The 70,258-nt window shown below is 42.2% G+C and overlaps 1 protein-coding gene and 2 long non-coding RNA genes across 3 annotated transcripts; 1 reads left to right on the top strand and 2 right to left on the bottom strand.

The window, feature by feature from the left end:
- Positions 1 to 5,990: 5,990 nt before the first annotated feature.
- Positions 5,991 to 49,328, bottom strand: LOC137637292 (uncharacterized). Its single transcript, XR_011043531.1, has 5 exons — positions 49,267 to 49,328; positions 28,910 to 29,007; positions 18,135 to 18,243; positions 8,818 to 8,948; positions 5,991 to 6,577 (listed from the first exon to the last, which is right to left on the bottom strand). It is a non-coding gene; the product is annotated as an uncharacterized lncRNA (long non-coding RNA).
- A 2-nt stretch (positions 49,329 to 49,330) lies between these two features.
- On the top strand, positions 49,331 to 60,537 carry LOC137637291 (uncharacterized). The gene is made up of 3 exons (XR_011043530.1): positions 49,331 to 49,485; positions 59,244 to 59,371; positions 59,518 to 60,537. It is a non-coding gene; the product is annotated as an uncharacterized lncRNA (long non-coding RNA).
- Positions 60,538 to 62,363: 1,826 nt separating this feature from the next.
- On the bottom strand, positions 62,364 to 70,225 carry LOC137637290 (uncharacterized). Its single transcript, XM_068369539.1, has 4 exons — positions 70,091 to 70,225; positions 64,252 to 64,664; positions 63,647 to 63,848; positions 62,364 to 63,230 (listed from the first exon to the last, which is right to left on the bottom strand). The coding sequence occupies exons 2-4, from the start codon at positions 64,252 to 64,254 to the stop codon at positions 63,082 to 63,084; spliced, it is 354 nt and encodes a 117-aa protein (XP_068225640.1). The 5' UTR covers positions 64,255 to 64,664; positions 70,091 to 70,225; the 3' UTR covers positions 62,364 to 63,081.
- Between the last annotated feature and the right edge of the window lie 33 nt (positions 70,226 to 70,258).

Here is a 70,258-nt window from a genome sequence, read left to right on the forward strand (position 1 = left end):
ACATGATTGACTTATTTCAAAATATTTTAGTATAATTGTTTAATCAAACACACAAACACATATATGTATATACATAAGTTATGTATCGTACATCGTACTAGACCTAAAATAATCGTACATGTATGATAATTATCGTACGAATGGCACCCCTGCGCGGCGCCGCAAAATTAGTTTGCGGCCACTCTATCCCTTTATAGATAGGTGCAAAGCTTCTTTAAGCTTATATTTATTATTATTATTGTTTATATTACCTGTGCCTCAAATAAATTAATATCGTAATGAGATTCTCAATCTTTACTTTTATTCCCTTCTACCTTAAAATTAGATAGGATAACACCTTGCTATCATCAGTTTTGGCAACCTATTGTGGTCAGTTTGGATTTCTTAAATTCTTCTTCTATATGCATTGCCCTATCTATAAATGCAGCTAGACCCCTGTTAGGATTTTTCAGCGTACTTAATCTTATGTCTACATTCATTAGCTGTCCTAATTTTGGGCATAAAAATAAATGTTCATTAGTATCTTCTTCATCTTTGCACAAGTCACACAAATTATCTTCATCCATTATAGAGTACACTACAATTTTTCATTTATGGCTGGCATTATTTTATAGCGAAGCTTATTGTTCAATCTACGTACACATGGAAGAACAATATCAAAATCAACCAATTTTGATTAAATGTGCATTTTATTATGAATAAATGACCAATAGAACATCAAAATATGATTTATTCACATGTAAGAGATTAGTAATTCCAGTGCAACAGGAAACAATTATGTTGAAACGTGTATGCATAATTATATAAAAACACATTCATAGTACAGTATACATTAATGTATTTGCTTTTCTTCATACGTTATTATATGTCTGAGATATTTAAAATAGGTTCCATAAGTCAGCATAGCATTTCAAAAGCCCCAATGTTAAGCTCGTCTAGTGGGAAGGTTGTGCCCTGTGATTGGTTGCTTTGATAATGACGTCATTAACTATCGAGCTCATAATTGGTTCTTGACTCATGACGTCATTATTCATAGCTATTATTGATTTTTGATTGATGACGTCATTATCCATAACTCGTTGTATTTACTTAAATACAGAAAGGAGAAGGGTGTATGCATTATAAATGTAAGAATACTTTAATTAAATATCTTTTGATTAACCAAAAATAGTTTAATAATTGTTGTTTTCTGCGTATATGGTATTACAAAATATTCTCGCCTTATGCATTTATACCGGGAAATATCTGTTGTCTCATTGGCTGGTTGTATGTGACGTCAGACACTGGTATTCATGAATGAAAAAACCCATACGTATTTAAGATTAATTAGAGCTTAAAAAATACAATTCACAGGAAATAATCTTAGCAATATTATTAATTTTAAAAAAAAATAAATAAAAATCTTATTAAAGGCTGTAAGTTAGATAAATAAGTCATATTTGAAGGAATAATTGACTAACTTTTTGGCTACGATGTTCTATGCATGTGTTCGTTTGTGCGTGAAACAAAGGCAATAACCAATCACAGCTGAGGAAGATATAGCCAATCAGAGGTCTCAAAAGTACCACCCAGAGTAACGGGAGCTTATGAGTTGCTGTTGGAGAAACCTGCTCAATTACCCGTAAATTGACATTAAAACGCTTATGAAAACAAAATAGGATGAAAAAAACGTCATTAACTAGAGCGTTTGACCGAAATGGATCCCGTGAAGCCGATTTTTTCGTCAACAGCAGCTCATAAGTCGGAGGAACCCTCTCGTCTTATGCATTTTTAGCGGGAAAATATATGTCGTCTCATTGGCTGATACGTCCTCTGCTGTGATTGGTGGTTGTATGTGACGTCAGGTAATAGTATTTTATGAATGAATTAGATTCGGTAGGAGTGAAATATCTATACGTATTGAAGATAAATTAGGTCTTATAAATTATATTTTTTCATAAAACCAAACGTATGATAGAACTAATTTACTATCAAAATAGATAATGAATCTTGTTCAATTGCTTAAACTGAATAGATAAGTATTTTTGAAGGAATAATTTATCTACGATTTGGCTACGATGTTACCTAGGGGTAAAAAAAATCTATACGTATTTTAGATTAACTAGAGCTTCAAAAATTAAATTTCACTAAATATAATCTTAATCATATTATTAATTTTAAAATAAAATAAATAAAGAATCTTATTAAAGGTCGTAAGTTAGATAAACAAGTCTTATTTGAAGGAATAATCGACTGACTTTCTGGCTACGATGTTCTATGCATGTGTTCGTTTGTGCGTGAAACGAAGGCAATAACCAATCACAACTGAGGAAGATGTAGCCAATCAGAGGACTGGAATGTACCACCAAGAGTAACGGGGACTTATGAGTTGCTGTTGGAGAATCCTGCCCAATTACCCGTAAATTTACATTAAAACGCTTATGAAAACAAAATAGCATGAAAAAAAACGTCATTAACTAGAGCGTTTGCGCGAAATGGATCCAGTGAAACCGATTTTTTCGTCAACAGCAGCCCATAAGTCGGAGGAACCCTCTCGTCTTATGCATTTTTAGCGGGAAATATCTGTCGTCTCATTGGCTGAAACGTTCTCTGTTGTGATTGGTTGTAGTATGTGACGTCAGGCAATAGTATTTTATGAATGGGTTCGTCTCGGTAGGAGTGAAGTATCTATACGTATTGTAGATAAATTAGGACTGATAAATTATAGTTTATAGTAAAAATGAACTTTTAATATAATTTATTTACTAATATAATAGATGAAAAATCTTGTTCGAATGCTTAAGCTGAATAAATAAGTCTTTTAAGAAGAAATTGTTAACTAGGTTTTGGCTACGATGTTTAACTTGTATGTGAGAATTTGTAAACAAATGTTACAGCCAATGACAGCTGAGAAGATACAGCCAATCAGAGGGCTGGAATATCCCGCCAAGAGGGAGTTACAGCAATTTATGAGCTGTTGTTCGAGAAACCAGTTACTTATTACATAAAAAAGCTCAAAAGCTTTACCACTATTTATTTGTTCGCCAAAAACAGCCCATAAACCAGAGGAACCATCTCACCTTATGTGTATAATTAGTGGGAAATATCTGTCTCATTAGCTGATTCGTCCTCTGTTGTGACTGGAAGTTGTAGGTGACGTCACTAATGTTTTTATGAATGAAATTACGTGTCAGACCTAGGGGGGAGGAAATATATATACGTATAGCAGATGAATTGGGACTCAGATAATTAGATTTTACAAAAATAACCTTATAAAAGTTAGTACTTCTTTAACTAAACAAACAGAGGCCCTTATTAAAGCCGTAAATTAAATAAATACGTCAAATTCGAAAGAATAATAGACTGTGTCTGGTTACGAAGTCTAGCTATGGAAGGCAGAGTTGAAATGTTTTATTTAATAGAAAATTAGAGATATATTTCAATAAGATATATAGAGATAGTCCTTATAAGATGTTTATATAACATAATCTATCAAAAGGATACATTTTAATTACTAAATCTGCGTTTTTATTAAGAAAGTACGTTTTAGTGACGTCATCAATAGTAGGATGCATTTTAACATTGGTTGAATGACGATGCATTTGTTAGCTGAGGTGTTGAAAAACGCTAATATTGAATATTCAATAGATGATATTATTAAAATGAGCCTAGATGGTGAAGGAACTACATAAATTTAATTAGTATTTTGTAGAATTTCAAGTATAATGTAATTACTTAAAGGAATAAATGACTGTTTTGATTACGATGTTTGTGTGTGTGAAGCTGTAGCATATAATTTAAGCAAACATTAAACAGATGATGAAACACTTGAATTAACTTATGATCTGAAAATTACTCCAGCTGGTGTAGATACGTATCTCATAATTGAATAAACTATATAGTTAAACTAGTGTGAATTAATATGGATAGTATTTTCTAATAAGTACCAGGAACGCTAATATTTAGGAGTGAAAAGTAGCTAGATTTCTTTATCAGGAACTCTAAAACTTGTAGATATTAATGTCTCTCTTATATATACTAAAAACCATCTTGCTCAACGAGCTGTTTAAGTGTAGTATGGCTTATTATCTGTATGAGCTATGGATGGGGTACTTTGGGGCAATCTATGTGTCTACCTGCCGAGTCATTAGCAACCATTGTCTGGCCCTCTCTGGTCCTAGCATGGGTCCTCCACCCCTGCTAGAGTGTAGATCAAGTATATATGGTCAGTCTCTAGGGTATTGCCCTGCTGTAGTATTAGTATTGTATAATAATACAATGTAGCCTACCTTGGTTTTCCACTATCTTGGGTTAGAGTTCTCTTGCTTGAAGGTATATTTGAACACCATATTTCACCTTTTGGGTAGTTTGTAGCGCTACGGCCAAGCGTCCTAATTTGCTTATTATCGCTCCGACTGTTATCTTGTATAGAATAAAAACGTTTGGAAATGGTCTACGGATCTTAAATATGTTGTGTAAGGGGGGGGGGGATCCGGGGGGGCGCAGGCCCCCTGGGTAAGGACACGGCTTTTAGCATAGGTTAGGTGGGTTTTTTATGTTAGCTTTTCCCGTAGTACTCGTAGGTAAGGAAACTGTTGTGTAAAGGCGGGGGGAGGGGTCCGGGGGGGGGGGGGGCGAAGCCCCCTGGCTAAGGATATGGCTTTTAGCATAGGTTAGGTGGGTTTTTTAAGTTAGCTTCTCCCGCCAAAATCGTTTTTAGAACGACGACCACAGATCAGAATATTCCCGTTTTCTACGGGATCTGGCCGTCACCCTACAAACGCTCCCACCTTTTTACTTACGAAGTAAAAATGTTGGACAACAAAAAGGAAGAAAAGAAACATTAAAGTCATGCATACAGTACACAACGTTTAGTGTACTCACCTCCATGCTAGCAAAGGTTGACCTTCTAGTAATAATTTGTATCAACATTAAAATAGGTCTTCAACGCTGTGATTAGCAGCAAAAGTAGTGATGGCATTTATATTGTAGATTAAAGCCGTTGAGATACTACTGCTAAAGAGTTAGGGGGTCCTTTGACTGGCCAGTGTGTTACATTGGCTCCTTCTCACTCGTTACGATTCATTTTCCCTTTTCCTACACACACACCAACTAGTCTGGCCTATTCTTTACATATTCTTCTTTGTCCTCATACACCTGATAACACTGAGATTACCAAACAATTCTTCTTCACTCAAGGCGATTAACTATCGCATTGTAATTGTTCAGTGGCCACTTTCTTTTTGGTACGAGTAGAAGAGACTCTTTAGATGATAAGCAGCTCTTCTAGGAGGACACTCCAAAATCAAACCATTGTTCTCTAGTCTTGGGTAGTGCCATAGCCTGTGTACCATAGTCTTACACTGTCTTGGGTTAGAGTTCTCTTGCTTGAGGGTACACTCGAGCACACTATTTTACCTTATCTCTTGTTTTGTTAGAGTTTTTATAGTATATATAGGAGATATCTATCTCTTAAAATATTTAATTTTCCTTTCCTCACTGGGCTATTTTCCCTGTTGGAGCCCCTGGGCTCATAGCATCCTGCTTTTCCAACTAGGGTTGTAGCTTAGCAAGTAATAATAATAATTACTACTTTCTATCAATATTGAAACCATTATAACTTTGGTAACAAAAGTAACATCGGCCTTTTTTTGGTTTGTAATGGTACTGTACTAGTCTAGAGTATCCAAGCCTTAGCTCTTAACCATGAAATACAATGTACGATACAGATACCTTGATCAGTCCAGAGTACTTGTGCTCTGCAGATAGGGATTGTCCCTTTAATCATTTAGAATTCATTGAAATCCCAACAGTCAGACCTTCTCCATCATGTCTCAATACTACACAGTAGTCTAGAGGTTTTCATTCCAGTTGTGGAATGATCTCCCTAACCAGGTGCTTAAATCAGTTTAACTTCAAAGTTTCAAATTTGCAGCAAATGTTTTATGTAGAACAGGCTGACACAGGTGTCTTTTCATAGTTTATTTATGAAATTTATTTTAATGTTATCGTTCTTAAATTGGTATTTTAATTGTTCCGTACTTCTCTTGTAGTTTATTTCATTTCCTCACTGGGCTATTTTTTGCTGTTGGAGCCCTTGGGCTTAAAGCATCCTGCTTTTCCAACTAGGGTTATAGCTTAGCTAGTAAAGATACTAATACAGTACTGATAATAAAACTTGAGATTTGAACAACAGAAGGAATAAGGTGCAAAAAAAGGTATAACAGAAGACTAAAATTGTTGATGCTAAAGATGGATTCAAGAAAGGGCTAAACAGGTTATTTATTACAACATTTCATATCTGAGATTTAAGATTTGATTTCGAAGACCAACAACAGACCAGCTATTTACAATTAGACAAATTACTGAAAATTTTTTGGGAATTTAATAAATACTGTACACCTCTTCTTTCATTACAAACAGACATACGTAGGCCATTAATGTGGAACATCCTGAAAGAAATGGACATCCCGAGAAACCTGATACGTGTATCGAAAGCCTGCTACACAAACACCAAATGTTTAGAAAACACTTCTTGCTGAAGTAGTGCTATCAACCATACGGCCTCGTCACATTCTTCTATTGATGTCAGCAGCACCTGAAAAAAAATTTAGAGCACTTATAATTCGTCAAGACAAACATTTCAAAAACTATTGAACAGGTCCTAATAACACAAAGAATATATTGGATGACCATAATAGAAGATTGTTTAGCAGCTGCAAGGCTGGCCGGAGAAACAAGGATGTTTATGAAATGTAAGAACAGGTCGTTTTAAATTCACTTGTACAATACGAGAAATTCAGCCACTGTACAGTAGTTTTAATAAGTGAGGAGACTTAAGATGTGCATTCAAGACAAATTAAACATGAGTTGGTTTCATCAATTAGAAGACATGATTGACTGAAATCTATTGTAAAACAAAATGAAAAAATAAACCTGATTGAGGAATGATCTTCCTTAAGAAACAGACCAATTCATTCTTACATCTACAACATATTACTACACAGTAAGTTTTAAGAGAGGTTTCTACATCATATTTCAGAGGACTTGTTTCCCCTCTGCTGTTCGTATGTGCATTTCATTTTTATCATACAGTATTTTACCACCTCCCACGATTCAGTGTGATCAATGCCCTCGATTATTCAGGGCACAAATTGGTCATTATAAGGCTCACCACCCAAACAATAATTAACCTACTATGACCTTCTCCTCTATTCAACCTTCTATTGGGACTGAAAACTATATTTGGATATGAATACATGTCGACGACTTTACCCATTTCTTTTTTCTTGAACCACCCTTTTCAAATATAAGTACTTTATTCTACAAAGACGGGCTTTACAATGTGGTGGTCATATTTGTTTGGTCCAAAATAATATTACTATCATCATAACAATACATAAACCATATGTATTTTACAACTGTTATCTTGTATTTATCAATCTCTCATACAGCACCAACAGCACACGAAACTCTACGGAAAATACGTGACTTTGGCTTCAAATTGGTCGACCATCCACCTTACTCCCCAAACCTGATCCCCTCCGACTATCACCTCTTTCCACAACTGAAGAAACGTCTTAAGTGAACGAAATTTCACGAGTTTTCATAAACCAGTCAAAAAAGAATTATGAGGATCTCAGTGTGAAGCTGGGCTCTTAGGTGAGGATTCTATAGTGGCATAGCTATATCTTGCACCCCCCTGATTGCTATTTTAGTCTCAGAGGTTTGAATCTACAAAAATTATCTTTATTTTCTAATTACTTTTTCATAAATATGCAACTTCCAGTGCACGCTTGTCTTCTCTTATTATTATTATTATTATTATTATTATTATTATTATTATTATTATTATCATTATTATTATTATTATTATTACTAAATGCTAAGCTACAATCCTAATTGGAAAAGCAGGATGCTATAAGCCCAGGGGCCCCAACAGGGAAAATAGCCTAGTGAGGAAAGGAAACAAGGAAAAATAAAATATTTTAAGAATAATAAAATTAAAATAAATATTTCCTATATAAACAATAAAAACCTCAACAAAACAAGAGGAAGAGAAACTAGATAGAACAGTGTGCCCGAGTGTACCCTCAAGCAAGAGAACTCTAACCCAAGACAGTGGAAGACCATGGTATAGAGGCTTTAGCACTACCCAAATTCTGGCCACAGCTTCATCATAGTTTGCAGAATCAGCTAGTCAGTTTGAAAGCTCCATTCCTGAACGAAGTAGCAAGTAGTACTGTGAAGGGAAGAAACGAACACTGCAAAAAGTTTTTTGTAAAGATTACGGTGTGCCAGGCACGGCATATGTGCAATACCCCTTTCAGATCTGTTCCGTAGTCATGAACAAACAGTGAGAAATCAAAATTGTTCTCCAGTCTCAGGTAGTGCCATAGCTTTTCACTGCCTTGGGGTAGAGTTCTCTACTTGAAGGTACACTAGGACACACTATTCTATCTTATAACTCTTCCTCTTTTGTATGTTTTTTTTTTAAGTTTTTATATTTTTAATATGAAAGATTTATATCAATGTTGTAGCAATTCTTAAAATATTTCATAATTGCTCATTACTTCTCTTGTATTTTATTTATTTCCTTTCCTCAGTGGGCTATTATTCCCTGTTGGAACCCTTGGGCTTATAGCATCCTCCTTTTCTAACTGGGATTGTAGCTCACCTTTTCATAAATATTATGTGAAAGAGACAAATGTATCCAGTGTAAGCAAGAAAAAATTTAACAATCTATAAAACAGACATTAAATGTTAGAAATAAATACTTCATAATGATTAGAGTCAAGCCAATAGATCACTTCCCTAGGTCATTTCCATTTTACCTACCAGCTATCAAAGAAATGACAGCATCTTTCTCTGGTGACAAGGGGGCCAAGATGAGGCCCTAGGCCCAGATCAGACTGGAAACTGCTGGACACACGTCTGGGGTGCCGTGAGAAGCCCATCTTCCACCAGATCTGCAAAACGAAGAAATAAACAGTATAGAAGGTCCTTAAACTTACAAAGTTAATAGGTTACATAAAGCTGTTTGTAAGTGAAATGTTAAATTTTGACCTAGGGTAAGCCTAACCTGAGACCCATGACTATGATTTCAAGGTAGAAGAGTCAACAAATAGTCAGGTTTCATATGAAATAGATATCAGGTTATTAAAATTGTTGTTATATTACAGTATTTATTATTATTATCATTATTATTACTTACTAAGCTACAACCCTAGTTAAAAAAGCAGGATGCTATAAGCCCAGGGGCTCCAACAGGTAAAACAGCCCAGCAAGGAAAGAAAACATGGAAAAATAAAATATTTTGAGAACTGTAACATTAAAATAAATACATAATGATCATAATCACGCTCCTTTTTATGTGAGTGATTGTGACGCAGTTCGGGTACACTACCAGTCATGCCTTCTCAATCACAAGACTCGACACTACACAATATTCTGTAAGTTTTATTCCAGCCGTGGCCAGATTGTGGAATAACCTTCCTAATCAGGCAGTTGAATCGGTGGAACTTGAAAAGTTCAAACATGCAGCGAATGTTTTTATGTTGAACAGGCTGACAGAAGTCTTTCCTCATTGTTTATATATGACAGAACTAATTTAATATTGTTACTGGTCTCAAAATATCTTATTTCAATTGTTCATTACTTCTCGTATAGTTTATTTATTTCCTTTACTTTCTTTTTAAACTGGAATATTTACCCAGTTGGATCCCTTGGGCCTATGGCATCCTGCTTTTCCAACAACAGTTGTCGCTTAGTAAAACTGAGCTCCTGTAAATAAGGCAACAGTTCCTCATACCTGGGACTTGTCTGAGAATATCACAGCATTTATCAATAGTATTCAAAATATTTATCATTTTACATACAGCCATGACCCGCTTTTCACGAGTGTTACGTTCCAATGCCCCTCGCAAAATGCAAATCCTCGATAAGCGGGGGATGACTGTATACATTAAACAATTCTTCTTCCCCCAAAGGAGTTAACTACTGCATTGTAATTGTTCAGTGGCTACTTTCCTCTTGGTAAGGGTAGAAGAGTAAGCAGCTCTTCTAGGAGAAGATCACTCCAAAATCAAACCATTGTTCTCTATTCTCAAGTAGTGCCATAGCCTCTGTACCATGGTCTTACACTACCTTGGGTTAGAGTTCTCTTGCTTGAGGGTACACTCAGGCACACTTTTCTATCTAGTTTCTCTTCTCCTTGTTTTGTTAAAGTTTTTATAGTTTAAATAGGAAATATTTATTTTAATATTATTATTCTTAAAATGTTATTTTCATTAGTAAAATAAATTTTTGAATATACTTACCCGATAATCATGTAGCTGTCGACTCTGTTGCCGACAGAAATCTACGGTCGGGATACGCCAGCGATCGCTATACAGGTGGGGGTGAACACCACAGCGCCATCTGTGGTCAGGTACTCCAGTACTTCTTGTCAACACCACCTCAATTTTTTCCTCGGTCCACTGGTTCTCTATGGGGAGGAAGGGTGGGTCAATTAAATCATGATTATCGGGTAAGTATATTCAAAAATTTATTTTACTAATGAAAATAACATTTTTCAATATTAATCTTACCCGATAATCATGTAGCTGATTCACACCCAGGGTGGTGGGTGGAGACCAGCATACATGTTAACAAAGAAGCTAAGTATCCCGTATTTTATTTTATTAGTTATTCAAAAATAAAATAAAATAAATAAGTACCTGGTAAGGAAGACGACTTGAACCATTACTCTGCCTTTATTAAGTACGTCTTTCTTACTGAGCGTAGCGGTCCTCTTAGGATGCTGAACAACTCTTAGGTGCTGAAGTATAAAGGGCTGCAACCCATACTAAAGGACCTCATCACAACCTTTAACCTCGGCGCTTCTCAAGAAAGAATTGACCACCCGCCAAATCAACAAGGATGTGGAAGGCTTCTTAGCCGACCGTACAACCCATAAAAAGTATTCAAGAGAAAGGTTAAAAAGGTTATGGGATTATGGGAATGTAGTGGCTGAGCCCCCGCCTACTACTGCATTCGTTGCTACGAATGGTCCCAGGGTGTAGCAGTTCTCGTAAAGAGACTGGACATCTTTGAGATAGAATGATGCGAACACTGACTTGCTTCTCCAATAGGTTGCATCCATAACACTCTGCAGAGAACGGTTCTGTTTGAGGGCCACTGAAGTAGCCACAGCTCTCACTTCATGTGTCCTTACCTTCAGCAAAGCAAGGTCTTCTTCCTTCAGATGAGAATGTGCTTCCCTAATCAGGAGCCTGAATAGGTAAGAAACTGAGTTCTTAGACCTTGGAAGAGAAGGCTTCTTGATAGCACACCATAAGGCTTCTGATTGTCCTCGTAAAGGTTATGACCTTTTTAGATAGTACCTAAGAGCTCTAACTGGGCAAAGTACTCTCTCCAGTTCGTCCCCCACCAAGTTGGACAGGCTTGGGATCTCGAACGACTTAGGCCAGGGACGTGAAGGAAGCTCGTTTTAGCAAAAAACCGAGCTGCAAGGAACATGTAGCCGTTTCAGATGTGAAAAACTATGTTCCTGCTGAAGGCGTGGATCTCACTTACTCTTTTAGCTGTTGTCAAGCACACGAGGAAAAGAGTTTTTAATGTGAGGTCCTTAAAAGAGGCTGATTGGAGAGGTTCAAATCTTGATGACATAAGGAACCTTAGGACCACGTCTAGATTCCAGCCTGGAGTGGACAACCGACGTTCCTTTGAGGTCTTAAAAGACCTAAGGAGGTCCTGTAGATCTTTGTTGGTGGAAAGATCCAAGCCTCTGTGGCGGAAAACCGCTGCCAACATACTTCTGTAACCCTTAAACGTAGGAGCTGAAAGGGATCTTACGTTCCTTAGATGTAACAGGAAGTCAGCAATCTGGGTTACAGTGGTACTGGATGAGGAAACTGCATTGGCCTTGTACCAGCTTCGGAAGACTTCCCCTTTAGACTGATAGACTCTGAGAGTGGATGTCCTCCTTGCTCTGGCAATCGCTCTGGCTGCCTCCTTCGAAAAGCCCCTAGCTCTTGAGAGTCTTTCGAAAGTCTGAAGGCAGTCAGACGAAGAGCGTGGAGGTTTGGATGTACCTTCTTTACGTGAGGTAGACGTAGAAGGTCCACTCCTAGAGGAAGAGTCCTGGGAATGTCGACCAGCCATTGCAGTACCTCTATGAACCATTCTCTCGCGGGCCAGAGCGGAGCCAACCAACGTCAGCCGTGTCCCTTTGCGAGAGGCGAACTTCTGAAGTACCCTGTTGACAATCTTGAACGGCGGGAATGCATACAGGTCGAGATGGGACCAATCCAGCAGAAAAGCATCCACGTGAACTGCTGCTGGGTCTGGAATCGGAGAACAATACAACGGGAGCCTCTAGGTTATCGAGGTAGCGAACAGATCTATGGTTGGCTGACCCCACAGGGCCCAAAGTCTGCTGCAAACATTCTTGTGAAGGGTCCACTCTGTGGGGATGACCTGACCCTTCCGGCTAAGGCGATCTGCCATGACATTCATATCGCCCTGAATGAACCTCGTTACCAGCGTGAGCTTTCGATCTTTTAACCAGATGAGGAGGTCCCTTGCGATCTAGAACAACTTCCACGAATGAGTTCCTCCCTGCTTGGAGATGTAAGCCAAGGCTGTGGTGTTGTCAGAGTCCACCTCCACCACCTTGTTAAGCTGGAGGGACTTGAAGTTTATCAAGGCCAGATGAACCGCTAACAGCTCCTTGCAATAGATGTGAAGTGTCCTTAGCTCCTGATTCCATGTTCCCGAGCATTCCTGTCCGTCCAAAGTCGCACCCCAGCCCGTGTCTGATGCGTCAGAGAAGAGACGGCAGTCGGGTTTCTGAACAGCCAAAGGTAGACTTCCTTGAGAAGAAAGCTGTTCTTTCACCACGTGAGAGTAGACCTCCTCTCTTCGGAAACAGGAACTGAGATCGTCTCTAGCGTCATGTCCTTTATCCAGTGAGCCGCTAGATGATACTGAAGGGGGGGAGGTGGGGTCTCCCTAACTCGATGAACAGGGCAGCGATGAAAGTGTCCCTGTTAGACTCATCCACTACCTGACTGAGCATCGGTTCCTTCTCAGCATGCTCTGGATGCAATCTAGGGCTTAGTATATCTTTGGGGCCGACGGAAAAGCCCGAAAAGCTCGACTCTGAAGATCCATACCCAGGTAGACAATGGTCTGGGATGGGACGAGCTGGGACTCCTCAAAATTGACCAGGAGGCCCAGTTCCTTGGTCAGATCCATAGTCCATCTGAGAATCTCCAGACAGCGACGACTTGTGGGAGCTCTTAAAAGCTAGTCGTCTGACGGAGCCGAACACAAGATCATGGTACTGCTGCACAGTCTGTGAACTGTCAACCATGGGGAAGCGAGGAAGTACAGTGACAACCCGAAGCTGTCTAGACTGTCTGGGTCGTACAGACAACTCCTTATCGGGTTGCTGAGGTTGCCGCACTGCGTCACAACAAGTCACTTCTGCTGGTTGTTGAACGTCTTCCCAGTGACACACTGACTCCGTAAACAAAAAATCCTCTAACAAGGACTAAGCTTGGACTGCATGTCTTGCAACACAGCTCAAGGTCTATGGGAGCAGGTGTGGTAACAGACGGGGTTAGCGACTGAAGTGGAACCATTACCCTCCCTGGAAGCATGCTATGCTTAAATAAAAGTCCATAGGAGGCTAAGCAGCTAAAGGCTCCTCTCCAAATGACAGAGTCCTCAAGGGAAAATCAGAAGGAGGGAGAATAGCACTTTCTCATCTACAGGAACCATATCCGAGAAAAGCTAAGTTCTCTCAGTGAGGGTTTCACTGGTGCAAAAGCAGCAGACTAGAAGGCAACGTTATGAAACTGCTTGACAGTCTAGTGAGTTGGCAACAACCAAAGATGTGTGACTGAGAAGCATGCGGTAAGGTATGCAGAGCATGCTGTATGCAGAGCATGCTGTATGTAGAGCATGCTGTAAGGTAAGCAGAGCATGTTGCATGGCGTGCGGCTTATGCTGCATGGGATGAGGCTCATGCTGCATGGGATGAGGCTCATGCTGCATGGTATGAGACTCATGCTGCATGGGATGAGGCTCAAGCTGCAAGGGATGAGGCTTATGCCGCATGCGTTGAGGAGGATGCCGCATAGTATGAGGCTCCTGCCTCATGGGTTGAGGCGGTTATTTATTCTTAAAAGGAAATCTGAACCTGACCCTAATCTAGCTGTCCGAGGATTTACCTGGTGAGACATCAGTCTCTTTACCAGCGAGTTTTACCAGATTTCCCCGGGCCACCACGTGACACAATTGGTAGTAATTCATTCAAATTACCCCTAATGAGTCAATATGGATAAATATCAACACAACATCGTGTTCAAATAGAAATAAATTTCTACCTCATACTTGGGATCGAACGCTAGCCCCTTCTAATGAAAGGCCAGGTCGAAACCAACCATGCCACGAGAGCCCATTGCCGCATAGCATGAGGCTCCTGCCTCATGGTTTGAGGAGGACGCTGCGCAGAGAGAGGCTCATGCTGTGAAGAATGCGGTTGCTGCATGCGTTGAGGCGGCTGCCTCATAGCATGAGGTTCCTCAAGAGTTGAGGCTCTTGCCTCAAGAGTTGAGGTTGCCTCAAGAGTGGAGGTGGCTGCCGCAAGAGTTGAGGTTGCTGCCTCAAGGATGGTGGAGGTTGCCGCAACGCAAGAGGTTGCTGCATAGCGCTGGTATCTGGCAACTCCCAATGCGGCAGCTCACGCGTGGAGGTAGGTTGAGGAACCTCAACATCATACGTCTGGCAGGGTGGACTGCGCCGAGGTGGAGTTGAGGTTGCTGCCTTGAGGATGGTGGAGGTTGTCGCACCGCAAGAGGTTGCTGCCTCGAGGATGGAGGAGGTAGTCGCAACGCATGAGGCTCCTACCTCAAGGGTAGAGGAGGTTGCTGCAAAGCATAAGGCTCCTGCCTCAAGTGTTGAGGAGGTTGCCGCGTGGCAAGAGGCTCCTGCCTCAAGGAAAGTGGAGGTTGCTGCACAGAGCTGGTATCTGGCAACTCCCAATGCGGCAGCTCACGCATGGAGGTAGCTTGAGGAACCTCAACATCATACGTCTGGCAGGCTGGACTGCGTAGAGGTGGAGGAGCGCTCGCAGGAGGAGGTGTGTTAACCTTCTCTGCCTGAAACTCCTGCATCAACACCGCAAGCTGAGACTGCATTGTCAGCAGCATAGACCACTAGAGTTTAAGAAAGACAACAACAAACGGAGCTACTGTCCGTTGAAACTGAGGGTCTAAAACAGCTGGTGCGGCAACAGACGGAGTTACTGTCTGTTGCGATACCACCTTGCCTCTCTGGGAGGTGTGCAGTTGTCGTACTGCAGCAAGTCCGAACTGACCCAGTGCTAATGGCACCACCTAGGAGTTGGACTTGCGCGGAAGGGACCGACTTGCACTTAAAAGCTGCAAGATTTGGTCCATGGTTTCTGCGAGAAACCTCTTCCGCAGACGAGGAATAAATGGGCTCTCTCGTCTTTGTGTGGGTGGGGTGATCACGTCGGCTACGTGAGTTGGTTACACCCGAAACCACGGAGGGAAACGTCTGTTCGTCGATCAAGGCCTGCTGAACCCATGAGTCCTTCGACATTACTTCTCCCCTGGGCTTGGGAGCTTGTAAGAGGTCCCAGACTAGGCGAACAACTGGCACGAACAGACGAACCCTCGAACGCAACACTGTAACACTTTGCGCTTATCACTTTTGATTTTCTGTTTGCACTTATTTCACTGAACTCGAAACTTTAAGTGGTTTGTACCTGAAACACGCAATTCTATCCTTCATTAAAAGTTAGTAATTGCGAAAACAGTATTACAATGTAACAGAAAAACATAATGAAAGATAAATAATTCAGTGGCTGGAAAAGAGACTAAACACTAGATCAAATAAACTACGTTTAAAATCTCTCACCGCATAAAGCCTGAGAACAAGAATAAAACTCTAGAAACGTTTACCTTCTTCCCCTAAAGAGACTAGGGAGAAGAGCAAAAACGATAACAACGTTACCCGCTTGAACGAAACGTTTATCCTCCTCTCTCTCCCTCCGTCTCTATCTCTCTCTCTCTCTCTCTACTTAGCACCTGAGAGAAGAGCCCAATTATATATATCGTTAAAACATATTATTGTTAAAGGAAAAAAACTGAAAGGTTTCCCAAATAAAAAGTTCCTTTATTAGAATTAAAACCATTTAAGCTAAGAAAGAATGAACAAAACGCTAGAATCGGTTTACTCTTACTGCAACGTGACACCGTGATAGACTCTCTCTCTATCGTAACGATAGAGCGCAAGTTGAACGTTCTGAACGTCAACAACTGCAGAGACAAAACAAAACGTTAGTTCAACTTTGAAAACAGTACAAGACTATCAAAGAAATTCTTTCAAAAACATTAAAATAGCATAATATGTTAACAGGTAAAAACGAAATGACGGGCTCAATGTTAATTAACTTCGGTTCAAGAAAAGACCGCCTACTATTAGGAAAGGTCGAATATAAACAAATATAAAAATTAATTTTAATAAGTTTATAAAAGGAAGTTAATCAAAGAGGCCTATAAAAGGCGGAGAGATAAAAAATAAATCTATAACTTTGTTAAGCAAAATTAAGAGAGTCTATACTCTCTTCGACACCAACACTTCCGTCTAAGGGAAGGGTCGGCCATTTAAAAGTGAGAGTTCATACTCTCTTCGTACCAAAATTAAATAAAAAATTAAATCAAATTAATTCCAAAAACTTGCTAAGCTAATGATATAGCTTCCTGAATAGCGAAGGCTAAACTCTAGAGCAAATACATCACCAAATCGTGAGCAATAACTCCAGAATCAACAGCGTATCCATGTAGGTCTAGCCGGAGGCACGACAGAGGAAAAAATTGAGGTGGTGTTGACAAGAAGTACTGAAGTACCTGACCACAGATGGCGCTGTGGTGTTCACCCCCACCTGTATAGCGATCGCTGGCGTATCCCGACCGTAGATTTCTGTCGGCAACAGAGTTGACAGCTACATGATTATCGGGTAAGATTAATATTGAAAAATATTTTATTTTTCCTTATTTCCTTTCCTCAATGGGCTATCTCCCCTGTTAGGGCCCCTGGGCTTATAGCATCCTGCTTTTCCAACTAGGGTTGTAGCTTAGCAAGTAATAATAATAATAATAATAATCCCTCTTGGCATGTCAGTTCCGACTTCAGGTCACTCTACAAAAAGAAATCTTAGTTAACTAGTTTTATAAGTGTACTTTACAGTACTGTACTTCACAGAGAAGCCTAATACTGTATACGGTTTATATAAAATGATTGCAGATAAGTAATGAAAGTTCTCAACTTAAAACTTAATAGGTTCCAAGAAGTCCTTTGTAAGTCGAATTTTGCTATATTTTGACCTAACCTAACTCACACGCCTATGGTTTTCAGCTGCAAAAGTCAACAAACAGTTCAACTTCATATTGTAAATGTTGTCTTGCTTACTGCATTAACCCTTTTACCCCAAGAGGGCGTACTGGTACGTTTCACAAAATTCATCCCTTTACCCCCATGGACGTACCGGTATGTCCTTGCAAAAAACTGCTATTTACATTTTTTTTTGCATATTTTTGATAATTTTTTGAGAAACTTCAGGCATTTTCCAAAAGAATGAGACCAACCTGACCCCTCTATGACGAAAATTAAGGCTGTTAGAGCAATTTCATAAAAATACACTGCAAAATGTGCTTGAAAAAAATTAACCCCTGGGGGTTAAGGGTTGAAAAGTTCTAATTAGCCTGGGGGTAGAAGGGTTAAAAACTTTATAGGGTCCAAGAAGCTGTTTGGTCAGATTTTGCCAAATTTTGACCTAGGGTAGGCCTAACCTAACTCACAGGCCTACGAATAGTCCAATTTCATATTGTAAATGTTGTCTTGCTTACTACATTAAAATTAAATGAAATAATTTTGTCCAATTACAGTATTTCATCTTGAACATCTGATACAACATCTGACATTTAGAATTTCATTTGGAAATGTGTTTGTAGATCTGGATGTTTGTAAGTTCAGAGCTTCCCTTTATAGAGTGAAAATCAACTTACATCTGGTCTCTTGGAAACCAATTAACTACATGGAACAGTATATTACCATACCTGGAAAAGCTCTGTGTTTGAAAAGTGTCCGAGCAACAGGATTAACGAGCAGACCGTGCAAGACGGCATCTAATCCACCTCAGTCGAGCCACTTAGTTTCTCGGGCATCCTGAAAGAAGATGGATCATTCAGATTTACCAAGATTGATTGAAAATTGTTATCAAGTGTAAACAAGTACAAAAGAAAAGACTTGTCACTAATAAAATTACTAACAAAATAACAGAGGCACAAGAATAAAATCTCAACATCATTTTAGGATTATGAAAATGTCCATACCTGTTAAAATTACATATAAATATTATTATTATTATTATTACTAGCTAAGCTACAACCCTCAATGAAAATGCAGGATACTATAAGCCCAAAGGGCTCCAAAAGGGAAAATAGTCTAGTAAGCTAAGAAAATAAGGAAACTGAAGTGTGACTGAGTGTACCTTCAGGCAAGAGAACTCTAACCCAAGACAGTGGTACAGATGTTATGGCACTACCAATGACTAGAGAACAATGGTTTGATTTTGGAGTAGCCTTCTCCTAAAATAGGTGCTTACCATAGCTAAAGAATCTCTTCTACCCTTACCATGTAGAAAGTAGATACAGAACAAATACAGTGCAATAGTTAACCCCATGAGCAAAAAAGGATTGTTTGGTGATCTCAGTGTTGTCAGGTGTGTGAAGACAGAGGAGAATGGGGAAAGAATAGGCCAGACTATTTGGTGTATGTGGTGGCAAAGGAAAAATGAGCCGTAACCAGCGAGGGATCTAGCATAATACTATCTTGCCAGTGAAAGGACCCAATAACTCTAGCGGTAGTATCTCAACAGAGAGTGTCCGGAGAGAGCGAATATAAACTTCCTGTGAGACAACTTATGAAGAACATTTTTATTAAAAAGGAAAAACCTAAGCAACTGTTCTATGATGGCCCAAACGAATTTGTTAGCTTTATTATTATTATTATTATTATTATTATTATTATTATTGATAGAATATGGATAGAATAAGCAGCATGAAGAGGAAATGGGAGTAGAATTGATATACGTAGATGGAAATAAAAAAAAATAAAAGAATATAATTTAGTAATGAAGTTTCTCTTGTTTTAAGAACAAGAGATTTGTTTTCATGTCAGAACATATACGATTAAAAGCCCAGATTATTTACGACCAAAATACTACATATCTCAAAAATATGTTGTGTTTTTCCTAGCTATACAAACTTGAGTTCTTCATATGGGTTACCTCTGTTACAACAAAATAGATGAAATATCGTGGGGCTGGCAACATTGTACGGTTGCAGATTATTCCCACCTGGCTCAGGGTGTCGGAGCTAGCTCCTTCGTTATCACTCTGTTCTTGGTCATGACTTGTCGCATGAATGTGGTGGGAAATATAAAGAAACTAGAGGGGCACTCAGTAGAGCGCATTCCTCACCGCTGAAGCTTATTTCTCGACTATTTGCTTACCCTTAAACGTTGACGTGTATTAATTGGCGTTGATTTTCATACACTCAAATATAAATCGTGTTTGAAGTCTCTGTGACAATGATGTACAAAATTGTGGCTGATTACATGAATTGGACATTTTGCTTGATCGTGACCTTCCAAAATTCAATCATTTCCAGCTTTTTACATAACAGTTAATCCCTGCAAGTTTCATTACTCTACGATTAAAAATATGGCCAGGAAGCTGTTCACAAACAAACACACACACAAACAGGAGGTAAAACATAACCTCCTTCCAACTTCATTGGCAGAGGTAATGATTTAGGTTTGTATAGCTACGCAAATTACTAATTACTTTTTAAATTAGTACAGTGGTTTGTTCCCACGCAAATACAAAAGCTTGTCACTTATAAAGGAATCTTCCTTAGAAAGTCCTCAGCTATAAAATTTAGGGTGTCTGTCTGACCGTTAACCCAAAAGGCTCTTAGGAGACCCGAAGAGCAGGACACATGGCCTTATTTGAAATAAAGGTAAGGGACGGAGTCACAATCCAACAAGTTTGGCCTTTTGTAAGAAAATCTTCAAAATTATTGGTCAAGACAAACTATCTGCCCACATGGGAGTGCTTACCTGCATACGTAGTCATCAATGTAGGTACTCTCAAGAGAATAAAGAGGAAACCATTCATTCTACTCTCATACCAAAATTACCACGAAGTAACTGATGATGCAACAAAATGCTAGCTGTCCTGCAGGGGCACAGGTCTTTATATAATCTGTTGGGCAGCTACCACAGGACCTAAGGAGAAAGTGTCAGGAGACCTGAACGAGCAATCCTTTAAATGATACGCACTGAAGTTGGTCTACCTTTTCCATACACATGAGCTGAGTCCCTGTGTTTCCAAGTGGTTCTTGCAGAATGCCAAGGTTGCAGCAATACCACGGATATCATTATTGTTTCTCAGAGCAAGAATAAGATAGTATTCTTAGTTATTCCCTTCTTGTTGTGACCTGTGCATAAAAACAAGTTAAGGATGCCTGGACAAAAGACAGACTGCCGTTACACGACATAATAACAAACTATCAGAATCATCAGTTACTTCCTTAATTGATGAAATAGAAAAGCAATTAAATTAGTTGTCATTAATCAATGGATTTTGAGTCCTAACTACAAATGCAGTTACAAATGAGAATGGCACATCTTTCCATCCCCTGGGGTTCGACAGAAAGACAAGCTATGAACCTCACCCTCATGTTTTAAGGAAGCCAGACAAGTAGGAAAACCATCTTTAAGGTTAGGCCTCTATCTGTTGCTTTACAAAAATGTTCAGAGGGTGCCATTTTTAAGGACCTCGGAACCTTTATCACACTCCAAGATGAGGGTTTGATTTCCCAAGGTGGGCAAGACTGCTCGAAACTTCTAATCAAAGCCGAGAGCTCCCATGAGGAGGAGAGGTGGATTCCTTCCAGTCGAAAGATTTGGCTCAAGGCGGAGCGATATCCTTTCGCTGCCGTGACTGAGAGAAGTTTCTCCTGCTGTAGGAAGATTAAAATGTCCGCAAATAGGGGAATAGTGGCCTGAGTGGAGAAATAATCCTTCCAATACACCAATCAAGGGTCACTTTGGCTGGTAGACTGCAGCGGATAACTTGCAGAGATAACCTGAAAGCTGCTTCGCAGTCACTCTCGAAAAGCCTCTCATGTGGAGGAGCTGCTGGATAACTTCAACCCGTGAAGATGTAGGCACTGAACTGCCTCATGAAACTTCACTTGAGGTTGTCGAAGAGGATCTGGTTGCTTTGGAAGTTCTCCTGGGACTTCTACAAGAAAAATTAGAAGTTCCAGGTACCACTCCACCTGTGTCCACTTTGGCGCACCAAGCATTACTCTTAGCTTTCAAGACATTCATATCTTGTTCAATATCTGACGAATCAAGCAGAACGGAGGAAAGGCATAAACGTCCATTCCATCGCCAGGGTGTCGAAATTTGAAAAGTATCTTCCAGTACTGCAGCTTGGTCTGGGACTGGAAGACAATACACTGTAAGGGGCTAGGATGTGCTCCTGTATGCACAGAGAACTTTCTCTGACAAGAGAGAGATGGAGGAAGTAATCTGGGTGACCTACTTTATCTCAGCAAATTTTCTGCATCTGAAATTTGTTTATCAACAATAAGGCGATCAGATAACGGCAAAATACAGACAATTTATTCAACTTTCGAATACAGTCTTTGGGGTGTTTCTATATTTGTTATTTTGTTAGTGGCACTACATTGACACATAACGTCATTACTCACACAAAAAAAATTCTTTGCAAATCATAAGCCTGATAGAAATTTTGTCACAACCAGAATCACCTTAGGGCCAAGTAATCCCATGGGATGTCTAGCTTGATTCGATAGGGGTACATCAAACTTCTGAAAATAAATCATCAATTACGTTGCGTCTAACTATTATCTGCATACACGGAGATTCTCAAAGATCGTCAATACGTTTAACACGGGTCACCAGTTGTGGGGGGCGAATGAGAGATCATAGCCGACTGATGCTTTACTCTCAGAACAGGTGATTTGACAAAGAAGTCTGCGGACGGATAAGTAGCAAGGCCCCCTGGGGCAGGTGACTGACTGGCACAGACAGGTAAAATATGCTGGGCATTTGTGTTTCTTTAAGATAACATATTTACAAGTGGCAAGACCCAGCATTAACCCTTTTACCCCCAAAAGGACTTACTGGTACGTTTTACAAAACTCATCCCTTTACCCCCATGGACGTAACGGCACGTCCTTGCAAAAAAATGCTATAAAAATTATTTTTTTCATATTTTTGATAAATTTTTGAAAAAATTCAGGCATTTTCTAAGAGAATGAGACGAACCTGACCTCTCTATGACAAAAATTAAGGCTGTTAGAGCAATTTAAAAAAAATATACTGCAAAATGTGCTGGGGAAAAAATAACCCCTTGGGGGTTAAGGGTTGGAAATTTCCAAAGAGCCTGGAGGTAAAAGGGTTAACATACAATGATGAATGATACATGAATAAAACAAAAGAAAAAAAAAAAAAAAGAGATGATTCTGCACACGATGATATAAATAACATTTAAAGTGAAATAACAGGAAAATATGTATAGGTAAAAAAAGGGAACTCGTAAAGTAAAAATGCTGTAGGACATTGCCCTTACAAATACTCCCTCTCAAGACAATTATTAAAAGACCTTTTAATGATTGTATGACAAGAGAGAACAGGCAAAAAAAAAATCAAACACTAAATATCAGTCTCTGTAACGTGCTGGTGGTTTCAGACGGCCTCTTCTACGGAATACCAGCGTCAGTGGACTATTGTCAGCGATCCCTGTGCTTATGTCTTGTGGCGTCCGGGAGTTTGACTGTTGTTTGCGGTCTTCCTGGACCGCGTTTAGTGTCTTGCCCTGGCTTCCTCTGATTTGTTTTGGGGAGGTATGCAAGGTCGTCGCCCTTGTTGCACTTAAAGGTCGTCGTCTTCGGTGTGCGCCAGTTTTAACCTCTCCACTGTTATCCAATCTTTCATCCCGTGCACCATGATTTTGAAGGCATTTTCCGTCCTCTCTAGGATGTGGTACGGCCCCTTGTATGGCCAAGTCAGTGGAGGGTGGTGGGCGTCCTGCCTTATGAAGACGTATAGGCAGGTGTTCAGGGCGGTTGGCTGGTAGTGCTTGGTTCTGTCCCTGTACAGTATGTCTTGCAGCAGGGCATGAATTTCCCCACTTTTTAACGTAGACAGGCGATGCTGATGTCGTAGCCCGGCTCGGCGGGGAAGAATTCACCCGGAATGATGAGTGTTTCGCCGAACACCTTCCCGGTCGGGGAGGCGCCACCGTTGGACCTTGGGGCTGTGCGGAGGCCGAGGAGGACCCATGGTAGTTGATGGAACCAGTGTTCGTCTGTAGACCTGGTCATTAATGCCGCCTTCAGGGAACGATGGCTTCTTTTGACCATGCCGTTTGATGCCGGGTTGTAGGCGGTCGTGCTGTATAGATTGGTTACCATTAGTCGGGCGAGGGACGCCCATAGGTCCGAGATGAAGGCGGGTCCCCTGTCGGTCGTCACGTCGTCGGGCACCCCAAAACAACTGACCCAGCTGGAGAGGAGAGCTTTGGCGCACGCGTCCGTAGAAGGCTTGGCTATAGGTGTCGCCTCCAACCATCTCGTTGAGCGATCGATGACGGTCAGTAAGTATCAGGTGCCTCCTGAAGGCAGTAAGGGGCCTACCACGTCTACGTGGATATGGCCGAATCGTCGTCTGGGTTGCGGGAAGGTGCCGACTCTCGACTCGGTGTGTCGGCTGACTTTACTGGTTTGGCATGCCGTGCACGTCCGTGCCCATTCGCGTGCGTCTTTCCTAATGCTTGGCCATATGAATTTTTCCGTCATCAGCTTGATGGTCGTTCTCGTTGATGGGTGGGAGAGGCCATGGACGACGTTGAATATTGCCCGTTGCCTCAATGGTGGTATAAAAGGTCGGGGATGACCAGTGCTTGTGTCACACAGTAGTTTAGGGATGTTAGGGATTATTTCGACGTCTCCCCACTGCAAGGACGTTGGAAAGGCTCTTGCGTCTGCCATTGCGGGTTCTTGTTCCCTGGCATGTAGGTGATGGGGCAGCCAAATTCAGATATGGCTGCCAGGTGATATTGCTGATGGGCTGACCAAGGGTCCCCGGGCTTGGTAAAGGCGTGGATCAGTGGTTGGTGGATGGTGAACAAAGTCCCCTCTGGCAGATACAGTACTTGAAATGCCTGACGGCGAGATATACCGCCAAGAGTTCGCGGTCAAACGTGCTGTACCGTGTCTTGGGTGTCTTCAATTTCTTGCTGAAGAAGGCTAGAGGTTGTGGTTTGTTGTTCACCATCTGCTACGGGAAGGCACCACAGGCTGTGTTGCTGGCGTCCGTGGTCAACTGGGGAGGGCCCTTGGGGTCCTGGTAGGACAAAGTCGTGGCCTCGCAGAGGGCGACCTTTGTTTGCTCGAAAGCCTCTTGTTGAGGACCCCATTGGAGTTTCTTTGGCCTCCCCTTCGGGACGCCGAGCAGGGGACTCATGATGCCAGCGATGTTGGGGAGGAATCTCCTATAATGATTTGCCATGCCAATGAACTCCTATAGACCTCTTACGGTGGTTGGTGTCAGGAACTTTCTGACCGGGTCGACCTTCGATGTCAAAGGGCGCACCCACTCCTTTGACAATTCATGTCTCAGGAATTCTACCTTCTCAGCCCTGAAAGTGCATTTGTCAAAACGCTCTATGAGGCCGTTTTCTTGTGGTAATTTCAACACTGTTCTTACGTGCTGGAAATGTTCATCCTGGGACTTGGGAAACACCATGATGACGTTGACGTATACAGCGCAGAAAGGTAGGTACCCCAGGATGTTGTCCATTAGGCGCTAGAAGGTTGCCCAGCGTTTCTGAGACCGAATGTTGAGTATGCGAAAACGTACAATCCGAACGGGGTTATTATGGCTTCTTGGGAACGTCGTCGGGATGTACCAGGACCTGGAAGTATGATTTCAGGAGGTCATTTGGGTAAAAATTGTGGCCCCGTAGAGGGTCTCGGTGAGATCTTGGATGCTGGTCAGGGGGTAGTGGTCAGGTGTTGAAACCAGATTCAGACATCTGTAATCATCACAAGGTCTCCAGCTGCCGTCAGGTTTCTTGACCATTTGTAACGGTGAGGCCAAGTGGCTGGATACCTTTTTACACACTCCCATTCGCTGCATCTTGAGGAAAGCACGCTTAGCATCCTGTAGTTTTGGTGGTGGCAGACGTCTGAATTTGGAGTGAGTTGGTGGGCCTGTTGTAGTTATGTGGCGATATATCCCGTGTTTGGCGGGAATTCCCTCCAATTGTCGCAGTTCAGACTTGAAGAGTTCGGAAATCTCCTGCAGGAAGCGGTTGTACTTGCTATGTGTGACGGAGCATACGCGGGGAATACTGGGCCCGTACGAGGGTCGGTGGGACTGGTAGGTCTCTTGGTCAATAAGTCGTTTGCGAAGCACGTCTACTAGCAGACGGTGGTGGGTGAAAAAATCAGTGCCCAGGAGTGGTGTCTTGATGTTGGCAATCAGGAAGGGCTAGCTGAACTCTTGGCCCCTGAATGATAACTCAAGCGTTCTCGTCCCGTAACAGGATGGGGCTGCCGCCAGTGCGGTTTCCTTGTCTGACGTGCGGCTGTTGTCGTGCTTCGTATGCGGGACCGTAGAGATTGAAGCGCCAGTATCCACAAGGGACCTTCTCCACGAGTTTGCGTTGTGGATGTAGAAACCCACGGGGTTGGAGTTCAAAGGTTCCGTGCATCCGGGAGGGATGCAGGACTCCAACCATGACGGAGGCAGGCTCTTCTCTACCCTTATTCGAGAAGATTTTACCACGTGAGATGGGGTTTCCTTCAATGGTGTGATTGGGGAACGTCTCACCTCCCGTGACTCTCCTGAGGGCGGGAAAACTTCGTCCGAAGATGAGGGAGAAAAGACTGAGGGGGGAGAGTGCCTGCCTCGAAGACTTACGAGGAGACAGCTACGTCCTCGGAGAAGTTACCTCATCCGAAACTCCTCTTTTCCTCTTCGGGGGAGTAGCTGCAGCCAAGGATTTGTGGCTCAACTCAGAGAGAACAGCTTGAAAGCCTGTGCTATCGCTCTGATTAGAGTCCCAAACCAGGCTGCCAGCTGACGGCTGCACCGTCAGACACTCCCTCTGGAGGGGAGGTCGCCTGTAACAAGATAAGGATGGCATGTCCCTGGGCCTTTCTGGAACCTTCCCCCCTACCGGCAAGCACGCTGTTCTGTGCTGAGGGGGAGGGGGGGGGGGAATGTGGCGATGGCGCCCTTTCCGCGTGTTGTCCGGCAGCCTCGCGCGGGGAGGGTATTGGCGATTGCGCTAGGGAGCGCGCTTGGGAATACCCGGGGGTCGCGCGCGAGAGACTGTCGAAGCGTTGATGCGCGCGCGGGGGACTGTTGAAACGCTCGCGCACGGGCGAGACTTCATAGAGTGCGCAGGAATAAGATTGACGTGCAGGATCAGAATGAATAGCCTGTGCGGACCAGAATGTTGGCACGCGTGCGCACGGCTATCGGCGTGCTCGCGTACGAGTTTGTTGGCGAGCACGCGGAAGACCAAGGCTATCAGTGCACACGAGTGCGCAAGACTATTGGCGCACGCGCGGGAGACCATCGGTACCCGCGCACGGAAAAGATCGTCGGCGCTTGAGGGAGCAAGAAGATCGTCGGCGCTTGCGCGCATAAGAAGATCGTCGGCGCTTCCGCGCATAAGAAGATCGTCGGCGCTTCCGCGTGTTAGAAAATAAAAGGGCGGGCATCCCCCGATGAAGACCGTAGGCAGGTCTGCTTTAGAGTCCAGAGCCGAAGTCCTTCGTTGCAGTGCAAGGTTGAGCTGGTAGATCGGTAGGTTAGCTGGCAGGACAATCAACACTGGAAGTTCTGCTTGATCCTCCGAGGCGGGGTCTCTATGAGAGACCTCTCCCACGAACGGGAGAGGTGCCCTTCGTAGAAAAGACTTGGAGACACCCGCAGGCTGGAGCACTGGTGAGCGCCTGTGCGCTATCTTAGGAAACCCCAACGATGTGCGCAGGGGAAACCTGGCGCTTAAGGGAAGTATGTGCAGTATTTGCCCATACGTGCTTTATTCCCCGAAGGGATCGATGCCTGTTAACAACAGGATGCGTTGGTGCCCACAGCGCGTCAGCAGTCAAGAACGGAGACGGCAGGTCTAGGAGATGGCGAACAATTCTGCGGAGAGGTCCGGATCAGCAAGCTGATCTAAACAGGAACAATCCTCCAAAGAGGAGTCTCTATGAGTGGCCTCTCTCGCCAACGAGAGAGGTGAACACTTCGTAGAAGAGATTTGCCAAGACTGTGCTCCACCCCTGAAGGAAAAGAAACTCAGCAAGGGGGGAGAAAGTCTGGTCGAAGAGCAGCACAGTAGACGACGGCGATGAATTATTAAGGTATGAGAAGTTCTCCCTCTGCAGGGAGAAGATCTCACACCTGGGGAGGGAACCTCCCTCGGAAGGGAAGTTACCCAACCCCTGGAGGCGAACCTCTTTTAGCGTTCTAAGATGATCTGAAGTGCTGACATGTTGTCATGGGAGAACTTCTAAGAGAAGAGATAATGCCCATGACGACGTCCTTTGAGGGACGGCAGTGACAGCAGACTCCCCAGGCACAAATAGGACAGCTCTGCTTTGTTGGCACTCTTTAATCAAACGAAGAAAAACTGCATAGTTAACTGGGAAAATAAAATAAAAAATGATTTTAACAGAAATTCCCCAGGGAGGAACTCCGAAGAGTAACCCCGAGGAAATAGCAAAAAATAAGAATTAAGAATTAAGTATGCGCCCTCCTCCCCCACTGAAATTCACGGGAGAAGGGGGAGGGCAGAGAACTGTAATAAAAACAGAATTATAACAGAATTATAATTATCTAAATCATCTAAGAATGTTCACTAATAATGAGAACCGCTGACCCCCCGAAGGGAACTGTTCCCCATGGAGAAAGCTGAAAAGTTAAATATACAATTAGATTTCATTAAAAATAATTGAGACAAATAAACGGAATAGCAACCCAACCCGCAACGGGAAAGGAGCTTCCGTAATAGTACATAATAGTAGTAAGGGGTGAACAACCTCGAATAGAGAGAGAGACCGTAGTCAAATTAAACTCCCACATTCCCTTCGCTGAGAATCCAAGTTTCCCATAGGAAAGGAGGAACAGCGAAGATAAAGATGAATGAAGAAAGTCCAGCGCTGACGATTCCCCACGGCGGTGGAGTTAACGGAAAAGCCGAAGGAAAAACCGATGGACCAAGAGGGAGAGGCACCCCATGACGTGGAACCGTGGTGGCCTTGCACCACGCAGGTGTTGTTGTCGTACATTACACACACAGCACAAACACTGAAAAGAAAACTTACAACATTTCTATACACAAATATATACATAAACATAAAGAATGTTTATATATATATATATTACAAGTATAAGAGAAAGTAAATAAAAAGACAAAAAGCATTAATGGCTGTCAAAGAGGGCGAGGGTGACAGCGGACACGTCCAACTACTACCCGAGCCGAGAGCAAAGTGAGCTCAGCACAGGTGTGTGTGTGTGGGGGGGGGGGGTTAGCAACCTACCCTCCTTACCCCCCGCTAACTAGCGGTGGGGTAGTAAACCCTCGTTAAAATTCTAATGGCTCATCATTTCAGCTACGACGAAAGTAATTACCCATATTAAATAGCGTGGTTTGTATTTCAGTTACGGAATAAAATAATAATAATAACAATAATAATAATAATATACTTACCTAATGAGCAATGAAAAGAAATGCAATACTGCAAGGCGGCCACCAGTGCCCCTGTTACTTTCTGGGTAATCATCTTTTTGGTGCGTTGCTTTACTGACCTACAAAGAAAAATAAGGTTTAACATGTGTTATAAGAATGTTGCCACAGAAGTTAACAGACACATACAGTTCAAGAAATCATGTTCCTGTCAATAATGATTAAATGTTGACGATAGTTTGTAAATATGTTAGAATGAAAAAAATCTAATTCTATAAACTTTGCTCTAGTCCACGCATACAAATACTTATTACCAAGAGGAAAACAAATGTCATGATAATGGCATACGATACACAACGTTTAGGCCTAATTGCTTTTGACATCCGGCTCCTGGAATGACTTGAGAAGCAAAGTATCCTCTCATGAAGAAAAGTCTAACGACTACAAGTTGAACATTAACTTGACTATGTAATGCCAAAAGGGGACTTTGAGAAACAGCGACAATGGAAATATTACTAAAACAGTAATGTCCTAATTATACATATACTGCACTCTTGATCACTGACCACGACACTTCTCCACCCATGCTAAGACTAGGGTAGACAAGGCAATGGGTTCTGAGGATCTTAACCCTTTTACCCCCAAAGGACGTACTGGTACGTTTCACAAAACACATCCCTTTACCCCCGTGTACGTACCGGTACGTCCCTGCAAAAAATGCTATCTACCATTTTTTTTTGAAAATTTTTTGAGAAAATTCAGGCATTTTTCAAGAGAATGACACCAACTTGACCTCTCTATGACAAAAATTAAGGCTGTTATAGCAATTTGAAAAATATATACTGCAAAATGTGCTTGAATAAAAAATAACCCTTGGGGGTTAAGGGTTGGAAATTTCCAAATAGCCTGGGGGTAAAAGAGTTAACTCTCCCCAAGAAAACTTTCCTCAGCTCAGAAGGAAAGTAAAGCTGTGATCACTACTCGGAACTATCGAGACGCGAGCTTGCTGCAAACTCGGACTGTTCACCAGGCAGACAACACCCGGTGAAAGCTTTGTTTACGTAAAGAGGAATGAATCGGGAAGGAAAATTCTATTTAGATGGCAAACTGATCTTTTATGTTCCCTGTTATTTTGGTTCTTTCCTTTATCCATTGTCTGAAAGAAGAACCTTCCATCCATATTGAACATATTGCTGAAGCAACAGCAATTTCAGACTCCTCGTTGATGACTTTGGGTTCAAAACAGAATACAGCAATGCCTCACAACACAAAATTAATTGGTTCCGTAATGGCTTTCGTAAAGTTATTTTTTTGTGTTGCGAGTCGCCTTTTACATGTAAGTAGTCTAATTCGTTCAGACCCTACAAAAATCACCGCATTATATGACTATAAAAAGGATATGCACCGCTCAACATTACTAAATGTATGAAAAGTACTGTATTTTGATAATTTAATAACAAATTAACCAATGATAATCTGTAAAAGAAGATTTTAATTAGAGCAAACAGTAAAAATACAGTAATAAAAATGTGGAACCTTACCTTTGGAGTGAGGCAATATCTGAGAGAGAAGTGCGGGGTAGTAGAGGAGGATGAAAATGGTGGAAAACTTTTACAAGCGGCAGAAAATGTAGACACTTAACTTTACAAAACAGATGTATGAATCACAGAAAACATTAACACTTAATTTTAGGATACATTTAAAAATGGTAGGAAATATCAACACAACTTTACGATAAACTTAAAAATTTCTTTTTTTTTCTTTTTCTATTTTTTTCTTTTACTTTATATTTTGCATTTTCTAAATTCAATTACGCTATGTATTTCCTTCATCACTGCCACTTTTCTTTCCTTTCTTAGATGGTGCTTGGTCTGTTTCTACCGAAGGCCTCTTTCTAAAATAATCGTCCAAAGAAGCTTGTTTCTGCTTGCTTCTTAAAATTTCCCTGAAATGACTTAGGCGAACTTCATTACAAAACTCAAGCGCATGACCTGTGAGAATTTTTTCTGGGTCTCTCTTTTCTACGAGAGCCATCATTTTAAAGTAGCCATCTAGACTCTCCTTAATTTCTGCCATTGTCAGTGGGTCATCCTCCTACTGTACTCTTCCTGAACGGCGTTCACTCGCATGGCCTCAAAGTCCTTTAGGTCATCCGCCGTAAGTTCCTCTTGGTGCTCCTCGATTAGCTCATCAATGTCGGCCTCATCAACTTCCAGACCCATGGACTTCCCGAGCCTCAGGTTCAGGATCGTCAACATTTTCAGAATCGGCTTCAGATTGGTTTGTGTGGGAGCCCTCAAAATCTTGTACGGAGACGGCATCAGGCCACAGCTTCTTCCAAGCAGAGTTCAAGGTGCGCCTTGAAACCTCCTGCCAAGCTTGATCGATGATTTTAAGGCATACAGTATGACAATATCAAAATGCTCTTTCCAAAATTGACGAAGGGTGAGGTTTGTGCTCTCAATGATTTTGAAACATTTCTTGAAGAGACATTTTGTATAAAGCTTCTTAAAGTTTGAAATCACTTGCTGGTCCATGGGCTGGAGGAGAGGGGTGGTGCTCGGTGGAAGATAGAAAACCTTGATGAAGGAATATTCTGCTACAACATCTTCATCGAGGGAAGGAGGGTGAACAGAGGCATTGTCCAGCACCAGAAAACATTTCATAGGGAGGCGCTTCTCTTCCAAATACTTTTTCACAGTTGGGCAAAAATGTTATTTTTATTAATAAAATAAATTTTTGAATATACTTACCCGATAATCATGTAGCTGTCAACTCCGTTGCCCGACAGAATTCTATGGAGGGATACGCCAGCTATCACAATACTAGAAGGGGGTGTACTTACCAGCGCCACCTGTGGCCAGGTACTCAATCATTTGTTGTTGACACCTCCTCAATTATTCCTCGGTCCACTGGTTCTCTCTGGGGAGGAAAGGGAGGGTCGATTAAATCATGATTATCGGGTAAGTATATTCAAAAATTTATTTTATTAATAAAAATAACATTTTTCAATATTAAACTTACCCGATAATCATGTAGCTGATTCACACCCAGGGAGGTGGGTGAAAACCAGTGTACAAGATTAAAGGATAGCTAAGTATCCCATATTTCATATAACAGTTATCTCAAATAACAATGAAATAATAAGTACCTGGTAAGGAAGTCGAATAGAACCGTTACTCTGCCTCTTTATTTAAAGTTCGTCTTCCTTACTGAGCGCAGCGTTCCTCTTGGAGGCTGAATCAACCCAAAGGTGCCAAAGTACACGGGGTTGCAACCCCTACTAAAGGACCTCTACCAAACCTTTAACCCAGGCGCTTCTCAAGAATGAATAGACCACCCGCCAAATCCAAGGATGCGGAAGGCTTCTTAGCCTACCGTAACAACCATAAAAAACAACAATAAAAGTATTCAAGAGAAAGGTTAAAAAAGGTTATGGGATTAAGGGAATGTAGTGGTTGAGCCCTCACCTACTACTGCACTCGCTGCTACGAATGGTCCCAGGGTGTAGCAGTTCTCGTAAAGAGACTGGACATCTTTCAGATAAAATGATGCAAACACTGACTTGCTCCTCCAATAGGTTGCATCCATAATGCTCTGCAGAGAACGGTTTTTATTAAAGGCCAACGAAGTAGCTACAGCTCTTACTTCGTGGGTCCTTACCTTCAGCAATGCAAGGTCTTCCTCCTTTAAGTGAGAATGTGCTTCTCTGATCAGAAGCCTTATATAGTACGAAAGCCCATTCTTGGACATGGGTCTCGAGGGTTTCTTGATGGCACACCATAAGGCTTCTGACTGTCCTCGAATAGGTTTAGACCTCTTCAGATAATATTTGAGAGCTCTGACAGGGCAAAGAACTCTCTCTAGTTCGTTACCTACCATGTTGGAGAGGCTAGGTATTTCGAACGATCTAGGCCAAGGACGTGAAGGAAGCTCGTTCTTTGCTAGGAATCCAAGCTGAAAAGAACATGTTGCAGATTCGGTTGTGAAACCAATGTTCTTGCTGAAGGCATGAACCTCACTGACTCTCTTAGCTGTTGCAAGGCAAACGAGAAAAGCCGTCTTGAGGGTAAGATCCTTGAAGGAAGCTGACTGGAGAGGTTCGAACCTAGATGTCATAAGGAACCTTAAGACTACGTCTAGATTCCAGCCTGGAGTGGAAAGACGACGTTCTTTAGACGTCTCAAAAGACTTGAGAATATCTTGAAGGTCCTTGTTGGAAGACAGGTCCAAACCTCTGTGGCGGAGAACTGAGGCCAACATGCTCCTATATCCTTTAATCGTAGGTGTTGAAAGGGATCTCTCATTCCTAAGATGTAGAAGGAAGTCAGCTATTTGGATCACAGAGGTATTGGTAGAGGATATTGAATTGGCTCTACACCAGCTTCGGAAGACCTCCCACTTAGACTGGTAGACTCTACGAGTGGAAACTCTTCTAGCTCTGGCAATCGCACTGGCTGCCTCCTTCGTAAAGCCTCTAGCTCTAGCGAATCTTTCGACAGTCTGAAGGCAGTCAGCCGAAGAGCGTGGAGGTTTGGGTGCAACCTGTCTACGTGAGGTTGACGTAGAAGGTCCACTCTTAGAGGTAGAGTCCTGGGGAAGTCGACTAGCCATTGAAGTACCTCTGTGTACCATTCTCTTGCAGGCCAAAGGGGAGCAACCAGCGTCAGCCGTGTCCCTTCGTGCGAGACGAATTTCTGCAGAACTTTGTTTATTATCTTGAACGGAGGGAATGCGTACAGGTCGAGATGGGACCAGTTCAGAAGAAAAGCATCCACATGAACCGCTGCAGGGTCTGGAACAGGGGAACAATAAAGCGGAAGTCTCTTGGTTATGGAGGTGGCAAACAGATCTATGGTAGGTTGACCCCACAAGGTCCAAAGTCTGTTGCACACACTCTTGTGGAGGGTCCATTCCGTGGGAATGACCTGATTCCTTCTGCTGAGGCGATCTGCTGAAACATTCATATCGCCCTGGATGAACCTCGTGACCAGAGTGAGGTTTAGACCTCTTGACCAAATGAGGAGGTCCCTTGCGATCTCGTAAAGGTTCCTCGAATGGGTCCCTCCTTGCTTGGAGATGTAAGCCAAGGCTGTGGTGTTGTCTGAATTCACCTCCACCACTTTGCCTAGCAGGAGGGACTTGAAGTTCAGCAGGGCTAGATGAACTGCTAACATTTCCTTGCAGTTGATGTGGAGTAATCCTTGTTCCTTGTTCCATACTCCTGAGCATTCCCGTCCGTCCAAGGTCGCACCCCAGCCCGAGTCCGATGCATCTGAGAAGAGATGAAGATTGGGGGTCTGGATGGCCAGTGATAGACCCTCCTTGAGAAGGAGATTGTGCTTCCACCACAGGAGAGTGGTCTTCATCTCTTGGTTGATAGGGATAGAGACTGCTTCTAGAGTCGAGCCCTTGTCCCAATGAGCAGCAAGATGGAATTGAAGAGGGCGGAGGTGGAGTCTTCCTAGCTCGACAAACAGGGCCAGTGATGAGAGGGTCCCTGTGAGACTCATCCACTGTCTCACTGAGCAATTGCTCCTCTTCAGCATGCTCATGATGCACTCTAGGGCTTGGTTTATCCTGGGGGCCGATGGAAAAGCCCGAAAATCCTGACTCTGAATCTCCATTCCCAGGTACACAATGGATTGGGAGGGAATGAGTTGAGATTTCTCTATATTGACTAATAGACCTAGGTCTCTGATTAAGTCTAAAGTCCAATTGAGGTTCTCCAGACAACGACGACTCGTGGAGGCTCTCAACAGCCAGTCGTCTAGGTAGAGGGAGGCTCTGATGTTCGATAAGTGTAGGAATTTCGCTACATTCCTCATCAGATGAGTAAAGACCATAGGAGCTGTGCTTAGGCCAAAACACAGGGCTTGGAACTGATAGACAACCTTTCCGAAAACGAATCTCAGGAAAGGTTGGGAGTCTGGATGAATGGGAACGTGAAAGTATGCATCTTTCAAGTCCAACGAGACCATCCAGTCCTCCTGTCTGACCGCTGCTAAGACCGACTTGGTCGTCTCCATCGTGAACGTCTGCTTGGTGACATACTCGTTGAGAGAGCTGACGTCCAGCACTGGTCTCCAACCTCCTGTCTTCTTGGCCACAAGAAAGAGACGGTTGTAGAAGCCCGGGGATTGATGGTCCCGGACTATAACCACTGCCTTCTTCTGCACAAGTAGCGACACCTCCTGTTGCAATGCTAGCCTCTTGTCCTCTTCTTTGTAGTTGGGAGAGAGGTTGATGGGCGATGTGGTCAGAGGTGGTTTGAGGCAGAATGGAATCCTGTAACCGTACCTCAGCCAACTGACAGACTGTGCGTCTGCACCTCTCTTCTCCCAGGCTCGCCAGAAGATCTTGAGTCTGGCTCCTACTGTTGTCTGGAGAAACTGAGAGTCAGTTCTTTCCCTTAGATGTCCTGGATCCTTTCCGAGACTTGCTCCTGTGAGAGTCTGGACGGGAGCTTCCTCGGCTGGGGGCTCTACCACGAAAGGGCGGTATGAACCTCGTAGCCGGGGTATCAGCCACTGGGGAGCGATAAGTCTTGGGGACTGAGGTGGCAACCTTAGACTTACGAGCCGATGAGGCTACAAGATCGTGCGTGTCCTTTTGTATCAGGGCAGCAGACAAGTCCTTAACTAGCTCCTCGGGAAAGAGGAACTTTGAGAGTGGAGCAAAAAGGAGTTGTGACCGTTGGCAAGGTGTAATGCTGGCGGAAAGGAAGGTACACAGTTGTTCCCTTTTCTTCAACACCCCTGATACAAATAACGACGCTAGCTCGCCCGATCCATCTCTGATGGCCTTATCCATGCAGGACATTAATAGCATGGCAGAATCTTTGTCCGCAGGAGAGGTTTTCTTGCTGAGGGCCCCCAGGCACCAGTCGAGAAAGTTGAACATTTCAAATGCTCTGAACAACCCTTTCAGTAAATGATCCAGGTCTGAGAAGGTCCAACAAACCTTCGAGCGTCTCATAGCAGTTCTCCGAGGCGAGTCCACCAGACTTGAGAAGTCAGCCTGGGCAGAGGCAGGTACTCCTAAGCCTGGTGCTTCCCCTGTGGCATACCAAACGCTAGCTTTCGAAGCGAGCTTCGTTGGAGGGAACATGAAGGAAGTCTTGCCAAGATGTTGTTTAGACTGCAGCCACTCCCCTAAGATCCTTAAAGCCCTCTTGGAGGATCTAGCTAGGACAAGCTTAGTATAGTTGGACTTAGCTTGTTGTACGCCCAGCGAAAACTCAGATGGTGGAGAGCGGGGAATAGCAGAGACAAAGTGGTCTGGGTAAATCTCCCTGAGTAGAGCCAAGACCTTACGAAAATCAATCGACGGTGGAGAAAGCTTAGATTCGTCCACGTCTGATGAGGGATCAAGGTGTGCCTCCTCATCATCCGACACCTCATCAGCAGAGTGTAGCGAAGCGATCGGACAAGAATGCTGAACCGCAGAGTCAGAACGGGAAGGAACAATAACAGTGGTTTCCTCTTCCAGTAACTGTTGAGGGAAAACCTGAGGCTCAGACTGCAAAGGCTGAACAACAGACGAAGCAGAAGGCAGGCGCATGGGTGAAGGAGGTTGACTCCTAGCAAGAGAGGTTGAACCCAAGGATTGCACTAGCTGAGCGGAGGACGGAGGCGGAGTAGTCCGTTCCTGTTCCTGTGAGATGAGCGGAGCATGATGAGGTTGAGGCTGCGCAGAACAAGGTAAAGTTCTCGCAAGCTGAGGCTCCTGAGGCGCAAGTCCAGGGTGTAGAGGAGCTTGCCTTGAGGAGGGTTGAGCTCGCTGCAGCGATGGCTGAGCAGACTGACTCACGGAGGGGAGAGGTTGTTGTACCCCAACCGAGAGTTGCACCACTGGTGGAGCAGCAAGGGGAGGCGGAGGAAGAGTGGAATAACTCTCCTGATCCCAAAGCAAAGGTTGCCTTAAAGAAGGCTGAGGCTGAACACCACTGGGAACAGCGAACTCCGAAAGTGGCTCAACATCGTACGCCTGGCAGATGGTGCTGCGACCAGGCGGAGCAAGCGCAGGCGGGGCGAGCACAGGCGGAGCGAGAACAGCCGGAGGGAGTGTAGGCGGAGGCGGAGGTGCAACACTCTCAGCCCGACACTCACGCATCAAGTCCGAAAGCTGAGCTTGCATGGACTGAAGCAGGGTCCACTTGGGATCGGCAGAAACGATAACAGACTGAGGTAAAGTCTTAACAGTCGAGCTCTGTTTTGGCAGAACCTTACTCCTCTTGGGCGGAGTACAGTCGACAAATGACTGAGGCGAGTCAGAGCTGAGCCAATGACTGCAACCTGGCTGAGCACTCGCGGACTGGACTCTACGTTTAAGCGGTCTCGAGACCTGAGACCAACGTTTCTTCCCTGCCAGTTGATCAGCGGACGAGAATAAGACGGGCTCAATCGTCTGCAGGTGGGAGTGACGGTCTAAGGAAGACACGCCCGCAACCACCGAGGATAGTTCTGTGCGCCTAACAAGGCCTGTCGAACCCTTAAGCCCTTCGACATTGCTTCTCCCCTGGGCATGGGAGCTTGCAAGAGGTCCCGGACTGGGAGGACGACTGGCTCGCACAGAAAAATCCTCACGCACCACACTGGCACCACTAGCACTTGGCACTGCACCGACACTAGCACTCGTCACAGCACTGGCACTAACTCCACCCACTGCACTCTTGACCTTCAGTTCTTTAACTTCGGCCATCAGAGACTTATGGTCACTTACCACTGATTCTACTTTATCGCCTAAAGCCTGAATAGCACGCAAAACAACTGACATATCAGGCGGAGGGCACACAGTAGGTTCGGGGGTAGCCACTACAGGGGTAGGAAAAGGTAGGGGATCATGAGGTGAGGAAAACATAGAAGAGTGAGAAGAACTCCTCCTAACTCTACCTCTCTCTAACTTAGATGAATATTTTAAAAGACGGACAAATTCCAATTCCGAAAGTCCGGCGCATTCCTCACATCGATTTTCTAACAGACAGGGCCTGTCCCTACAGTCAGAACAAGCGGTGTGAGGATCTACCGAGGCCTTCGGAATACGCCTATTGCAAGACCTACATCGTCTATGGGAGGGGGCTTGCGAAATGTCAGACATCTTGTAATCCAAAGAGTTAGCCAAAGGGGGATCCAAAAACAAGCAAAATTCGTTAACCGTTATATCAGTATTATATAAAAGCTATCTACTAATATAAGAAGGATTCCAGTAAAGCGACAGCCGTTAATCTGAGAGAATACTTCACCAAATATCCGTGAATAAACTCGAAGACCATAAGCGTATCCCAGAACGTCTAGCCGGAAGCACGACAGAGGAATAATTGAGGAGGTGTCAACAAGAAGTACTTGAGTACCTGGCCACAGGTGGCGCTGGTAAGTACACCCCCTTCTAGTATTGTGATAGCTGGCGTATCCCTCCATAGAATTCTGTCGGGCAACGGAGTTGACAGCTACATGATTATCGGGTAAGTTTAATATTGAAAAACAAATATTTATGCGCTCGATGAACAATTGTCTTGTTACCCAGGCTTTTTCATTAGCCCTCCACAACACGTTTAGATTTTCCTTAGTGACTGTGTGGATCTTAAAGGCTCGATGAGTATTGGAGTGATACACCAGCAGGTGTTTCACCTTGCAATCCCCACTGGCATTTGCACAGAGTGGAAGGGTAAGCCTGTCCTTCATAGGCTTATGCCCAGGTAGCCTCTTTTCTTCTGCCGTGATGTATGTTCGACGAGACATTTTTTTCCCAAAAATAGCCCAGTCTCGTCGCAATTGAAGACTTGCTGGGGACTGTAGCCTTCCCGGACAGTCAACTCGTCAAACATCTTAACAAAGGCTTCAGCCGCTTTCGTGTCCGAGCTTGCAGCCTCCTCATGACGCACCACCGAATGAATGCCTGAGCGTCTCTTAAAATTTTCAAACCACCCACGAGAAGCCTTGAACTCTGAGGGTTCCTGCATCGGCTTCAACCTGAGCAAGCACGAGAGCACCGAAAATGGCGCTGGCTTTCTGGCTTTTTATCGCTTCAGTGATAGATAGTGCCTCCAGCCATTTCTTTGTCCTTTACCAAGACAAGCAGCAGTCTCTCCATCTCATCGTGGCTCCTCTTGCTGGAGAAAACAGTCACACCCTTAGCAGGTGTTGCTGCTTTGATAGCTTCCTTCTGCTTCAGGATCGTTCCTATCGTAGACAGATTTCGGCCATATTCCTTCGCGAGCACACTTAACCGCATGCCAGCCTCGTATTTCTTGATTATTTCCATCTTCACCTCCATGGAAAGCATCCTCCTCTTCTTTCCCTTGACATCAGCGACTTTCTTGGGACCCATGGCTAATGATGCGATGTAATATCACACACAATACAGTAGTGTACAATTATTAACCCTTTTACCCCCAGGCTATTTGGAAATTTCCAACCCTTAACCCCCAGGGGGTTATTTTTTTCCCAGCACATTTTGCAGTATATTTTTTTTAAATTGCTCTAATAGCCTTAATTTTTGTCATAAAGAGGTCAGGTTGGTCTCATTCTCTCGGAAAATGCCTGTATTTTCTCAAAAAAAAAACTATCAAAAATATGAAAAATGTTATTTTCATTAGTAAAATAAATTTTTGAATATACTTACCCGATAATCATGTAGCTGTCAACTCCGTTGCCCGACAGAATTCTACGGGAGGGATACGCCAGCTATCACTATACTAGAAGGGGGTGTACTCACCAGCGCCACCTGTGGCCAGGTACTGCAGTACTTCTTGTTGACACCACCTCACTTTTTCCTCGGTCCACTGGTTCTCTATGGGGAGGAAGGGCGGGTCAATTAAATCATGATTATCGGGTAAGTATATTCAAAAATTTATTTTACCAATGAAAATAACATTTTTCAATATTAAACTTACCCGATAATCATGTAGCTGATTCACACCCAAGGGGGTGGGTGAAAACCAGTGTACATGACTAAAGGATAGCTAAGTATCCCGTATTTCATATAATCAGTTATTTCAGAATAACAATGAAATAATAAGTACCTGGTAAGGAAGTCGACTTGAACCGTTACTCTGCCTTTATTAAGTTCGTCTTCCTTACTGAGCGCAGCGTTCCTCTTAGGAGGCTGAATCAACTCTAAGGTGCTAAAGTATATAGGGCTGCAACCCCTACTAAAGGACCTCTACACAACCTCTAACCCAGGCGCTTCTCAAGAATGAATTGACCACCCGCCAAATCAAAAGGATGCGGAAGGCTTCTTGGCCTACTGTAACAACCATAAAAACAACAATAAAAGCATTCAAGAGAAAGGTTAAAAAGGTTATGGGATTAAGGGAATGTAGTGGCTGAGCCCTCACCTACTACTGCACTCGCTGCTACGAATGGTCCCAGGGTGTAGCAGTTCTCGTAAAGAGACTGGACATCTTTAAGATAAAATGATGCAAACACTGACTTGCTCCTCCAATAAGTTGCATCCATTATGCTCTGCAGAGAACGGTTCTTATTAAAGGCCATCGAAGTGGCTACGGCTCTCACTTCGTGGGTCCTTACCTTCAGCAAAGCAAGGTCTTCCTCCTTCATGTGAGAATGGGCTTCTCTAATCAGAAGCCTTATATAATACGAAACCCCGTTTTTGGACATGGGCATCGAAGGTTTCTTGATGCACACCATAAGGCTTCTGACTGTCCTCGTATAGGTTTTGACCTATTAAGATAATATTTCAGAGCTCTGACAGGGCAAAGAACTCTTTCTAGCTCGTTACCTACCATGTTGGAAAGGCTAGGAATTTCAAACGATCTAGGCCAAGGACGTGAAGGAAGTTCATTCTTAGCTAAAAATCCGAGCTGTAAAGAACATGTTGCTGATTCGGATGTGAACCCAATGTTCTTGCTGAAGGCATGAACCTCACTGACTCTTTTAGCTGTTGCAAGGCAGACGAGGAAAAGAGTCTTGAGGGTAAGTTCCTTGAAGGAAGCTGACTGGAGAGGTTCGAACCTAGGCGACATAAGGAACCTTAAGACTACGTCTAGATTCCAGCCTGGAGTGGGTAAACGACGTTCTTTAGAAGTCTCAAAAGACTTAAGGATGTCTTGAAGGTCCTTGTTGGAAGAAAGGTCCAAACCTCTGTGGCGGAGAACTGAAGCCAACATACTCCTGTACCCTTTAATCGTAGGAGCCGAAAGGGATCTCTCATTCCTTAGATGTAAAAGGAAGTCAGCTATTTGGGTTACAGAGGTATTGGTAGATGAAACTGCATTGGCTCTACACCAGTTCCGGAAGACTTCCCACTTGGATTGGTAGACTCTACGAGTGGATACCCTCCTTGCTCTGGCAATCGCACTGGCTGCCTCCTTCGAAAAGCCTCTAGCTCTAGCGAATCTTTCGACAGTCTGAAGGCAGTCAGCCGAAGAGCGTGGAGGTTTGGGTGCAACTTGTCTACGTGAGGTTGACGTAGAAGGTCCACTCTTAGAGGAAGAGTCCTGGGGACGTCGACCAGCCATTGTAGTACCTCTGTGAACCATTCTCTTGCAGGCCAAAGGGGAGCAACCAGCGTCAGCCGTGTCCCTTCGTGCGAGATGAACTTTTGAATGACTCTGTTGATGATCTTGAACGGTGGGAATGCGTAAAGGTCGAGATGGGACCAATTCAGCAGAAAAGCATCCACATGAACTGCTGCTGGGTCTGGAACTGGGGAACAGTACAAAGGAAGCCTCTTGGTCATGGAGGTGGCAAACAGATCTATTGTAGGCTGACCCCACAAGGTCCAAATTCTGTTGCACACGCTCTTGTGAAGGGTCCATTCCGTGGGGATGACCTGATCTTTTCTGCTTAGGCGATCTGCTGAGACGTTCATGTTGCCCTGAATGAACCTCGTTACTAGGGTGAGGTTTAGACTTCTTGACCAAATGAGGAGGTCCCTTGCGATCTCGTACAGGTTCCTCGAATGGGTCCCTCCCTGCTTGGAGATGTAAGCCAAGGCTGTGGTGTTGTCGGAGTTCACCTCCACCACCTTGCCTAGCAGGAGGGACTTGAAGTTCAATAGGGCCAAATGAACTGCCAGGAGCGCCTTGCAGTTGATGTGGAGCGTTACCTGTTCCTTGTTCCACGTTCCCGAGCATTCCTTTCCGTTCAAGGTCACGCCCCAGCCCGAGTCTGATGCATCCGAGAAGAGATGAAGATTGGGGGTCTGAATCGCTAACGATAGGCCCTCCTTGAGAAGGAGGTTGGTCTTCCACCACAAGAGAGTGGTCTTCATCTCTTTGGTAACCGGGATAGAGACTGCTTCGAGCGTCAAATCCTTGTCCCAATGAGCTGCTAGATGGAATTGAAGAGGGCGGAGGTGGAGTCTCCCTAACTCGACGAACAGGGCTAACGATGACAGGGTCCCTGTGAGACTCATCCACTGTCTCACCGAGCAACTGCTCCTCTTCAGCATGCTCAGGATGCAATCTAGGGCTTGGCTTATCCTTGGGGCCGATGGAAAAGCCCGAAAATCCTGACTCCGAATCTCCATTCCCAGGTAAACAATGGATTGGGAGGGAATGAGCTGGGACTTTTCGAAGTTGACTAACAGACCCAGTTCCTTGATCAAGTCCAAAGTCCAGTTGAGACTCTCCAGACAGCGACGACTCGTGGAGGCTCTCAACAGCCAGTCGTCTAAGTAAAGGGAGGCTCTGATGTCGGATAAGTGGAGGAATTTTGCAATATTCCTCATCAGAAGCGTAAACACCATAGGAGCTGTGCTTAGGCCAAAACACAGGGCTTGGAATTGGTACACAACCTTTCCAAAAACGAATCTCAGGAAAGGTTGGGAGTCTGGATGAATAGGAACGTGAAAGTATGCGTCTTTCAGATCCAACGAGACCATCCAGTCCTCCTGCCTGACCGCTGCTAGGACCGACTTCGTCGTCTCCATAGTGAACGTCTGCTTGGTGACATAAGCATTGAGCGCGCTGACGTCCAGCACCGGTCTCCAACCTCCTGTCTTCTTGGCCACCAGGAAGAGACGGTTGTAGAAGCCCGGGGATTGATGGTCCCGGACTATAACCACTGCCTTCTTCTGTAACAGGAGCGACACCTCCTGGTGCAACGCTAGCCTCTTGTCCTTTTCCTTGTAGTTGGGAGAGAGGTTGATGGGAGAAGTGGTCAGAGGGGGTTTGCGGCAGAATGGTATCCTGTAACCCTCCCTCAGCCACCTGACAGACTGGGCGTCTGCACCTCTCTTTTCCCAAGCTTGCCAGAAGATCTTGAGTCTGGCTCCTACTGCTGTCTGGAGAGGAGGAGAGTCAGTGTTTGCCTTTAGAAGTCTTGGAACCTTTCCTAGACTTGCTCCTGGAAGAGTCTGGACGGGAGCTTCCTCGGCTGGGGGCTCTACCACGAAAGGGCGGAATAAACCTCGTAGCAGGCGTATCAGCCACTGGGGTGCGGTAAGTCCTGGGGACTGAGGGAGCAACCTTAGTCTTACGAGCTGAAGAGGCCACAAGATCATGAGTGTCTTTCTGAATCATGGCCGCAGACAAGTCCTTGATAAGTTCTTCGGGAAACAAGAACTTAGAAAGCGGAGCGAAAAGGAGTTGAGACCTTTGACAAGGTGTGATGCTGGAAGAAAGGAAGGTACAAAGTTGCTCCCTTTTCTTAAGAACTCCTGACACAAACATTGAAGCAAGCTCGCCAGATCCATCCCTAATAGCTTTATCCATGCAGGACATTAAAAGCATGGCCGAGTCTTTGTCCGCAGGGGAGGTCTTCTTGCTAAGGGCCCCCAGGCACCAGTCTAGAAAATTGAACATCTCAAAGGCACGAAATACACCCTTTAGTAAGTGGTCTAGATCGGAGAAGGTCCAGCAAACCTTAGAGCGCCTCATTGCTGTTCTACGAGGAGAGTCGACCAAACTTGAGAAGTCAGCCTGGGCAGAGGCAGGTACTCCCAAGCCTGGTTCCTCTCCTGTGGCATACCATACGCCCGCTTTAGAAGTGAGCTTAGTCGGTGGGAACATAAAGGCAGTCTTCCCTAGTTGCTGCTTAGACTGCAACCACTCCCCTAAAATTCTTAAAGCTCTCTTAGAGGACCTTGCAAAGACGAGCTTAGTATATGTTGACTTGACAGGCTGCATGCCCAGCGAAAACTCAGATGGCGGAGAGCGGGGGGTAGCAGAGACAAAATGGTCCGGGTATACCTCTCTGAAAAGAGCCAGGACCTTACGAAAGTCAATAGGAGGAGGAGAAGACTTGGATTCTTCCACGTCTGATGAGGGATCCAGGTGCGCAGCTTCCTCATCAGAAACCTCATCACCAGAGTGTAGCGAAGTGAGAGGTAATGGAACAGTGGTATGCTGAACAGCAGAATCTGAACAAGCGGGTGCAAAAACGCTTGTGGTTTCATCCTCAAGTCTCTGTTGATGAGTTAAAACCTGAGGTTCAGGCTGCAAAGGCTGGTCAAAAGGAGTAGCGGAAGGTAGGCGCATGGGTTGAGGAGGCTGACTCCTGGCATGAGTGTCTTGACTCAAGAGTTGCGCTTGCTGTAAGGGTTGCGGATGCGCAGTAGCAGGTTCCTGAGGAACGAGTTGAGGTTCCTGAGGTGTGAGCTGCGAGAGTTGAGGTAGCGGCTGCGCAGAACGCAGTTCTTGTCTCGCGAGTTGAGGTTCCTGAGGCGCAAGGCTAAGGTGTTGAGGCTCTCGCCTTGAGGAGGGTTGAGGTCGCTGCAGCGAGAGCTGAGGAGTCTGCCTCATGGATGGAAGAGGTTGTCGTACCTCAAGAGAGTGTTGCCTCACTGGTGGAACCGCAAGCGGAAGCGGAGGAAGTAAGGCATAAGCTTCCTGTTCCCATTGCTGAGGTTGCCTTAAGGAAGGCGGAGGTTGCTGCACACCGCTGGAAACTGGCAACTCAGTACGCGGTAAGGTATCCTGAGGAGCCTCAACATCGTACGCCTGGCAGACTGGACTGCGGTTAGGCGGAGCGATCGCAGGAGGAGGTGTAACCTTCTCAGCCTGACACTCACGCATTAAGACCGCAAGCTGTGACTGCATGGACTGCAGTAAAGTCAACTTGGGGTCGGCAGACACTAAGGTCTGCTGAGGCAAAGCCTTAACAGAAGATGAGGTCTGTTGCGGCAGCACCTTACCCCTCTTAGGAGGTGTGCAGTCACCTGATGACTGCGGAGAGTCAGAGCTAATCCAATGACTGCAGCCAGGTTGTAGAGCTCTTGAGGTCTGGACTTTGCGTTTGAGAGGTCTTGAGACCTGAGTCCATCGTTTTCTCCCTGACAATTCTTCAGCAGACGAGTAAAAGACGGGCTCAATCGTCTGCGGGTGGGAGTGACGGTCTCTGTAAGACACGCCCGCAACCACCGAGGATACTTCTGTGCGCCGATCAAGGCCTGCCGAACCCTTTTGCCCTTCGACATTGCTTCTCCCCTGGGCTTGGGAGCTTGCAAGAGGTCCCGGACTGGGAGGACGACTGGCACGCACAGAAGTACCCTCACGCACCACACTGACACTGACACTAGCACTTGGCACTGCACTGACACTAGCACTTGTCACAGCACTGGCACTATTACCTCCCACTGCACTTTTGACCTTAAGTTCCTTGACTTCGGCCATAAGAGACTTATGATCACTAACCACCGATTCCACTTTGTCACCTAAAGCCTGAATGGCACGCAATACAACAGACATATCAGGTTGAGGGCAAATAGTAGGTTCGGGGGTAGCCACTACAGGGGGAGGAAAAGGTAGGGGATCATGAGGTGAGGAAAAAAGTGAAGAGCGAGAAGAACTCCTCCTAACTCTCTCTCTCTCTAACTTGGTTGAATATTTCAAGAATCGGACAAATTCAAGTTCCGAAAGTCCGGCGCATTCCTCACATCGATCTTCCAACTGACAGGGTCTTTCCCTACAGTCAGAACAAGCGGTGTGAGGATCTACCGAGGCCTTCGGAATACGCCTATTACAAGACCTACATCGTCTATGGGGTGGGGCTTGTGAAATGTCAGACATCTTGAATCAAAGAGTTAGCCAAGGGGGATTCCAAATCAAGCAAAAAGATCGTTAACCATTAATCAGAACTAAATAAAAGCTATCTAAGCTAATATAGAAGTTTTCCAGTATAGCGACAGCCGAAATCTGAGAGAAATACTTCACCAAAAGCCGTGAACAATACTCCAAGATCATAAGCGTATCCCAGAATGTCTTGCCGGAAGCACGACAGAGGAAAAAGTGAGGTGGTGTCAACAAGAAGTACTGCAGTACCTGGCCACAGGTGGCGCTGGTGAGTACACCCCCTTCTAGTATAGTGATAGCTGGCGTATCCCTCCCGTAGAATTCTGTCGGGCAACGGAGTTGACAGCTACATGATTATCGGGTAAGTTTAATATTGAAAAAAATATTTTTTATAGCATTTTTTTGCAAGAACGTACCGGTACGTCCATGGGGGTTAAGGGGATAGCTTTTGTGAAACATACCAGTACGTCCTTTTGGGGTAAAAGGGTTAAGAGCGAAATCACAAATACTAAGTCTATGGGCACGATACCGCTGCCGAAACAAAAAAAGGAATGCCAATGCGTAGATGCACAATAGGATACAGTACAGTAGATGCTGAACAATAGGAGAGCAGGATCTCCTGGTGGTAACTAACATCCGAGTGGGGAGATAACCAATGGGAACACGGGAGGATGGTAGCGAGTCTATGGGCTGACAGCGTGCAAATTTTAAAATCCGTCTCGGGCACGGTCAGGCTCTCCCACCGTACCTCCTTTGGCTGTCAGAAACATTTTTCGTAAAGCGAGTTGTAAAATTCTTCGCATCTAGTTTCGCAAAATGAAAATTTCGTAAGCCGACTCTTTCGTATCGAGAGGTTTGACTGTACTCGCAATAACAATACAAGGTCAATGTTTATAAAGCTAGAGTGTTATCCTGTATTGAGCCAAGAGAAGGACCACCAAAGCACCGCTTCTCAAGATACTAATCAGCTTCAACTTTAAATTTTCGAGGAGGATCCTTTCGATTGAACGGCATCATGACGACAAATGTAGAGGTCATGAAGTGAATATTCCGAAGAAACTTACCCGCATGTAAGTCGGAAAGATTGGTTTCAAGAATTCACAACAATCAAATTACAAAGAATAAATTTAAATCAGTAATGTAATCATTTTGATCTGTTTTAGCATGCTATATTGAAGTGCATTTCTCTACATTTTCTTCTACAATTGAGTGCAAACATTTCTTTGAGTCTTCCTATGATCTGATAATCCATAAAGTATCATTAGTTTCCTTAACCCTATTACCCCCAGGGTATTTGGAAATTTCCAACCCTTAACCCCCAGGGGTTATTTTTTTTCAAGCACATTTTGCAGTATATATTTTTAAAATTTTTCCAACTGCCTTAATTTTTGTCATAGAGAGGTCAGGTTGGTCTCACTCTCTTGGAAAATGCCTGAAGTTTCTCAAACAATTATCAAAAATATGCAAAAAAAATTTTAAATAGCAGTTTTTTTGCAAGGACGTACCGGTATGTCCATGGGGGTAAAGGGATGAATTTTGTGAAACGTACCAGTACGTCCTTTGGGGGTAAAAGTTAATCTGTTTATGTCCAAAATGACTACTCCATATTCATGAAAGTAGGTTACTTAAGTTCAAAGTTTACATATCTGTTTCACAGAATTGACATGAATACGCCAAAATTATAGTTAAAACTTGCAGCAAATGTTTTTAGGTTGAACAGGCTGACATGAGTCTTTTTATTGTTTATATTTGAAATATCAGTTTTAATGTTGTTACTGTATTGTTTTTAGAATATTTTATTTTAATTATTCATTACTTCTTATATCGTTTATTTATTTCCTTTCCTCACTGGCCTATTACTATTATTATTATCATTACTGGCTTAGCTACAACCCAAGTTGGAAAAGCAAGATACTATAAGCCTAAGGGCTCCAACAGGGAAAAATAGCCCGTGAGCGTGAGGAAAGGAAATAAGGAAATAAATAAACAACATGAGTAATGCACAATTAAAATAAAATATCTTAAAAAAATTAAAGCAGATATTTTATATATAAACTATAAAAAGACATATGTCAACCTGCGCAACATAAAAACTTTTTCTACAAGTTTGAACTTTTGAAGTTCAAACTTAGGTGCTTCGAACATTTCTAATATCAGAAAATCAGAGGAAAATGCATATTTTGTACATGACTGTTCCATCGTTGTACACAGAAAACCCAACCTGTGTAGTTATTACCCCAAAACTGATGCTATTTTCCTACAAAACAACTATTTAAAAAAAACACAATACTCCAGCAAATGCAGCTAAAACTATCGGAAAAACACAGGAAATCGCACATTTTGTACGTGGATGTCCCATCATTGTACACACAAAACCCCACATTAATTGTATTTTGTGTATTTGGCCTCCAAAACCAGTTGTAATCACCCTAAACAACAACCACGTTCGTCATTAACGTATTTCAACATGGCAAAAATCATAAAAAATGCAACATTTTAAAGGGACTGTTCCAACATTCTACACAGTAAACCCCAACGTTAATTTGTGCCTCTAGTAAACCTGAAAATCCTTTGGCTTAACTATACCATAGGAGCCTTTGTATATCAGTGGCCAGTTCCTCCTGAGTGCGTAGTAAATGGATACCAGCTATCCTAAACTCCCCCGCCCTAACCTAACCTACAGGCCGTGTCCTTACCTACTTAACTAATGGCGGGGGGGGGGGGGGGGGGGAGGGTTAACGGCCACCCTTACATTGCCGTATTCTAAGCCAGGCTTCATCATACATACAGGTGGCCGCTATCATACATACACCCTTCGTCTGTGCACTGTTCCGAGACACTTCACGGTGTGGCGAGTAGGAACAGTCACCAAACTGATATCAAGTCATTAGGGTACCAAGGTATAGTTGCCTTCCTAGATTGGGTTAACGGTGCAAGGGTAAATATAAACCAATTATAGGAAAATAACGCTTGTACCTGTTCCCTAAATATAATATATAGGTCATTTACTGCATATAACCATAATAAAGCAGAAACATGATATATGAAAAGAATATTGACAAGATCTTGGGGACTGAGATTCAAGTTTTAATAAACTGCCAACTGAAATGAAGGACCTAAAGGGAGCAATTGAATTTAAGAAACTAAAGACATTACTTTTCACAAGATCATATGATTTGGAAGATGCTACAATCAAAGAATTGTATAAGTTATAATGAAAATGTTTCGTTAGATGATTAATATGGACCCAAAGAGAAGTAGTTCACTCGACTTCTGTGGAGGGTTGGATTTAAACCCAAAAATAGTAAACAAGTAAGTATAAATCAACGAATTTAAGTCTATAATCTTTAAATATAACATAAATTAATTTTGTAATGTTTTACAAATGTTCAAATAATCTTACCTATCTAAATAGAGCACTGGACTAATGGACTTGCTGTTTCAAATCCTGTACCGAAGATCAAACTGAAATCTTTCTACCCGGAGATAGCTACCCGAGGATAGCGTTATGTTCGGCTAGCAGTAAATAACTCTCTCGATTAGTAAGGCCAGGTATAATAACAGACGATGCTTTCGGATTTGTTTATCTGGAGGTATTTGTACACGAAAATACATAAAGAAGGTTTGTATAGTGTTTCAATGTTCACTTATCTATTGAATATATCACTATTACAGTAGTAGACGTGTGGGTGGATGTATGATAGAGGCCACCTGTATGTATAGTGACGGTTGACGAAGAATAGGGCTGTTTAAGGTGCATGGCTTGTAGGTTTGGTAAGAAGGAGTGAAATTAGTTAGTATCCCTTTTTTATGCACGTTTGGGGGAGCTGACCACTCATATATAATGGTCCCGACCTGTATCGATAGGCCCTTATTACTGATAATCATAATAGACCTATCACTGTATCAGTCCGTGACTGGACCCGTGGGTTTGAATGACTGCACAGACATTGAAAAAAAAAAATTCTCATTCCTACATATTATTATTATTATTATTATTATTATTATTACTTGCAAAGCTACACCCCTACTTGGAAATGCAGGATGCTAAGAGCCTAGGTGCTCCAATATTGAAAATACCCCATTGAGGATAGGGAGCAAGGAAAAATAGAATATTTTGAGAACAGAAACATTAAGATAAATATCGCCTATATAAACAAAACAGGAGTAAGAGATTAAGATAGTGTGCCCGAGTGTACCTTCAATCAAGAGAACTCTACTCCAAGGTAGTGGAGGACCATGGTACAGAGGCTATGGCACTACCCAAGAATAGAGAATATTGAAGTAAAATATTGTATAATATTGTATCTAACCCATTTCAGAATTTTGCGATAGAGGGGTAAAAATGGGTAATTTTCACTTTTTTGACTTTTCTCGACTGATATACATATCTGGTTGCCAGACATAGAAACAATTTTTGCGCCACATTGAGTTGGTATAGAATTTGAGCCCCATACATAGTATAATCAGAATTATGAATAATATTGTATCTAACCCATTTCAGAATTTTGCATTAGAGGAGTAAAAATTGGTAAATTTCACTTTTTTGACATTTCTCGACTGATATACATATCTGGTTGCCAGACATAGAAACAATTTTTGCGCCACATTGAGTTGGTATAGAATTTGAGCCCCATACATAGTATAATCAGAATTATGAATAATATTGTATCTAACCCATTTCAGAATTTTGCATTAGAGGAGTAAAAATTGGTAAATTTCACTTTTTTGACATTTCTCGACTGATATACATATCTGGTTGCCAGACATAGAAACAATTTTTGCGCCACATTGAGTTGGTATAGAATTTGAGCCCCATACATAGTATAATCAGAATTATGAATAATATTGTATCTAACCCATTTCAGAATTTTGCATTAGAGGAGTAAAAATTGGTAAATTTCACTTTTTTGACATTTCTCGACTGATATACATATCTGGTTGCCAGACATAGAAACAATTTTTGCGCCACATTGAGTTGGTATAGAATTTGAGCCCCATACATAGTATAATCAGAATCATGAATAATATTGTATCTAACCCATTCCAGAATTTTGCATTAGAGGAGTAAAAATTGGTAAATTTCACTTTTTTGACATTTCTCGACTGATATACATATCTGGTTGCCAGACATAGAAACAATTTTTGCGCCACATTGAGTTGGTATAGAATTTGAGCCCCATACATAGTATAATCAGAATCATGAATAATATTGTATCTAACCCATTTCAGAATTTTGCATTAGAGGAGTAAAAATTGGTAAATTTCACTTTTTTGACATTTCTCGACTGATATACATATCTGGTTGCCAGACATAGAAACAATTTTTGCGCCACATTGAGTTGGTATAGAATTTGAGCCCCATACATAGTATAATCAGAATCATGAATAATATTGTATCTAACCCATTTCAGAATTTTGCATTAGAGGAGTAAAAATTGGTAAATTTCACTTTTTTGACATTTCTCGACTGTTATACATATCTGGTTGCCAGACATAGAAACAATTTTTGCGCCACATTGAGTTGGTATAGAATTTGAGCCCCATACATAGTATAATCAGAATCATGAATAATATTGTATCTAACCCATTCCAGAATTTTGCATTAGAGGAGTAAAAATTGGTAAATTTCACTTTTTTGACATTTCTCGACTGATATACATATCTGGTTGCCAGGCATAGAAACAATTTTTGCGCCACATTGAGTTGGTATAGAATTTGAGCCCCATACATAGTATAATCAGAATCATGAATAATATTGTATCTAACCCATTCCAGAATTTTGCATTAGAGGAGTAAAAATTGGTAAATTTCACTTTTTTGACATTTCTCGACTGATATACATATCTGGTTGCCAGACATAGAAACAATTTTTGCGCCACATTGAGTTGGTATAGAATTTGAGCCCCATACATAGTATAATCAGAATCATGAATAATATTGTATCTAACCCATTCCAGAATTTTGCAGTAGAGGAGTAAAAATTGGTAAATTTCACTTTTTCAATATTAAACTTACCCGATAATCATGTAGCTGTCAACTCCGTTGCCCGACAGAATTCTATGGAGGGATACGCCAGCTATCACAATACTAGAAGGGGGTGTATTTACCAGCGCCACCTGTGGCCAGGTACTCAAGTACTTCTTGTTGACACCTCCTCAATTATTCCTCTGTCGTGCTTCCGGCAAGACGTTCTGGGATACGCTTATGTTCTTGGAGTATTTTCACGACTTTGGTGAAGTATTTCTCTTTGATTTCGGCTGTCGCTTTACTGGAAACTTCTATATTAGCTTAGTTAGCTTTTGGAATTAATTTGATTAATTATGGTGACGAAGAGAGTATGAACTCTCGTTCACCTTTCAATGGCCGACCCTTCCCTTAGACGGAAGTGTTGGTGTCTAAGAGAGTATAGACTCTCTTTCTTAATTTTGCTTAACAAAAGTTATAGATTTATTTTATATCTCTCCGCCTCTTATAGGCCTCTTCGATTAACTTCCTTTTATTATAAACTTATTAAAATTAATTTTTATATTTGTTTATATTCGACCTTCCTAATAGTAGGCGGTCTTTTCTTGGTACCGAAGTTAATTAACATTGAGCCCGTCATTTCGGTTTTACCTGTTAACATATTATGCTATTTCCGCCACAGAGTTTGAAAGAATTTCTTTGATAGTCTCGTACTGTTTTCAAAGTTGAACTAACGTTTTGTTTTGTCTCTGCAGTTGTTGACGTTCAGAACGTTCAACTTGCACTCTATCGTTACGATAGAGAAAGAATGTTCACGGTTTCACGTTGCAGTAAGAGTAACCGTGTCTAGCGTTTTGTTCATTCTTTCTTAACTTAATGGTTTTGATCCTAATAAAGGAACTTTTCAGTTTTTTCCTTTAACAATAATATGTTTTAACGATATATATGATTGGGCTCTTCTCTCAGGTTCTAAGTCAAGAGAGAGAGAGAGAGAGAGAGATAGAGACGTAGGGAGAAAGAGGATAAACGTTTCATTCAAGCCTGCCAGGCGTACGAGTAACGTCGTTATCGTTTTTGCTCTTCTCCCTAGTCTCTTTAGGGGAAGAAACTAAACGTTTCTAGAGTGATCTAGTGTTTAGTCTCTTTCCAGCCACTGAATTATCTTTCATTAGATTTTTCTGTTACATTGTAATTCTGTTTTCGCAATTACTAACTTTTGAGAAAGGATAGAATTGCGTGTTTCAGGTACAAACCACTTAAAGTTTCGAGTTCAGTGAAATAAGTGCAAACAGAAATCAAAGTGATAAGTGATTAGCGCAAAGTATGTCAGTGTTGTGCGTGAGGGTACTTTTGTGCGCGCCAGTCGTCCTCCCAGTCCGGGACCTCTTGCAAGCTCCCAAGCCCAGGGGAGAAGCAATGTCGAAGGGCAGAAGGGTTCAGCAGGCCTTGATCGGCGCACAGAAGTATCCTCGGTGGTTGTGGGCGTGTCTTACCGAGACCGTCACTCCCACCCGCAGACGATTGAGCCCTTATTTTGCTCGTCTGCAGAAGAAATTTAGAGGAGAAAACGCTGGTCTCAGGTCTCAAGACCTTTTAAACGTAAAGTCCAGACCTATGCCAGACGTACGAAGTTAGAGTTCACAGTCATTGGGTTAGCTCTGACTCTCCTCAGTCATCAGTTGAATGCACTCCGCCTAAGAGGAGTAAGGTTCTGCCACAACAGAGCTCGACTGTTAAGGCTTTACCTCAGCCTACTGTAGTTTCTGCCGACCCCAAGTGGACTCTACTACAGTCCATGCAAGCTCTGCTTTCGGACTTGATGCGTGAGTGTCGGGCTGAGAGTGTTGCGCCTCCGCTTCCGCCTACACTCCCTCCGCCTATGCTCGCTCCGCCTGATCGCAGTACCACCTGCTAGGCGTACGATGTTGTGGACTCTACTACAGTCCATGCAAGCACAGCTTTCGGACTTGATGCGTGAGTGTCGGGCTGAGAGTGTTGCTCCTCCGCCTCCGCCTACACTCCCTCCGCCTACACTCGCTCCGCCTGATCGCAGTACCACCTGCCAGGCGTACGATGTTGTGGACTCTACTACAGTCCATGCAAGCACAGCTTTCGGACTTGATGCGTGAGTGTCGGGCTGAGAGTGTTGCTCCTCCGCCTCCGCCTACACTCCCTCCGCCTACGCTCGCTCCGCCTGATCGCAGTACCACCTGCCAGGCGTACGATGTTGAGCCACGTGCTGAGTTTGCTGTTCCCAGTGGTGTTCAGCCTCCGCCTTCCTTAAGGCAACCTTTACAATGGGATCAGGAGGATTATACCTCTCTTCCTCCGCCTCCACTTGCTGCTCCACCAGTGATGCAACACTCGGTTGAGGTACAACAACCTCTCCCGTCCATGAGTCAGTCTCCTCAGCTCTCGCTGCAGCGAGCTCAACCCTCCACAAGGCAAGCACCACAACACCTTAGCCTTGCGCCTCAGGAGCCTCAGCTTGCGAGACATTTACCTTGTTCTGCGCAGCCTCTTCCTCATCGCGCTCCGCTCACACCACAGGAACTGGAACTTGCTACTCCGCTTCCGCCAACCGCTCAGCAAGCGCAACCCTTGGGTTCAACCACTCATGCTAGGAGTCAGCCTCCTCCACCCATGCGCCTTCCTTCTGCTTGTCTTTTATTCAGCCTTTGCAGACTGAGCCTCAGGTGTTCCCTCAACAGAGTCTTGAAGAGGAAACCACAACTATTGTTGTTCCAGCTCGTTCTGACTCTGCTGTTCAGCATACCTTACCTCCATTTTCAAACCATGGCAAAAATATGAATCATGAGTTATGAATGTAAGGTAAACATTATGTTGATTTTTAAACCCCATGCAAGCATGCATAAAGCACTCTAGCACTGGTCATGGAATTTCTGAGAAATGTTAAACGCCATGCACACGCTCTGCTTTCCTTTCAGCAGGCTCTGCTTACAGCAGGCTCTGCTTACTACATGCTCAGCATACAGCATGCTCTGCATTCAGCATGCTCTGCATACAACATGCTCTGCATACAGCATGCTCTGCATACAACATGCTCTACATACAGCATACTCTACATACATCATGCTCTGCATACCTTACCGCATGCTTCTCAGTCACACATCTTGGGTTGTTGCCAACTCACTAGACTGTCAAGCAGTTTCATAACGTTGCCTTCTAGTCTGCTGCTTTTGCACCAGTGAACCCTCACTCAGAGAACTTAGCTTTTCTAGGATAAGGTCCCTGTAGATGAGAAAGTTCTTTTCTCCCTCCTTCTGATATTCCCTTGAGGACTCTGTCATTTGGAGGGAGCCTTTAGCTGCATAACCTCTTATGGACTTTTATTTAAGCATAACATGCTTCCAGGGAAGGTTCCACTTCAGTCGCTAATCCCGTCTGTTACCACACCTGCTCCCATAGACCTTGGGCTGTGTTGCATGACATGCAGTCCAAGCTTAGTCCTTGTTAGAGGATTTTTTGTTTACGGAGTCAATGTGTCACGGGGAAGACGTTCAACAACCAACAGAAGTGACTTGTTGTGACGCAGTGCGGCAACCTCAGCAACCCGTTAAGGAGTTGTCTGTACGACCCAGACAGTCTAGACAGATTCAGGTTGTCACTGTACTTCCTCGCTTGCCCATGATTGACAGTTCACAGACTGTGCAGCAGTATCATGATCTTGTGTCCGGCTCCGTCAGACGACTGGCTTTTAAGAGCTCCCACAAGTCGTCGCTGTCTGGAGATTTTCAAATGGACTATGGATCTGACCAAGGAACTGGGCCTCCTGGTCAATTTTGAGGAGTCTCAGCTCGTTCCATCCCAGACCATTGTCTCCTTGGGTATGGATCTTCAGAGTCGAGCTTTTCGGACTTTTCCGTCGGCCCCAAGGATCTTCCAAGCCCTAGAATGCATCCAGAGCATGCTGAGAAGGAACCGATGCTCAGTCAGGTAGTGGATGAGTCTAACAGGGACACTTTCATCGCTGGCCCTGTTCATCGTGTTAGGGAGACTCCACCTCCCCTCCCTTCAGTATCATCTAGCTGCTCACTGGATAAAGGACATGACGCTAGAGACGGTCTCAGTTCCTGTTTCCGAAGAGAGGAGGTCTTCTCTCGCGTGGTGTAAGAACAGCTTTCTTCTCAAGGAAGGCTACCTTTGGCTGTTCAGAAACACGACCGCCGTCTCCTCTCGGACGCATCAGACACGGGCTGGGGTGCGACTTTGGACGGACAAGAATGCTCGGGAACATGGAATCAGGAGCAAAGGACACTTCACATCATTTGCAAGAAGTTGTAGGCGGTTATTCTGGCCTTGATAAACTTCAAGTCCCTCCAGCTTAACAAAGTGGTGGAGGTGGACTCTGACAACACCACAGCCCTGGCTTACATCTTCAAGCAGGGAGGGACTCTTTCGTGGAAGTTGTTCTAGATCGCAAGGGACCTACTCATCTGGTCTTTAGATCGAAAGCTAACTGGTAACGAGGTTCATTCAGGGCGGTATGAATGGCATGGCAGATCACCTCAGACGGAAGGGTCAGGTCATCCCCACAGAGTGGACCCTTCTCAAGAGTGTTTGCAACAGACTTTGGACCCTGTGGGGTCAGCCAACCATAGATCTGTTCACTACCTCGATAACCTAGAGACTCCTGTTGTATTGTTCTCCGATTCCAGACCCAGCAGCAGTTCACGTGGATGCTTTTCTGCTGGATTGGTTCCATCTCGACCTGTATGCATTCCCACCGTTCAAGATTGTCAACAGAGTACTTCAGAAGTTCTCCTCTCACTAAGGGACACGGCTGACGTTGGTTGGCTCCGCTCTGGTCCGCGAGAGAATGGTTCTTAGAGGTACTGCAATGGCTGGTCGACATTCCCAGGACTCTTCCTCTAGGAGTGAACCTTCTAAGTCTACCTCACGTAAAGAAGGTACACCCAATCCTCCACGCTCTTCGTCTGACTGCCTTCAGACTTTCGAAAGACTCTCAAGAGCTAGGGGCTTTTCGAAGGAGGCAGCCAGAGCGATTGTCAAAGCAAGGAGAACATCCACTCTCAGAATCTATCAGTCTCAAGGGGAAGTCTTCTGTAGCTGGTACAAGACCAATGCAGTTTCCTCAACCAGTACCACTGTAACCCAGATTGCTGACTTCCTGTTATATCTAAGGAAAGTAAGATCCCTTTCAGCTCCTACGATCAAGGGTTACAGAAGTATGTTGGCAGCGATTTTCCGCCACAGAGGCTTGGATCTTTCCACCAACAAAGATCTACAGGACCTCCCTAGGTCTTTTGAGACCTCAAAGGAACGTCGGTTGTCCACTCCAGGCTGGAATCTAGACGTGGTCCTAAGGTTCCTTATGTCATCAAGATTTGAACCTCTCCAATCAGCCTCTTTTTAGGACCTCACATTAAAAACTCTTTTCCTCGTGTGCTTGACAACAGCTAAAAGAGTAAGTGAGATCCACGCCTTCAGCAGGATCATTGTTTTCACATCTGAAACGGCTACATGTTCCTTGCAGCTCGGTTTTTGCTAAACGAGCTTCCTTCACGTCCTTGGCCTAAGTCGTTCGAGATCCCAAGCCTGTCCAACTTGGTGGGGAATGATCTGAAAAGAGTACTTTGCCCAGTTAGAGCTCTTAGGTACTATCTAAAAAGGTCTTAACCTTTACAAGGACAATCAGAAGCCTTATAGTGTGCTATCAAGAAACCTTCTTTTCCAAGTTCTAAGAACTCAGTTTCTTACTATTCAGGCTTCTGATTAGAGAAACACATTCTCGTCTGAAGGAAGAAGACCTTGCTTTGCTGAAGGTAAGGACACATGAAGTGGGAGCTGTGGCTACTTCAGTGGCCTTCAAACAGAACCATTCTCTGCAGAGTGTTATGGATGCAACCTATTGGAGAAGCAAGTCAGTGTTCGCATCATTCTATCTCAAAGATGTCCAGTCTCTTTACGAGTACTGCTACACCCTGGGACCATTCGTAGCAACGAATGCAGTAGTAGGCGAGGGCTCAGCCACTACATTTCCATAATCCCATAACCTTTTAACCTTTCTCTTGAATACTTTTTATGGGTTGTACGGTCGGCTAAGAAGCCTTCCACATCCTTGTTGATTTGGCGGGTGGTCAATTCTTTCTTGAGAAGCGCCGAGGTTAAAGGTTGTGATGAGGTCCTTTAGTATGGGTTGCAGCCCTGTATACTTTAGCACCTTTGAGTTGATTCAGCCTCCCAAGAGGAACGCTGCGCTCAGTAAGGAAGACGATCTTATTAAAGGCAGAGTAACGGTTCAAGTCGACTTCCTTACCAGGTACTTATTATTTCATTGTTATTGTGGATAACTGATTATATGAAATACGGGATACTTAGCTATCCTTTAGTCTTGTACACTGGTTTTTCACCCACCCCCCTGGGTGTGAATCAGCTACATGATTATCGGGTAAGTTTAATATTGAAAAATGTTATTTTTATTAGTAAAATAAATTTTTGAATATACTTACCCGATAATCATGATTTAATCGACCCTCCCTTCCTCCCCATAAAGAACCAGTGGACCGAGGAATAATTGAGGAGGTGTCAACAAGAAGTACTTGAGTACCTGGCCACAGGTGGCGCTGGTAAATACACCCCCTTCTAGTATTGTGATAGCTGGCGTATCCCTCCATAGAATTCTGTCGGGCAACGGAGTTGACAGCTACATGATTATCGGGTAAGTATATTAAAAAATTTATTTTACTAATAAAAATAACATTTTTTGACATTTCTCGACTGATATACATATCTGGTTGCCAGACATAGAAACAATTTTTGCGCCACATTGAGTTGGTATAGAATTTGAGCCCCATACATAGTATAATCAGAATCATGAATAATATTGTATCTAACCCATTCCAGAATTTTGCATTAGAGGCAAGAGAGCGTGCTAGAAATAGGAATGAATGGCGAGCAATTGTGACGCAGTTCCAGTAGGCCCTGCTGCTTCCTCCGGTGCCTTAGATGACCACGGAGGTAGCAGCAGTAGGGGATTCAGCATTATGAAGCTTCATCTGTGGTGGACAACGGGGGAGGGTGGGAGGGTGGGCTGTGGCACCCTAGCAGTACCAGCTGAACTCGGTTGGGTTCCTTGTCAGGCTGGGAGGAACGTAGAGAGTAGAGGTCCCCTTTTTGTTTTGTTTCATTTGTTGATGTCGGCAACCCCCCAAAATTGGGGGAGGTGCCTTGGTATATTTATGTTGTATTATTATACTGAAAAAAAAATAATCTTGACTCGGAGGTATTTACATGTGAACAGTCAAGTCATGTATTGTGAAGTTAAATATAAATTCAAATGTCCAATAATATTTTGTGGTTCAAAAAAGCACCTTTAAGTATACAGATGGCCTTTTGATTGAAATTTATAGTCAAGTTGATTTTTGCCAGATGCCGCTGGCACCAGGTCATGACTGATGCCGCTGTCACCAGGTCACCCCAGATACTGCTGCTACCAGATCACCCCATAATATTTATTGAAGTATTATACTGAAAAAAAAAATCATCCTGACTCAAAGGTATTTACATGTGAACAGTCAAGTCATGTATTGTAAAGTTAAATAAAAATTCAAATGTCCAATAATATTTTGTGGTTCAAAAAAGCACCTTTAAGTATAAAGATGGCCTTTTGATTGAAATTTATAGTCAAGGTGATTTTTGCCAGATGCCGCTGCCACCAGGTCATGCAAGATGCCACTGCCAAGAGGGCACGCCACATGCCGCTGACACCAGATCACCTCAGATGCTGCTGCTACCAGATCACCCCATAATATTTATTGAAGTATTATACTGAAAAAAAAAATCATCTTGACTCAATGGTATTTACATGTGAACAGTCAAGTCATGTATTGTTAGGTTAAATATAAATTCAAATGTCCAATAATATTTTTGTGGTTAAAAAAAAAAAAACACCTTTAAGTATAAAGATGGCCTTTTGATTGAAATTTATAGTCAATGTAATTTTTGCTATAATTAAAGTACTATAATAAAAAATTATCTTGAGTTAAAATGATTTCCAAGCAAACATATGAGTCATACTGTATATTAATAGGTTAAATGTAAACTCAAATTGCCAATAACATTTCTGTCTGGCAACCAGAGATGTATTTTTTCGAGAAAAGTAAAAAAAGTGAAAATTACCCATTTTTATCCCCCAATCTGCAGAATTCTGAAATGGGTTAGATACAATATTATACAAGATTCTCATTATACTATGTATGTGGTTCAAGTTCTATACAAGCTCAATGAGTCTTCAAAATTATTTTTATGTCTGGCCACCAGATGTAGTTTAGTTGGGAAAAGTAAAAAATGTGAAAATTACTCATTTCTACCCCTTAGTCTGCAGAATTTTGAAATGGGTTATCTACAATATTATACAAGATTTGGTTTAAACTTATGTATGTGGATCAAATTATATACCAAGTCAATGCTGCGCAAAAATCATTTCTATGTCTGGCAACCAGATATGTATTTTTTTCAAGAAAAGTAAAAAATAACTTGAAAACTACCCATATTTACCCCTCAATCTGCAGAATTCTGAAATGGGTTAGATACAATATTATACATAATTTTTATTATACTACGTATGTGGTTTAATTTTTATACCATCCCAATATGTCGAAAATATTATTTCTACGTCTGACAGAGATTATTATTTTTTCAATAAAAGTAAAAAACATGAAAATTACTTATTTTTATCCCCCATTTTATGTATCTAGGAGTAATCATCAATAAAACTCTATTACCTACCAGCGAATTAACCTATTTCAGAGAGAAAACAAAAATTCGCCTCTCAGCCATAAAATGAACGGACTCCCTTAAATAAGGAGTATCAAACAGCCTCCTAAGGCTGTTCTACATTTAACAATTCAATCCCACATCGACTATGCAGCACCTACAGTCACCTCAGTGAGTGAAACTCAAAAAGCTTCCTTAGAAGTGGTACGAAACAATGTCATGAGACTCATCAGAAGCTCTCAAATATGGCGAAGACTGCTTCTAAAGAGATGAAACTAAACAAATTTTCATTTCGGCTAGGATAGATATCAGAAATTGCAGCATTATATTCAAGTCATTCAAAGCAGACAGAGACTTCTGAACAACAACCTCAATTGACACCTTATCCTTGGCAGAGGAGATTGATCCTCCAAGGACACACGCAAAGAGACTGCTGGATACACTTAGAGGAATGCAAATGCAAAATGAAGCCTATAAGAAATAAAAGCACAATGGCTACATCACTTCGGCCCCGTGGTCACCAAACCCCTTCCAGTACAACTTTACCATCCTCCCAGCAGCAAGCAAAGCTCTCTGCACGCCAGAACAACTTACAGCAGCAGCCGAAAATGCAATCGGCAACACCTACGCCTTGAACATCTGCTATACTGATGGATCACTGGATTATGATATCCTTGCAACAGCAGCAGCAGCAACAATCATTTCTCCATCAGGCTACAGAGAAAACTGGAGGCTTTCCAACCACGCCTCCACCCTGCAAACTGAGCTAGTGGCGATTGCCAAAACCCCTAGAACACTCGGCCAGTCTACCTGGATGAAATACAACAATCCACACGGATTCAAGAGGAGCCATTCGGGCTCTCAGCAAAAAAGAACCCACTGAAAATGTCTACCTAATCACAGCAATTCAGTACTGTATCTAGCATTAGGTCACCAAAGCAACAATAGGCTGATCATCCTGAATTGAATTCCAACACACTGGAATCATTGGAAATGACGAGGCCGATTACCTAGCCAAGTCTGCAATAATGTGCTAGACAATCAATATCACTTCAACATCACTGAAAACCATCAAGAATCAAAGGATAGCCTTTTACAACATGCAAAAGACAAGTGAAGTAAGGCTAGCCTTTCTTGATGGCTCCAGATTGGCCAAATGGTACATCAAAGCAACTAACCTAATCCCGTATCCTATTACAAGAAATATTCCCCGCTAAGTTGCAGTCATTATTTGCAGACTGCAACTAGGATATCTATGCAACTGGCAAATCATCATCGATATCGACAAGGCCACAGCAGCACAACAGACCGGAAAGACAACAACTGTCGGCAACTGACAGATGAACCTCTGCAACACTACCTATTGCATTGTCCAGAAACAAGCCTACTAAGACAGAACTTCAACTCTAATATTCCTGTAACTGCGACAGCAATCGTAAAACACATTATCCCTTTAAAGTCCACCCTAGGTTTTATGGGAAACTTTAAAAAATCCTTTTAGTAGGTTATTATATTGGTAAATATCAAGACCTTTTTACTCCTATGTATTTTCAAAAAAGTTTCAAAATTAGTGAAATAATTGCATGCAATAAAATATCCCATATAGGTAACTTGGGCAAGTTTAGGCGGACCATGCTCATCTCATATGGGATCGTTTGGGCCATAACGGTAAACTTTTTCATGTTTATACTAAAGTTGATTTGCCCACAAATCATATGATTATTATTGATGAATCACTTTTTTTTGTTCCAATGTATAACAGAAACACAGAGATGGCTTTACAATTTAATTAATATAAGAAATACAATATACAATACAAAACAAAAAGAGTAAAAAAATACACAAAATATAATAAAACTTACTCATAATTATAAAAATTGAAACATACAGTACACACTTACTTACAAACCTTATGAAAGGAAGCAAAGCAATTCCTACTTTTAGTGAGGCATAGGGCCACCTTGCATTCCTCGTACATCCAGCACAAATCTAGCCACGCTGGAGCGGCAGAACAACTTGTACCCCCACTTGTCAGGCTTCTTGGCTACATGCTGGTGAAGGTTACCGGCCCTTGTGCCCTTGTAGGTGACGATCACTTCAATGGAGTGGATAGGGGTCTCGGGAAATTCAGGAACTCTTTTGACCTCGGTGAAGGGGACTCTCACCTTGAAGAATCAATCTTGGGAGGCTGTGGTTGCTGCCTGGTCATTGTCGTTGAAGTGAAGGGAAGATCAAATTGACTTGAAGCGGTTCCTGGACATGAAGTCTGCAACTTGAGGACTCCTGGTCTTCACGGCCCAGAAGTCGACTATGCTAGGGAGGGAAACCAGGCCCATGTACATGATGAGGCAAAGGAAAACCATAAGATCCTCTTCTGATATGTGGAAGTTGCTACTTACATCCTTCTGTCTTGAATACAGGTTGGATTGGAACACAATGTGTTCCCACAATTCAGCTGTGAAGAACTGGGAGAAATATTCATAAGGTTCCCTCAAAAAGTCCGGCTGTGGATGAATGAAGTTTGGCAGGGACTAGATATCAATGTCGTCCTTTTTCCATTCATCAGCACAGACCTCTTATGCTCAACCTCAGCTTCCTCTTCCACAGGCATCTCCTGAGGGACAACATTGACCTTGCGAGCTGAAACAAGAATAAAGTAACATTAGTGAAACAGTAAATGAATCATGTGTGCTTGTGTTTGTGCATGCATGTGTGCTTGTGTGTGCATGCATGTGTGCTTGTGTGTGCATGCATGTGTGCTTGTGTGTGTGCATGTGGGTCTGCATGTGTGTGTGCATTGTGTGTGCTTGCGTGTGCATGTGTGAGTGCATTAATGTGTGCTTGTGTGAGAGCATGTGTGTGCATGTGTATGTCAGTGAGAATGCAAGTAAACAAATAAGTTTTAAAAATACCCATTGTTTACACACCATTTAAAGAGCAACAAAATTTAAAGAACCCTTATAACAACAAGACTTTTAAAAACAATTTTTAAAACAGATATATATATCTCTCTCTCTCTCTCTCTCTCTCTCTCTCTCTCTCTCTCTCATACTAACCTCCAGAGATAGAAGGGTCAAAGGCATCCTCCTGAGTAAGGCCTGCGTCAGGAACATCGGTAGGGTCGTCGTCATCACTGTTAACGTCCAAAGGGCCCTCGTCCACATCACTTCCTTCGGCATCGTCAGGGGCTACCCATGGTGTACAATCCTGAATCTCCAATGCAGCATTGCGATGCCCATAAAACATATGGCTGTGAAACTGCAAAAACATAAAAAAAACAATTCTAAATTCATGTAATGGAAAAAATGTAACTTTGCCTAACAAAAACCTATCATTCAATCCCTTGTAAGTTAATAATTTACATGCACATGAACCTAACATCTCTAAATCATCACTATCATTTTTAGTAAAAATATTCAAAAATTTCTAAACCAAGCACTAAAATAAATTTGTTAGGTGTCGTATTCTATTGGCTGGTTTAACCGTTACGGTCCAAAAGGTACCACGTGGGATGAGCGTGGTCTCTCTAAACTCGACCTAAGTATCCCGCATGTGATCAATACTTTTTTCATTAGTCACTACGACACTTCAGTAACACTAAAGCACTGCAAATCCACATCAAAAGGTAGGCTTCACTATCTCACAGTCACTGTGTACTTACCATGATTACGAAGGTTGGGGGAGTGGGCAAATCTGTGGAGGTAGCTGCGATATGTCTTGACGCTTTTCCAACCAGAGGATGCCTGAGGTGTCTTTCGAACGCCCAACAGTTTTGATGAGAGGGGCAGGCAGCTTTTGATTGGCTGATTCAAAGAGCAGAGGAGTGTAGCTATGAGTTGCCAAAGAGTAAATTTCATTCAAGCATGAACTTGTTCACCTTGAATACCACAAAGTAGGTGTTTTAAAGATCCCGCTCAGGATATTTGGACGTTGAAGTGTTATAGCCTATGTTGATAAATTCTCGGTCTTTTTCCACAGCTAACCTCCAACCCATAACGTAATACTAGCACCAGTATGAAACCTAAGTAACCCAACTTTGAAGTTACCCGTTTTTATCCATCAATCTGCAGAATTCTGAAATGGGTTAGATACAATATTATTCATGATTCTGATTATACTATGTATGGGGCTCAAATTCTATACCAACTCAATGTGACGCAAAAATTGTTTCTATGTCTGGCAACCAGATATGTATATCAGTCGAGAAATGTCAAAAAAGTGAAATTTACCAATTTTTACTCCTCTAATGCAAAATTCTGAAATGGGTTAGATACAATATTATTCATGATTCTGATTATACTATGTATGGGGCTCAAATTCTATACCAACTCAATGTGGCGCAAAAATTGTTTCTATGTCTGGCAACCAGATATGTATATCAGTCGAGAAATTTCAAAAAAGTGAAATTTACCAATTTTTACTCCTCTAATGCAAAATTCTGAAATGGGTTAGATACAATATTATTCATGATTCTGATTATACTATGTATGGGGCTCAAATTCTATACCAACTCAATGTGGCGCAAAAATTGTTTCTATGTCTGGCAACCAGATATGTATATCAGTCGAGAAATGTCAAAAAAGTGAAATTTACCAATTTTTACTCCTCTAATGCAAAATTCTGAAATGGGTTAGATACAATATTATTCATAATTCTGATTATACTATGTATGGGGCTCAAATTCTATACCAACTCAATGTGGCGCAAAAATTGTTTCTATGTCTGGCAACCAGATATGTATATCAGTCGAGAAATGTCAAAAAAGTGAAATTTACCAATTTTTACTCCTCTAATGCAAAATTCTGGAATGGGTTAGATACAATATTATTCATGATTCTGATTATACTATGTATGGGGCTCAAATTCTATACCAACTCAATGTGGCGCAAAAATTGTTTCTATGTCTGGCAACCAGATATGTATATCAGTCGAGAAAAGTAAAAAAAGTGAAAATTACCCATTTTTACCCCTCTATCGCAAAATTCTGAAATGGGTTAGATACAATATTATTCATGATTCTGATTATACTATGTATGGGGCTCAAATTCTATACCAACTCAATGTGGCGCAAAAATTGTTTCTATGTCTGGCAACCAGATATGTATATCAGTCGAGAAATGTCCAAAAAGTGAAATTTACCAATTTTTACTCCTCTAATACAAAATTCTGGAATGGGTTAGATACAATATTATTCATGATTCTGATTATACTATGTATGGGGCTCAAATTCTATACCAACTATATGTGGCGCAAAAATTTTTTCTATGTCTGGCAACCAGATATGTATATCAGTCGAGAAATGTCAAAAAAATGAAATTTACCAATTTTTACTCCTCTAATGCAAAATTCTGGAATGGGTTAGATACAATATTATTCATGATTCTGATTATACTATGTATGGGGCTCAAATTCTATACCAACTCAATGTGGCGCAAAAATTGTTTCTATGTCTGGCAACCAGATATGTATATCAGTCGAGAAATGTCAAAAAAGTGAAATTTACCAATTTTTACTCCTCTAATGCAAAATTCTGAAATGGGTTAGATACAATATTATTCATGATTCTGATTATACTATGTATGGGGCTCAAATTCTATACCAACTCAATGTGGCGCAAAAATTGTTTCTATGTCTGGCAACCAGATATGTATATCAGTCGAGAAATGTCAAAAAAGTGAAATTTACCAATTTTTACTCCTCTAATGCAAAATTCTGGAATGGGTTAGATACAATATTATTCATGATTCTGATTATACTATGTATGGGGCTCAAATTCTATACCAACTCAATGTGGCGCAAAAATTGTTTCTATGTCTGGCAACCAGATATGTATATCAGTCGAGAAATGTCAAAAAAGTGAAATTTACCCATTTTTACTCCTCTAATGCAAAATTCTGAAATGGGTTAGATACAATATTATTCATGATTCTGATTATACTATGTATGGGGCTCAAATTCTATACCAACTCAATGTGGCGCAAAAATTGTTTCTATGTCTGGCAACCAGATATGTATATCAGTCGAGAAATGTCAAAAAAGTGAAATTTACCAATTTTTACTCCTCTAATGCAAAATTCTGAAATGGGTTAGATACAATATTATTCATGATTCTGATTATACTATGTATGGGGCTCAAATTCTATACCAACTCAATGTGGCGCAAAAATTGTTTCTATGTCTGGCAACCAGATATGTATATCAGTCGAGAAATGTCAAAAAAGTGAAATTTACCAATTTTTACTCCTCTAATGCAAAATTCTGGAATGGGTTAGATACAATATTATTCATGATTCTGATTATACTATGTATGGGGCTCAAATTCTATACCAACTCAATGTGGCGCAAAAATTGTTTCTATGTCTGGCAACCAGATATGTATAACAGTCGAGAAATGTCAAAAAAGTGAAATTTACCAATTTTTACTCCTCTAATGCAAAATTCTGAAATGGGTTAGATACAATATTATTCATGATTCTGATTATACTATGTATGGGGCTCAAATTCTATACCAACTCAATGTGGCGCAAAAATTGTTTCTATGTCTGGCAACCAGATATGTATATCAGTCGAGAAATGTCAAAAAAGTGAAATTTACCAATTTTTACTCCTCTAATGCAAAATTCTGAAATGGGTTAGATACAATATTATTCATGATTCTGATTATACTATGTATGGGGCTCAAATTCTATACCAACTCAATGTGGCGCAAAAATTGTTTCTATGTCTGGCAACCAGATATGTATATCAGTCGAGAAATGTCAAAAAAGTGAAATTTACCAATTTTTACTCCTCTAATGCAAAATTCTGAAATGGGTTAGATACAATATTATTCATGATTCTGATTATACTATGTATGGGGCTCAAATTCTATACCAACTCAATGTGGCGCAAAAATTGTTTCTATGTCTGGCAACCAGATATGTATATCAGTCGAGAAATGTCAAAAAAGTGAAATTTACCAATTTTTACTCCTCTAATGCAAAATTCTGGAATGGGTTAGATACAATATTATTCATGATTCTGATTATACTATGTATGGGGCTCAAATTCTATACCAACTCAATGTGGCGCAAAAATTGTTTCTATGTCTGGCAACCAGATATGTATATCAGTCGAGAAATGTCAAAAAAGTGAAATTTACCAATTTTTACTCCTCTAATGCAAAATTCTGGAATGGGTTAGATACAATATTATTCATGATTCTGATTATACTATGTATGGGGCTCAAATTCTATACCAACTCAATGTGGCGCAAAAATTGTTTCTATGTCTGGCAACCAGATATGTATATCAGTCGAGAAATGTCAAAAAAGTGAAATTTACCAATTTTTACTCCTCTAATGCAAAATTCTGGAATGGGTTAGATACAATATTATTCATGATTCTGATTATACTATGTATGGGGCTCAAATTCTATACCAACTCAATGTGGCGCAAAAATTGTTTCTATGTCTGGCAACCAGATATGTATATCAGTCGAGAAATGTCAAAAAAGTGAAATTTACCAATTTTTACTCCTCTAATGCAAAATTCTGGAATGGGTTAGATACAATATTATTCATGATTCTGATTATACTATGTATGGGGCTCAAATTCTATACCAACTCAATGTGGCGCAAAAATTGTTTCTATGTCTGGCAACCAGATATGTATATCAGTCGAGAAATGTCAAAAAAGTGAAATTTACCAATTTTTACTCCTCTAATGCAAAATTCTGAAATGGGTTAGATACAATATTATTCATGATTCTGATTATACTATGTATGGGGCTCAAATTCTATACCAACTCAATGTGGCGCAAAAATTGTTTCTATGTCTGGCAACCAGATATGTATATCAGTCGAGAAATGTCAAAAAAGTGAAATTTACCAATTTTTACTCCTCTGATGCAAAATTCTGGAATGGGTTAGATACAATATTATTCATGATTCTGATTATACTATGTATGGGGCTCAAATTCTATACCAACTCAATGTGGCGCAAAAATTGTTTCTATGTCTGGCAACCAGATATGTATATCAGTCGAGAAATGTCAAAAAAGTGAAATTTACCAATTTTTACTCCTCTAATGCAAAATTCTGGAATGGGTTAGATACAATATTATTCATGATTCTGATTATACTATGTATGGGGCTCAAATTCTATACCAACTCAATGTGGCGCAAAAATTGTTTCTATGTCTGGCAACCAGATATGTATATCAGTCGAGAAATGTCAAAAAAGTGAAATTTACCAATTTTTACTCCTCTAATGCAAAATTCTGAAATGGGTTAGATACAATATTATTCATGATTCTGATTATACTATGTATGGGGCTCAAATTCTATACCAACTCAATGTGGCGCAAAAATTGTTTCTATGTCTGGCAACCAGATATGTATATCAGTCGAGAAATGTCAAAAAAGTGAAATTTACCAATTTTTACTCCTCTAATGCAAAATTCTGGAATGGGTTAGATACAATATTATTCATGATTCTGATTATACTATGTATGGGGCTCAAATTCTATACCAACTCAATGTGGCGCAAAAATTGTTTCTATGTCTGGCAACCAGATATGTATATCAGTCGAGAAATGTCAAAAAAGTGAAATTTACCAATTTTTACTCCTCTAATGCAAAATTCTGAAATGGGTTAGATACAATATTATTCATAATTCTGATTATACTATGTATGGGGCTCAAATTCTATACCAACTCAATGTGGCGCAAAAATTGTTTCTATGTCTGGCAACCAGATATGTATATCAGTCGAGAAATGTCAAAAAAGTGAAATTTACCAATTTTTACTCCTCTAATGCAAAATTCTGGAATGGGTTAGATACAATATTATACAATATTTTACTTCAATATTCTCTATTCTTGGGTAGTGCCATAGCCTCTGTACCATGGTCCTCCACTACCTTGGAGTAGAGTTCTCTTGATTGAAGGTACACTCGGGCACACTATCTTAATCTCTTACTCCTGTTTTGTTTATATAGGCGATATTTATCTTAATGTTTCTGTTCTCAAAATATTCTATTTTTCCTTGCTCCCTATCCTCACTGGGGTATTTTCAATATTGGAGCACCTAGGCTCTTAGCATCCTGCATTTCCAAGTAGGGGTGTAGCTTTGCAAGTAATAATAATAATAATAATAATAATATGTAGGAATGAGAATTTTTTTTTTTCAATGTCTGTGCAGTCATTCAAACCCACGGGTCCAGTCACGGACTGATACAGTGATAGGTCTATTATGATTATCAGTAATAAGGTCCTATCGATACAGGTCGGGACCATTATATATGAGTGGTCAGCTCCCCCAAACGTGCATAAAAAAGGGATACTAACTAATTTCACTCCTTCTTACCAAACCTACAAGCCATGCACCTTAAACAGCCCTATTCTTCGTCAACCGTCACTATACATACAGGTGGCCTCTATCATACATCCACCCACACGTCTACTACTGTAATAGTGATATATTCAATAGATAAGTGAACATTGAAACACTATACAAACCTTCTTTATGTATTTTCGTGTACAAATACCTCCAGATAAACAAATCCGAAAGCATCGTCTGCAACTACCTGGCCTTACTAGTCGATAAACATTTCTTATGTTCAGGTACTATCTTCGGATAGAAAGATTGTACCACTATTCGCGGCGTGTAGAATATAGATATTAGAG

Source organism: Palaemon carinicauda, unplaced genomic scaffold (assembly GCF_036898095.1).
Source record: "Palaemon carinicauda isolate YSFRI2023 unplaced genomic scaffold, ASM3689809v2 scaffold633, whole genome shotgun sequence".
NCBI lineage: Eukaryota > Metazoa > Arthropoda > Malacostraca > Decapoda > Palaemonidae > Palaemon > Palaemon carinicauda.

Excerpts from the sequence above, each read along its gene's own strand:
- LOC137637290 (XM_068369539.1), bottom strand. Across the intron at positions 63,231-63,646 it reads TGACCCTTCTATCTCTGGAG|CTCGCAAGGTCAATGTTGTC; the intron begins GTTAGTATGAGA and ends TTCTTGTTTCAG.